Source organism: Eublepharis macularius, chromosome 6, assembly GCF_028583425.1.
Source record: "Eublepharis macularius isolate TG4126 chromosome 6, MPM_Emac_v1.0, whole genome shotgun sequence".
NCBI lineage: Eukaryota > Metazoa > Chordata > Lepidosauria > Squamata > Eublepharidae > Eublepharis > Eublepharis macularius.
In genome coordinates, this window is record NC_072795.1 from 114,711,473 (window position 1) to 114,783,561 (window position 72,089).

Below are 72,089 nucleotides of genomic sequence, written 5' to 3' on the forward strand. Positions count from 1 at the left end.
TTCCAAGGAACAAACAACCAGTCCTGTCCATTTCTTCATATTGTTTGTTTGCTGTCTTATGAAGTGCAACATTTTCTTCAGAAAATTGTCTCCTCTCCCCCCTCTTCATTATTGGGTGAAGAGCTACTTTTTTAAAAATCTTAGCGGCCATTGGTGATGATTGCTATATATGAGCTACATGGTTTTCCAATTCAATCCCAGAAGTAGTGGAGCAGGGATGTCTTCAACGACCCCCTGCCTTTCGACTTCTAGTCCAGACTTCATAGGAAACATCAATGGTCGCTCTGGCACAGGAAATGGTGGACATCCCACACTCTTAATAATTATTTCTTGGCCTGTCTGTGTCTGGTCTGCAGACACCAAATGTGGCTGAACCATTGTAATTTCTGCTCCTGGTTTTCTCCAAGAAAGGACTTTTGTTATTCACTTGTATCCACTCTCTAAAAGGAGAATTATTATCTTCTGACTCTTTTATAACTACTGAAACTCTAGAAGATTGAAGTTCTAATATTTCCTGAGGTGCCTCTTTCTTAGAGTTTAATTTTTCCTCAGTTTGTAGTATAACATTAATGTGCCTAGTTGTTCTCACTGGTGATGTTTTTTTCATTAAGTTAGGACAGAACCTTTTCATATGTCTCATTTCTTCATAGTTGTAACATTTAACACCTTCAATCCCGTATTTATTTTGAGGTAGTTTTATAAAGAGAATTTTTAGGTTTTAGGTGTTTCTGTCCTTTCAAGATACTGTGTTCCCCTGTATCTCTTTGACTCAGTGACTAACATGATTTTTTCCCTAAATCTCTTTCATATAGAACTAAGGAGCTAACATTTCTGCTGCTCTAGCTACTGTAGGAGGTGCTTTATCTTTCCCAACCCACCTGTATTCCCTAGGTATAATGTTGTACAGCTGTTCAAGCACAATTAAATGTCTCACTTGCCCTCATGCATCTGACGAAGAGAGCTGTGGTTCTTGAAAGTTTATGCTACAATGAAGTTGCTTAGTCTTGAAGGTGCTACTGGACTCTTTACTACTTGCTCTCATGCCATCGCTTTTGATCCTCAATCTATCTATTAAGCAGCTTGTCCAGTCTGCAGGCTAGTTAGCTATAAGTCTCTTCCAGTTTCTTTTGAAGAACTCTGAACTCTTTCCTGCTGTGTGCTGAAGTTCAAATCTTTGTCTGACCCTTTCTTTTAAAAAATCATAGTCCTTAACTTTCCTTTCCCTCATCTCAGTGTAACTTTCAGAGACACCATCACAGATTTGGGAACGCAGCTATAACATCCTCTCATCTTCAGAGAGATCTTAAAAACTGCACATGCTCATTCAAAGCTGACAAAAATGATTCAACACTCTCCCTTTTATGGTACACAGGAAATATTTTCATGTCCCCCTGAAGTAATATAAAAGGATTACAGGTGAGAACACTGAGGATAGGCAAAGTTCCATTTAACTGACTTTCTTCAAGCTTCATTCTCTGTAACAGGATTTCATGTCTCCTTTGTGCTTCTGCTTTCTCCTTTTGTAATTTAGCAATAGCTAGTTCTTTCTGTCTTTCAATTTTTTTTCAGTTGCACGTTTCTGAGTTGTTGGAGTATATCAACCTGGCTTATGTGAACCAGGCTGGAAGAAAATTATAGGGTGTCTCTGTCTCAGATAACTCCACCTGGCTATGTAGTCCTTCATCAACCATGTCCAGTCGGGATCCATGGATTCATGCCAGAGTAGTCTCAAACTTAGAGTACTGTAATGCACTCTACATGGGTTGGTCCTTAAAGTCAGCTCAGAATCTCCAGTTGGTACGGAATTCTGCTGCTTGGTTATTCTACAGGCACTCCAGTTGTTGTTCCAGTTGCTAGGTACAATTCAAGGGGATGGTTATCACATGCAAAGCACTTAAAGACCTTGGACTGGCATATCTGCAGGGCTGCCTTGTCTGCTCTGCTGCAACAGCTTTTCTCATCTGGGCAAAGACTTCTGAAAGTTCCATCCTGTAAATGGGGGGAAAACAGGGCTTTGGGGGATGGTGGTGCTTACTGGAAATGAGTATTGGCACCTGTTTTGGGACCTCTTCCAAATCCTGAGTGGGAATTGTTGGAAACTGGTGTAACCTTACATGACTACTGCCCCCCCTTTTTTTACACAAAAAGGCACTCAGTAAAACCAAAAGCATACCAGAACTTTCTTTGTTGTAACTCCCACCTTGTGGCATGACCTGCCTAAGGAGATCAGGAAAACCCCTACACTCAGGGCTTTTTTTCAGCGGGAACGTGGTGGAACGGAGTTCCAGCACCTCTTGAAAATGGTCACATGGCCAGTGGCCCCGCCCCCTGGTCTCCAGACAGAGGGGAGTTGAGATTGTCAATCTCAACTCCCCTCTGTCTGGAAATCAGGGGGCAGGGCCACCGGCCATGTGACCATTTTCACCAAGGGCGATTTAAACTTTTAAAAACTCCCCCCTTGTTCCAACTGACCCAAAGTGACGTCATTGTGCAGTACTGAGTTCCACCACTGAGTTCCACCACCTCTTTTCTCAGAAAAAAGCCCTGCCTATACTTGCATCATTCTGCAGAAAGTGCAAAACAAAAATGGTCAGGTGTGCATTTTTATAAAGAAAACAGGGATGTACTGTAATGAAATGGTTCAGGAGGGAGCTTTTATTTAGGACTGTAGTCTACTGTTTATTGTGTGCATTATCTTGTTTGTCTTCTGCTTTTGTAATTCGTTTTCAGCATTTTTAATGGTATGTCATGTGCTGATTTGTGGAGGGGGTTGTCCACATTGTCTTCTAATTTTGTAATCTTAGTCCTAATGCATAGGTCACTGGATACCTTACGCTGTTTGACTGCATTGTTTTTATAGTTTGCAATCTGTCCTGTGTCTCAGTAAAAAAGGCAAGGTGTAAATGAAGTTAATACATACATGCATGCCTGAATGAATAAATCAATACATGTTTACATTCACCTTCTGTATCATTCTGCCAAGGGGTGAGGAGAATTTTGCACTTAACTTGCATTCTCAGATTTCTGACCAGTCACAGAGTGAGGTAAAATTCTCCTGAGTAGGATAATTGGCTTACCAAGCAGTCACATTTAAACCACGGTAATGTACCACTTGTTAAATGGATGTATGATGCATTTTTACATATTTTACGTTTTGCAGAACTTGGGCTAGAATTACAGGTACAAGATATCACAGAGAATAACCATGCATTTGGCTCTATGGCAAATTATCCTTGTCCTGAGACTCCTGACATCACAACATAGTGAGTTTTTCAGTCCCACCAGCAAACAATGACATGCAGCTGTGGCAGAGAAACATACAGAGGCATGATATCTGGACGCAGGTAAGTTGCCTTAGAAATTATGCAGGAGGAAGGGAGGGAATTAAACATAGATGCTGTTGGTAGCAGGCACTCTAAGGTTAACATGATATCATCCCTTCACATTGTTCCATCAAAGGGGGCCAATATAATAGGAATATGCATGGGCGCACTTTGTATTCCAAACAAGGTTTTAATTTATGCATTTGAGGGGAGCATCCGACCAGATGTAATGTTTTCTTCGCATTTTTCCATAGCTGTGCTTTACATTTTGGGATCAAAATGCAAACATTGTTGTAAAGTAGATTAAGAACTTTAAATTCCTCCAAAGCATTAAACTGGGAAAGGAGACTACATCTCAAGTAATAGGGCAGGTTCTCCTATCCAAGCAGGCATATGTGGCTTATTGTGGCAGGCCTGGGATTATTTCTGAATCAGGATGGAGTAACTAATAAATAGCAAAGGAGCATCCTACACTTTAAAATGACTGCTTATCTTCTATGAACTAATATTCAGGTTGTAGCTTAAAGAGAAGTTGATTTTCCATTTCATTTGGGGACATTGTTGGCACATGAGGGCACATGTTGCCCTCATGTGCCAACCATGTCCATCTGCTCTGTACATTGGACAAACCAGCCAACCTCTGCGCAAAAGAATAAATGGACACAAATCTGACATTAAAAATGGCAACATCCAGAAACCAGTGGGAGAACACTTCAATCTACCAGGACATTCCATCAAGGACTTAAAGGTCACTGTAGTTCAACAGAAACCTTTCAAAAACAAAATCCAACGGGAAGCTGCTGAATTGGAATTCATATGTAAATTTGACTCAGGCTGGGATTGAATGGAGACTATGAATGGTTATCTCATTATCAGAAGTAACTGACTTCCTTAACAGAAGCAAACTGATCTCCATATCAGAAGCTACTGTTTGCATCTACTCCGCCCTCCCCTCTCCACCTATATATCTGACCAGTTTCTTCTTGCCCTCCATGCATCTGACGAAGAGAACTGTGATTCTCGAAAGCTTATGCTACAATAAAGTTGGTTAGTCTTAAAGGTGCTACTGGACTCTTTTTGATTTTGCTACTACAAACTAACACGGCTAACTCCTCTGCAACTGTAAGGATCCTACACCTTCTTCTGGCAATTCCTAACCAATTAAAACCTTTTTAAAAATCTTTGCAGATGGTGTATTTTGTTTACACTTTCCCTGCTTTTAATATTTGTTTAAAGAAGCCTACCATACAGACAGAAGACATTCATGTTACTGCACCATATATGCATATTGTGCTTTACAGTATAAAAGTTAGCAGAAAAATGTAATGGCATCTGCCCCCCAGAAGGTTTAAATTTAGAATGGGGGAGAGAGCAGGAAAAGGAACAGAAAGCTGGAAAAAACAGAAATTCATGTCCTAAACAGACCTTAAAATATGAGCAGCAATATGAGTCTGTGAATATTTAGCATTTTAGATTAGGAGCCCTTGGCTTTCCTTTAAACTTGGGCTTGTTTTCGTGGACTTTCTGGACTGCAACTTAACTGTTGCTAAATATTACATTACAGTAAAGGGCCGCAGCCACATTTTTAGAAATATGTGGTTTTGAATAGAAACAAAAGGAGTGCATGGGAACAAGTTCAGATTTCAGTGTGTGCATGACAGAAATTTAAAACACTGTTTTTTTTAAAAAAATTCAAAAACAAAGGCCAAAGCTGCACAATACCTTTTACTAACATTATTAATACCAACCAAAATAACACAGCATAGTAAGCAAACTTTCAAGTTCTTCAAAATTTTTCAACTGGCTAGATATTAAAAGGCAAATTCCAAGGGCAGGGAGGGGTGGGAAGAAAAAAGTCTCTCAGCCAGTATAATTGGGGAGGGAGAAGAGATTCACAATGCATTCCTAAGCATGTTGTTGACTCCGACATAAATCCAATTGAGCTCAATGGGGCTTATTCAATAGTTGGGTTTGCAGCCTTTCTTTAATACATCTAATGGGAAACTAATTATATAAAGATACAACCCCACCCCCTTGATAACAGCAAGGATTGACAGCTGGTGAGAGACTTACTGCATGGTGTGTGTGGGGGTCCTCTCTGGAGATGTCACTTCCAGTGCAACCTGGAAGTGACATCATATATGTCTGACACTCTAGCATTTGTCCCAGACTCTATGGTTTAAAATGTGATGATGTCACTTCTGAGTTATGTCAGAAGCCACATCACCAGGGAGGACCTCCTTCATGCAGTAAGTCTCTGAATTGTCCTCCGTTCCCCCTAGAAACCCCATCCCCACTACCCAACTGAGCAGAGAGGTGAGGTCTCCCTAATTATAGCAGACCAACAAAGCAAAATTCCTTCTTTTCCCCCTATTTCTGGATAAAATATCCTCACCTTAAAAGATAAAAAAGTAAAACTCAGATCTACATGGATAGTCATGTATCCTTTGATTTTTTTTACAATCATCCCCCAACAGAAGCCTACATTAGATCATAGCCTCATCTACTATGCCATAAAAACGATGTCATATCTTCACTCTTTCTCTCCCTTATTGGACCAAATCTAAGAACTAGAAAAAATAAACTCCATAGATTAAAAAAATGTTTTTCTTTACTCCTTCCCAGATTATAGTAAAGTTTGTCCTGCCTTGCTTGAGCAAAACAATCTCTACTGACTCAGCATCCAGGTACTAACCATTGTTAGGAAGCTGAGCATCCGGTTCTGTTACCTCTCTGACTGATCAATTATTTCCCAAAGAATCCCTTGATACAGAGGCCTTTAATTGCACCCCAGGAAAGCGGATCTTGAGAGAGATATTCTTTACCAGGAAGGATAGGGGGAACTATAAAGCTCTCAAGCAACCACGACGAGTTTTGCCCTGGAAAATAGACCATACCTTTAAGAAGAATGGAGGAAAGCCCTCTAGTTTGAGCGTAGAGGGGAACTTGGCAGAGGTGCAGAAGACAAGAAGGCAAAAAGACTAGGGCCGTCATCACACGGGCTTTTATTTAGCGCTAAAATGGTGCTATTTCCCGGCAAACACCCACCTTATTCCAACACTGTAGCGATTTTCTCTCTTCTGCTTTGTGCTTGATAGTCGCGCTATTTTGTGCCTCAGTGTGAATGCCTCACATCGATGTATTTCGCCTTGCAACGTCCTATGCCCTCCCTTCAATCCCAGAATCCATTTCTTCCTGCGACTCCTTTTTTTATTTTTTTATGTCCTTATAACGCCATAACGACATAACACAATGCAAACTTTCTGCTGAAGTAAAAATGACTCAATCGCCATGGCAGAGTCGTCAGCGATGGGGATCACGTCAGACAGGGAGTTTTCTGCGGGCAAAAGGCTATTTATATAATTTCAAAGTTGGAAAAACAAAAGGGTCGTAATGTTTTGCTCTAACGGAATGTTTATATGCTGTTATTCCGTTATAGCGGAATTAAACGCCAGAATAATTTAAAAAAGGCGGGGGGAGGAGCTGCTTCTGCGTGGTTAGAGAGAACAGAACAGAGTGCTTCGGTGTGGACAGCTGGTGGTGCGAAGAGCCGTTAGGTGACCCAAAGAAACGTTACTGTGCCGATAACAGGTAGGACGCTATATGCTGTAAATTTAACGGAAGAGATGCCCGTGTGACGACGGCCTAGGATTAATTAGGGAGGGAATGACATCCTGCAAGCCCCTGACTGATGGTAGTAAGGTCAGTAAGGCTGTTGAACTGTAAAGGAAGAGGAGCAACAACAAGCTTTGTTGCTCCCTTTTGCCTTCAAAAAGCTTTGTTGCCCCCTTTTTGGTCTTTAAAGTGCTACTGGACTTTGAATCTTGTAACAGAGAAAGGATAATTAACCAAATCACTCTTCCCATGGAAGAGTTGCGACTGGTCAACGCTCTAGCTAATTCTCCTGACAAGAACCCTATGCTGATTTCCCCCTAGTGTAATCTTTTCCATCTATGACCTTCTACACATATCCTTCCATGGAGAAAAATATAATTACACTAGAATTGGGCTTTTAGTCTCTTTGAAATATATCTAACTAAAATAAATTACTCCGGCGGTCAGTATTTCAACTATGCTGATAATCAGTAATTGAAGCGCACACAATTACAGACTATGAAATTTGCTGATTTCACCTGTTCATAGCATAAGATCTGAAAACAATGGAACACAGTAATGATACACTGACAATGCTAACCTCTTAGCAACCAGAGTACTGTTTTTTAAAAGCACCTTCCTCTCCCAAAGGGAATGCAAGATTCGGAACGCAACCACAGTCTAGGTAAAATGCTGTAGTTGTAGCAAATTGCTGTGTTTCCAAGACTGATTATTTAGAAACAAACTCTACTGAACACACTAGGGCTCATTTTTGAATTATCATGCATAAGACATATATACACTAACTTGGGAGTAAGTCCTATTGCATTCTGGGGGACACTTTGATGGAATTTGCTTAGTAACATCTTGTGCACGAATCAGACTAGCTGAGTTTCTTGAATGGGGAATTCAATCTGGGCTGACCTTGTTAAAACATCAAAGGGACTCTTCGGGCCATGGAAGTTTTAAAAGACGAGCAACTCAATGCACTCAGACATACTTAACTCTGCATAGGATTGCAGCCAAGATGGACAAACACAGGTCTGTATCCCCCACTAGCAGTATATCCTCCTTCAAGTGCAAGGTGGCTTCCAATAACAGAACATGCTTTGTCTGTTGGAGCAAGGCTTCACGTGGCAGAAGAAGGCTCTATCACTAACAGAACAAATTCATAGGATCCAACTCAACTTGTTCAACAGAATCTGTTTTTTATATTTTTTAAATTTATTACCTGTCTTTCAACCACAATAAACTTTACAGTTTGAATTACTGCATTGTTTTTGTAATTTTAAACAACAGCCAATCAAGTCCAGTTTTAAGCAGCAGCAGAAAAGATCCAAAAACAGTCTCAGCTGGAATCCATCAGACAACTGCAATTAAAATTATGCTGAGTTTAAGCTAATAGAGGAATGTGTTCCAGTTTGTGCACAGTTGTTCCAATTTGTGCATAGTTGTTTTCTGTGTGCCTTGAAACAAGCTGCAACCATGGCTAAAGGGGTTCACATAGAAACTGGAAATTTGTGAAGCTGTCATGTCATCACTTTGCCATACATCGGACTTGTCACTCAGACCACATGTATTTTGCCAAATCTATTTTTAATGGGTTTGAAGCAGTACGGTCACTGTAGAGATGACAATGGGGTGTATAATGAAGCCAATAATCAGAATAGATCCATTCAACCCACATTCTCAGTGTACCAGCTAAATTGTATGTTAATCATATAATGTACTGTCTCTTTTGCTGCTAGATGGATTTTTCCCCTTGCTTGTGACATACCAACAGCCACTATTTTCTTTCTTTCTTATGCTCAGCTCACAGCAAACCTAAAAAAAACCCAAATATAGTAATTTCCTGTTACGAGAATCTTCCCAATAAATGTGAGGAGTAGAAATATGGGGGGAGGAGGAAGTGAAGGACGTTTGGCCTCAAGCAAAATGCTCTGGAGTTCTCTTAGAGAATTCAAATAAATGTAGTTCAACCTCATTGAAGAGTTTAATGGAGGTGGCAATGAATGGTTTATTAAAGCCATGATCTTCAACCCATGGGCCAGAGACTCCAGTTGGGTCACAGAGTCCCACTTGCTGGGTCACCAGTTCCTTTTTGGGGAGGGAGAGAGCTGGTTTTTGGAAGGACTTGCTCCTTGCGTGCATGCATAAAGAATAAACCATGTCACTCTTTGCATATGTTTTTAGAAGCAGCAGGTGGTAAGGCAAGGTCATCCAGTGGTTGAAGAAGATTCCTCCACGGCGCAGAGCCTTGGCTTGCTTCTCACCCCAATACATGATGTCCTTGTGTTTCCTGTCCCTTACTCTTTTGCTCTGCTGCTCCCAGTCCTGGTCTTGATACTAGTGAGATCATAACTCTGGCTCCCATGCTTCTTGTCATGTAATTCTGATGTCACATTACTTCCTGTCAGTTCTCATAGCTAGGCTGGTCCCATGTTCATTGGGTCCTCAGTCTGGCAAACATCACTGTAAGTCTTGTCTTTCCCACATGAAACAGAAATATAGCACATAATCTTATCTTTGGCTGTCGTCACACGGGCATCTCTTCCGTTAAATTTACAGCATATAGCGTCCTACCTGTTATCGGCACAGTAACGTTTCTTTGGGTCACCTAACGGCTCTTCGCACCACCAGCTGTCCACACCGAAGCACTCTGTTCTGTTCTCTCTAACCACGCAGAAGCAGCTCCTCCCCCCCCCCTTTTTAAATTATTCTGGCGTTTAATTCCGCTATAACGGAATAACAGCATATAAACATTCCGTTAGAGCAAAACATTACGACCCTTTTGTTTTTCCAACTTTGAAATTATATAAATAGCCCTTTGTCCGCAGAAAACTCACTGTCTGGTGTGATCCCCATCGCTGAAGACTCTGCCATGGTGATTGAGTCATTTTTACTTCAGCAGAAAGTTTGCATTGTGTTATGGCGTTATGGCGTTATAAGGACATAATAAAATAAAAAAAGGGGAGTCGCAGGAAGAAATGGATTCTGGGATTGAAGGGAGGGCATAGGATGTTGCGAGGCGAAATACATCGATGTGAGGCATTCACACTGAGCCACAAAATAGCGCGACTATCAAGCACAAAGCAGAAGAGAGAAAATCGCTACAGTGTTGGAATAAGGTGGGTGTTTGCCGGGAAATAGCGCCATTTTAGTGCTAAATAAAAGCCCGTGTGACGACGGCCTTTGTAACAGAAAAAAGAAAGCCCAAGACTATTTCAAGCACAGAATTCAAAGAGTACCTAATATAAAAACCACACATTATTGGATATTTGTAAAATCAACAGTGAGAGCTGTTCCACAGAGATCCAGTCAGGGCCGTTTCCACACTACTCACCTTCATCCGGAATGCTGCAGAACATCTCGGGAAAAAAACATGGAAGATAGCATCTTCTTGCGTGAAACTCGCATGAGAAGACGCTATCTTCCACCTTTTTTTCGCGATGTTCTGCAGCATTCCGGATGAAGGTGAGTAGTGTGGAAATGGCCCATATCTATGTAAAAATCATGAAGCAGATTAATCTTCCTGATAGAAAGCACTATCTGCCTTCCTTTTACGTCTTGGGTTTTTTTACTGTTCCAAAACTGTTGACCAGTTTTCATCATCCCATATTTTAAAAAGCCATTTGCAACATTAACACATCAACCATCTCTAATGCTTCACACAGAAATTAGGGAGCAAGCCCAAGCAACTCCATTCAGAAGTAAGTCCCATGTTATTCAACAGGGCTTTCCTTAAACAAAGTGTCAGAGAACTGCAGCCTTAGCAGGCATGTGCTAACATACCAAAGGATGCCAAATGATCAGAGGAAAAAATGGTCCTTCCAAAAAAACCCAAAACCCTTTGTTCAGTTGCCAAAAAAAAGAAAGAAAACCTAAGAGAAATGACTAGGACTACTTCTGTGAGAAAAAGTCCCCAACAGAGTTATACCCTTCTAAGTCCATTGAAATCAATGGGCTTAGAAGAGTGTAAACTCTGCTTAGGATAACACTGCCAGTCTTTGAAAAAGAAACACACACCTCAGGTGAATTAACTTTGGGGCTGGATTTCACTCCTAGTAGTATCCAAATAGGCATTCTACTTAGTTGGGGGAATTAACTTAAAGGAGATAAGTGAGAGGGGGGTAACTGGAATTACCCACCTATGCCTACAGGGATTAGTTCCTTAAGAGAACTCTCGAAATAAGCCAGGCAGATGTTCAACCAGAAAGGTTTTTTTAAATTAAAGAGAAATAAAAGAGCAATCATACAAAAAACCCATACACAGCACACATACAAGGCTCTCTGAGAGAAAATCAGGGAGAAAAAGGAGAGAAAGTCGTTTCAAGGAAGGTGATAGTTACCAGTCTCAAGGATAGAGGTCTATGAAGGCAGCAGCCAAATGACTAGTGTTTCACGGAGAAGAGGCCCAGAATGATTTGGGGCATGTGGACAGATCCAAGAACACACTCACTGGTGGCTAGGGAGTCGAGATATTGGATAAAATGTTTCCTGAGGCAAGCTGACATCTTCACTCCAAAAACAGTAATTTGATGGGTTTTCCCCAGGAGGTGGATCATGAGTTCGAGAGAGAGGCTTAATGGGTCTTCCTGAGGTAGACTATAGGTGTAAGTGGTCCTTGATGACCCTTTGAGCACGAGATGGAAAAGCTGAATAGTGTTAGGTGGTGCTTAATCAAGGTAAATGGGTGAGGGAAGTGAGGCAGGGCATGGATGAGATTAGCCAGGAGCTTCCTGGGAGCCTCATTGTCCTAAGTTATGCATCTCTCCGGGGCATGGAGGGGGCCATTAGTCAGCCACTCTGACTCCCCTTGTGAAATATTTTTCTAGACTCTTACCTGGCTGGCATCCATTTTGTTTCACTTGGCACTGCCTTGTGCTTCTGACATATAAGGGAGGATGTTTCTGATTTCATATCTATAAACTGTACCTCAGCAGGAGGAGGGTTCTGACTGCTAACACTAGGCCTGGCAAAAATTGTGAGGCTCCCTCCCACTAAAAAAAAAAAAAAAGTTCTATGATCCCCACCCCTTCCCTGTTGCCTCCTTTTACATTTCTACAATTAGCTACTCTAACGACAGCATAATACATAGGGGCCATGTTTATCTGTTTCCCATGACTGAATGCTCTTCCAAGAAAGAAAGAACGAAAGAAAGAATGAAAGAAAAAACTATGACCCTGCACCCTGGCATCCAGATATATACATACAAATCCTTTTACTTTTTATACAGGAGTCCTCAGCAGGGCTTTTTTCAGCTGGAACGCGGTAGAACGGAGTTCTGGAACCTCTTGAAAGTGGTCACATGGCTGGTGGCCCCGCCCCCGATCTCCAAATAGAGGGGAGTTTAGATTACCCTCCACGCTGCTCCAGTGGCGCAGAGGGCAATCTAAACTCCCCTCTGTCTGGAGATAAGGGGGCGGGGCCACCAGCCATGTGACCATTTTCACCGAGGGCAATTTAAACTTTTAAAAACTCCCCCCTTGTTCCAGCTGACCCAAAGTGACGTCATTGGCCCTGGGAGCATGCGTGCACTTTGCAAGCACACATGTGGTACCAGGGGCACCACCTCCTGCCAAGAGTTGCCCCCTGTGCTGGCAACCCACTGAGTTCCACCACCTCTTTTCCCAGAACAAAAGCCCTGGTCCTCAGTGACGTCACACACAAACACCTGCAGCATGAAGTGCTACTGTCCAGAAATGTTCTTACCACCTCATCTACCATTTGTGAGAATGAGGTCTTGTGTTAAAAGCAAATACTACATAACAGATCAGAGAGTAGGAGATTTCCTGTGGGTTCCTTTTTAAAGTTAAACAAAAATTCACAGGTGAGGGAATATTCTCATCAGGGCGGTGACCCTGGGGAGGGGGCATTCCCTCTGCACTGCATTCCTGATCTTAGTCCCCCCCACCCCACAGCTTCTCTTTGTCCCAGTTGGGAGCCTCAGCCCAGCCCACAGCTGCAGGGTGTTATTTTCTATTCCCTTGTGGGTTAGCAGGTACGAGCTGTGAATGTGGCGCTTCCTTTGTTTCTCAGAATAATTGCTTCATGCTGAGGCCACAGCAAACGTTAACCAGACATGTTGCAAAGCCATGCAATAAACAAAACACAGCATTAACCCCTTCCAGTGCAAAACGATGTCTTTTCACAATGGGATTTAGTTCGATATACATTTTGACCAATTGCTCCTCACCTGCTTCAGCGGAAGAGGACATAATGGAGGTTTATAAAGGTATGCATGGGGGTGGGAGAAAGTTGAAAGAGAAGTCTCTCTCCTTGCAAAAATATTAGAACTCAGGAACACCCAATGAAATTGATGGACAGAATATTCAGAACACACAAAACACTTCTTCACAATGCGTAATAAATAACATAAAATAAAAATTGATTTGTGGAATTCAGTGCCACAGGATGTAGTGATGGCAGCTGGCTTAGATATCTTTTAAAAAAGATTAGACACATTCAGGAGGGATGGGTCCTGTCCATCAATGGCTGTTAGACATAATGACTAAATGGAACCTCCGTGTTCAGAGGCAGTCAAACTCTAAATACTAGGCTGAAGGGTAACCACAAGGGGAAGCATTGGACAGGACAAGTGCAGAGAGACATCAAAATCCAGTTAATTCCTGCACCCCATTTTAAGAGAAGTACTTCTTCACCCAAAGGGTGATTAACACATGGAATTCACTGCCTCAGGAGGTGGTGGCAGCTTCAAGCATAGACAGCTTCAAGAAGGGATTGGATAAAGATGGAACTCTCTGTCTAGGGCAGTGATGCTCTGTATTCTTGATGTTTGGGAGGGCAATCAGTGGGAGGGCTTCTAGTGTCCCTTCCCCACTGGCAGACCTCCTGAGGACACCTGGTTTTTGGCCACTGTGTGACACAGAGTGTTGGACTGGGTGGGCCACTGGTCTGATCCAACATGGCTTCTCTTATGTTCTTATGTACACTAGATTTTACACTTTACCTAATCACAGCTGGGGTATCTCATATCCACATTGAGTGAATTGATTATTCTTTGGAACCAGTCTCTCTTTGTAAAATTCTCCCCCATCTTTCTGTTATGTATATAAATTGGCCTGTTGGATTTATACACCAATGCATTTAATGAACTGAGCTCTGATTCACCATAACTTATGGTGAAATAACTTTTGTTACTCTTTATGCTGCCACTGGACTCCTCTTTTATTTGATTGATTTCAGTGCTTCATACTTCTCTCTATAGTCACAAAACAAGATAAACTGGGCTAGAATTTGGTCCCAAGTGTTTTAACTCTCTAAGATGATCATGTGCATGTGACAGAGTTCACGCTGTGCTCATTCAGCTTATCAGAGTCCATTTTCCATAAGCAGCGCACTCGTTGCAGATATCATCATCAGCCTGGAGAGGAAACTGTGTGGTTATCGATGTGTGCTACTTTTAACACCAGAAATTAACTGAGCAAAAGAGGGCCTTCAAACATCATCACTCGCATTTGCTGGGACCCATTCCCTTAAACTCTGAGAAGGACGTGCCTACTTGCCTAGGCAGAGACTGGTTCCATCAAAGCCAGAGCAGTAAATATTTCCTCTGCGACCTTCATCACACTGTTGATGGCTGCTAGTTCTGTTGTTCACTAATGTATGTCTTGTAACTTGGATGGTTTTTTGTTGGGGGAGGTATTTTTGTTTTGTGAGCTGCTTTGAGTCACACTAAGTGGGAAAAGGTGGGTTTTAAATGCCCCAAATAATAAAAGTTCTTGTGAACAGCAAGCAAACGACTCATGCTCAGTTGTATTTTCCGCACTACTACTAATTATTTTGACTGATTTATTTTCCATAATAACTCAGCTGTGCTCACGCTTTCCCCAAACCCATGTTCTCGGCAATGACAGTCTGCTTACAGTCTGCTCCAGTGATGAGTCTCCCACCCATTACCATGCAAGAAGAAAGTGTGAAAATTATTCCGTATCTTTTCAGCACAGTGAATGTTATGGCGCTGCCGCTGGCTTTTTTCCAGCCTACTTCTGGGTACAGAATTCAGCTTCTGGAGACTCTCCTTTTTACCAAACAGAAGCCAATGTACAATTCACAATATCCTTGGAGAAAGGAGGTGGGAGCCAGAACAATTACATTCTTGTGCCACTGTCTTAAATGTGCACATGTAGAATTTACATTACATTTTAGTTAAAACAAACACTAGAAATCTGTAGCAAGGTGATGGTTAATAAAGAAGAGCTACCTTGGTGGTGGCCAAAATGTTGGCATCCAGGTGGAACCAGAAAACTCTTCCAACCATCGATCAATGGCTCATAAAAGTTTGGGACCAGTTTATATTAGAGAAACTAACATACAATATACGTAAAACACGACAACCATTCTTTTACCTCATCTTTTTTTGACAAACGGTGGCCCTTCTTTGAATTTATTGCTAGTAAGGATATCTCTCCTCCAAATTATTTATATCAGACGGTTTTGGATAGTTAACTCCTCTATTGTTTAACATCTTTTGTACAAAAATGAACTATTTGTAGCTTAATTTTGTAACTGTTATTGTATAATGTTACTGTTTATCTTGTTACTTCTTCTCCTGTATTTGTGGTTGTATGTTTCCTAATAAAATTTATTTTAAAAAAAGAAGAGCTACCTTCTCAAGTGTGCATTTAAATTTATATGTCCATTCCTATGCTTAGGGCTGTGGTGGCCATACTACAATTTACAATTTTATATAGGATAAGAAAGCTTTCACCTAAACATTTCACAGATGGACCAAAATAATTAGCACTTTTGAGGAGCTAACCATGGAGCAGCCGGCAATTGTGGTGTCATGGAATCTTCTTCGGCAAGAAAAAGAGCCAAAACGCAGCAGCTGTTGCTTGGCAACCTTTTCCCTTGCTCATAACAGCTGATTTTTTTTAAACCTTGCCTGAAAGCCTCTTGGGTATTGCCTAGTTCACTAATCATATTCCAGAAGACATCAAACAACAAGATGCAAAATAACAGACTTCTTGTTTCAGAGTAGCTGTTTGTACTTGAGCTACAGACTCAGCATTGCATCAGCAAGGACTCAGGCAGGAATCCAGAAGTGGGAAAGGAAGTGTAGACAAGTTTCATCACAGAATTTTCCCAATTACAGAAGCCTGCAATTTACTTGCCATCTTAGTGTCTCATTGCTACAAAGTTGCCTTTGAACACAGTTATTTTGTCAAATAGTTAAAATGCCTCTGTTGTAGGAAAGAGAATTACATAGTTGGCATTAACAGGTCTTCCCCCTCCTGCTCAGAACACAGGAAACACTGAGAATGGAGTCGGGCAGATTGGTCCTTTAACTTACTGGGAAGTTCAGAGGGGGCTGCTCTCCTGGAGGGCTGTTGGCAGCAAAGCAAACAGCTGATCTGTTAGCTACAAGTACATGTCCAAGAAAGAGGTCTTTCAAATGAGAAGCAATATATTGTTTAAATAAAAGAAAAACCCTCCACCTGCTCCCATACATGTAACATGTGAGCAACCGTGTTATCAAGGCATTTTCCAGTATTCAGCAATGTTGAACATTCAGAAAGTCAGCCCATATTCACCTCCGACTTAGCCTTCTATATTAAGGAAGGATTTTTCCTTCTTGCCTCCTAATATTCTGTCCTTTGGTCATACAGGGGGATTCCACACAGTGCAAACTCAAGAGCCAGAACTTTTAAGGACGACAGTTACTGAATGCCTTAGCTAACTGGGTTGCAAACCTATGCATTAGGACCTTTCCAACAGAACTAGGCAAGCACGTCAAAAGTTATCTTCAGACTGGTCTGGGTCCAAAAGCAGGATATCAGGAACCAAAAACCCTCCATAGTCAGAGACTTAGTACCCTCTCTGTTTCCAATCTACATCACTCACTCTGGGTATTTCCGCTCTCCCCAAGAAAAGAGGGGTGCTTAGAGTCTTCAGTGTGGGAAAGCACCGTAAGTCATGAGGTTTGCCAGTTCTTCCCCACCAAACCTGACTTTGATAAACTGTCACAGCACACACTGCCCCCAAGCGTCTACAGGCATAACAGCCTCAAAATGAAATGCGTTTCTCTTAGGACACGGTTAGCTTCATCTAAAATGTACTTGGGAAAGTGACTTTCTGTCTCTCTACTCCATCTTTAGGGAGTCCCGTGGCGCAGAGTGGTAAGCTGCAGTACTGCAGCCCAAGCTCTGCTCACAACCTGAGTTCGATCCTGGTGGATCGATCCTGGTGGATCGAACTTGTGCTGTTCCTCTCACCCCAAGTGTGCAGAGACATGGCGTGTGGCACCCTTGAGCTCTGTGCACACACATCAGCAGTTAGCTTGTTAGAACCTCCATGGTACAGCTTTGAGCCAATTAACATTCCTGAACACAGCGCATTTCGCACCTGCAGATAGGTCTCACTTCTGCCCACTCACGTACTCTAGCAACAGTGACAACAACTTTTGGGGTCCTGATTGGCTAACAGGCCTGAGCCACTTAGGCCCCCCCAAACCCATAAAAATAGGTTACCATACCAACATGGATCTTCAGGCTTTTAGCTTCTGTGTGAGGCTTCTAGTTTCAGCTCTGGCACTGAGTCTGTAAGATGGACGTTCTTCTGCAACCATCTTTTTGTCAGTTGAAATGGATTTGAACTGAAATCCTGCTTGTCTCTTTGCAGGATAGGGTTGCCAGCCTCTAGGTAGTGGCTGGAGATCTCCCAGAATTACAACTGGTCTCCATGCCACAGAGATCAGTTCACCTGGAGAAAATGGCCACTTTTGGGGTGGACTCTATGGAATTATGCCATGCCAAGGTCCTTTCCCTCCCGAAACCCCACTTTCTCCAGGTTTCACCCTCCAGATCTCCAGGAATTTCCCAACTTGGAGCTGGCAACCCTGTTGCAGGAGACTCTGTTCTTTGTACCTGTGCCTGACTTGAGTTTTGCCTTCTGGAATTACCGTGGTATGTATAGTTAAGAGCTTACATGGTAAGGTTTTGTTATTTTACTCCCCACAGTCTGTCTTGTCGAGTATCATTGCACCTTAAATAAATGTATTTTTTATCTTGTGTGGTTCTTGACTCTGAAACCTCAAAGCCCTAAACCGATGTCTTGACCCTTGAACCACCTACCTGGTAAATCTTTGTTCAGAGAACTCTGCTTGCAAGTCACCCTTGCAAGGTAGACTTTCTGTTTAGTTCCCTGACAGGCCTGGAGATTGATCCTTTAGCTCCTGTGCCTTGGGATAGACTAAAAGGACTGGTGGCAGCTACTGAGAGCAGTCTCTCATTGGCAGTTTTGTAAAGTTCTGTTTGCCAGGGATGTTGGGCTTTGTGCGTGTCCCCCCTCCAGCTTTGGGTGGAAACGGCAGACCCCTTGCCCTTGAAGCTGTGACAGAGGATTTATAACTTAAAATGTTGGGCTCCATAATTCACCTTTAACTCACCAGGAGTTAAAGATAAGTGCACTAGAATGACGATGACGTTCTGTAGTGTATTAACTCTCCCCATGTCTACTGAGAGTCTGCCATTGAAACTTTTGTTTTTACTGCAGCACAAGTTTTGAATCATGTTGTCCAGTGAGACTGAAACACTCATCCCATTGCTTTGAACACTGTGCTTATTTCTTCTCTTGCATGTATCCTAGGTTGTGCATTGCAAGAAGCAGAGCATTGTGTACACATGACGACATACTAAATATTCTTGTAAATTAGTTAGTCCTACAAGTTTAAATTTGTTAGGCCTACAAGTTTTTAAGCAACTACTTCCTGTATCTATACCAGTACCTGCTTGAAGGTTTCAAGGATCATCTATGTAATTTTGCAAGGAAAGTAACTGAGGACTGAAAGTCCTAGCATCTCAGCATCTCTGTAAATATACATTTCACCATTCCATGTGTTGAGAACCCTATGATTTTATGTACATGTACTTGAAGCTTGAAAGCATTCATGATATAACAAGGTTGGATCTACCTGTAACTGTTGTTCATTGAGTCTTTTTCTGTGCAGGCACACATGGGAACTGCACAGAAGACATGGTGATGAACCTTAATTCATATCTTCCCTCAGTTAACCATACGTAATTCTAAATCTAAGCAACTTTCCATGATTTCACTAACCTTAAGAAGCATCTATGTAAATAGCAGGGCTTCTTCAGATCTACCATACTGACTTCAGAACTTTTAGCAACAGGCGGAGACATTATTTTAGCTGGCTTCTATTTAATTTGGTTATTCTGTTTATTTTTTTTTTTGCAGTGGTGCTCAGCAGCCTTTTCAGTAATGTATCTCCCTAGAAAGTATTATTACCTTGTAAATACATATGCCACTGGATGTGTACATAGGTTGCAGCTGAAAAGTGTTTGATAGCTAGAGATGTAAAATTTCCTGGAATTCTAATAATATAATAATAACAACATTCGATTTATACACCGCCCTTCAGGATGACTTAACACCCACTCAGAGCAGTTTACAAAGTATGCCACAAGGGGAAAAAACTGGTTTGTTTTTTATTGTTTTTTGAAGAAAAGATGGAAATTCTGGAAAAAATTGAAATATATGCAATATTTATATCCCTATCAAACCTATTTTACTGATTTAGCATAAAACATCTTGTATAACTTAACATAAAAATGCTACTATTGGCATGTTTATGGAATTTAAAATTATATCTTCATTTTCTGTAAGAAAAACTGCAAGTATACTTGCAAGAGTGTTCCAAACTGCTGCACTCTAGGCCATCACAGTCATGGTTCAAAGAGGTGCTTTGAAAAAGGGATAGGGACCGTAGACTATACTACTGGGCACTGACCATTACTATTGTTTACTATATCATGTCAAATTGCTTGTGTTTTGATTCAACATTCTTTCAGCTCTGTATCAGATCTATAGCCTATTTTATTGAATGTCCAAGCTGTTGATCATATTGAATTACACTATGTAATCTGACTTGAGTTTCAGGGCGAAAGGCAGACTATAAATAATGTAAATTAAAATAAATAAAAGTAATCATGGAGAAAAAATGGGATGGGCCTCCACTGCCAAAGAGGTCATGAAACACAGAGTGAAGATTAAAGGGACTTCCAGGAAAAAATTATGTCAAGCATGTTTATTTAGTATTGGGGGGGGGGGGGGGAGAGACAACCAATAGATACAAAATAAATGACATTGTTAAATTAGGGATCTGTTAGAACTATTTATGAAGAGAAAATCAAGGGAATTCCAAACTAGTGCCATTACAACAATGCTTAAAGCTTGTTTTGTGGGGTTGGGCTGCACTGTAACCATAAAGCCATTCAGGAAGTTCCTCTTCGGAATAAGTGGAAAAGAGCATTACATTAGAAACTGGGCCACGTGGTGGAAGAAGGAACATAAGGCAGGAAGGAGGTTTGCACTGCAGTACATAGCAAGCAATACAGAACACCAGTTGATCATTCACTGTATAGTTAGTACTGAACTGTGGAAGAACTGTAACATTGAACAGTTCTCCACTTTAAGTGGGTTGAATGCTGCCTGTCACAGTGGGAGCTCACAATAGCAGGAAATGTCCAATTACTACAAGGCATATGCCACAAGGGAAGCCGTCTTTTTGGACAGAGATCATTTTAATATTGCACATTTCCACCAGAGGAAAGAGTTTTAAGTAGAAAGCTTTGCTCTTAGCCTTTCCATTTTTGTCGGGAGAAGAACTGCCATTTCCTTACTGAGTTCTAGCTCAGTTTCAACAGCCTGGACAGCATCTGTGTGCTTCTCACAGTACTCTACCAGAAATGTGTAATATTCCAATGACGTCTGCATGTTCTCCAACTGTTTCATGCCATCCGAAGTAATAAGCTTGCCATACAGGCGTGCAATGTGAAACTTAGCTACCATGGCAGGGCGAAGAACATCTTCCTCAAGGGTTTCAGGGAAAACCTTGTCAGGGTTCCTCAGGGAATCCAAAAACAGTTCATAGTATTTTATTGCCATCTGGGCAAGCGAATTTATTTTTTTAATGGTGTGGGAGTCAAGCTCCTCTAGCCTGTTTCCAATGGCTACTTTTAGATCCATCATCTCATAATAGGTATCTGCTAGTTCAAACTGGAGCTGCCTCCTGAGCAGCAGAAAGTACTGTGGGTTTAAGTCTACACAGATGGGCTCCAGCATATCTATCCTACGCTTGTGCATCTTGCAGCGCCTCTCATAATCTTCTTCAAAGAAAGCAAGCACCTTGAACAAGGCACTGTGGTCCTGAACAATTTCAATGTGGTCAGTAGCATACCCATCTACCTGAAAGAACTCTTTCGCTTCACTGACATAATTCTGACCCACCAGGAAGACTTCTCTGGCTTCCTGAAAGTCTAAAGGAAACACACAGCTCACTTTCTCTTCCAAGGCCAAAATGGAGTCACACAGATCACTAGTCCCAAAAAGGACTGCCTTTTTCCTGCCCTTTTCTTTCTCGTCCTCCTCTTTCTTCCGCTGGGCTATAAGCTCCGACTGCCTTTCTGGATCCAGCTCACCAATATTGTCCTAAAACAAGAACACATTTGTTTTTAAAGAGGCTGCCATCAGGGCTACAAGACATTAAAAGGGTATCACTGATAAAGTGAACACTTTCCTAGGAATAACCTCCTGCAAGAGGTATGCCTGCAAGAAGAGCTCATCTGCTTTGCGCTCTTCATTTAAAATGCACCAATTCGGAGATTCTTTCCTGTCCTATATAGCAGCAGCTCCTGAAGGGGCATCGTGGCCTAGATCCAGCCAACTGCAGATTGAGAGCAGAGTTTGTGGAACAGATATGTGCTGCCTTCCTCTTCTTGCCGCAGTCTCTCCTTAGCATCCCCACCCCCAAGCCACAAAGGGTCAGGCCAAGGGAGTGGGGACGGGGCATACTGGGGGAAGCTGCAGCGAGGGAGCAAACACACCATTCCCCACTCATACAAACAACAAGAGTTCAGGCATGCGTTTGTGGGGCAATTTCTGTCCTTTCCCCTCCCCAATGCTGCCTCGTCCATACCCCAGATATCCCCAATACTCAGAAGATGCTTTTTCTAGGGGCTGCAGTGGGAGGGTGGCAAAGATGCCTTCCAGGAACTCTGATCCATCTGCTGTTAGTTGGATCCAAACCCATATATTTTAAATTCATTAAGGGCAATAATTCAATACAAACAGAAGCTAAAACCATCAACCTGGTGAATCATTACAGAGAAACGGTCTGAAAATTTCAGGAAAAGGAACTGGACAGGTGCCAAGTTTCAATCTTGTCACTTGATTATTTTTATTTCCAACAGATTTTCAGCAACCCTTAATAGCCAAGATGGATGTTCTTTGGGACCTCTGTCCACCTATCCACTGTTTGCACAATGATTTCTCAAGAGTAGTTTTCTGGAACTGAAAACCTCAACAATCTGCATAGTTAGGGATATTAGAATGCAAATATAATGAGTGAGATAATACTGTCGATTTATAAACCATCCAAGGCTTCAGGAAGTATCTGCTAACTTGATGGTGAATAATGGACTAGCAGACAAGTTAACTGGTAGGGCAGCAATAGGCAAGAAGAAAGCTACTGGAGAGGCCAAAGGGCAAGTAGGCAGTGGAAAACAACAATGCATTTGAGTGTGCAAATATTAAATTCACTTTGGCAAAACTGAACTTTCCTTTCTTGATGATATCATACATTCAGTTCTCAGAACTGAAGCTGTTTGGACACTGAGCAAGTTATGTATTTAGGGCCACAATGAGATCCAAGTGATGTGACCAGCTTCTCGGAAGTCAAGGATGTTGATCACAAGGTTTTACTGCTCTGGTAATAACACTACATGTGGACTGGGAAGTGAAGCACGTGCATTAGCACTTGGCTTCTGTCTTTGTCCATGAAGCAGTTTTACGAGTTGATTTAATAGACTGTAAACTCATAGCATTACTAGACTTCTTTTGGGAAAGGGTTTATTATTACTACACACACTTGCACTCTATCTCGATTACCTCAAGCAACTTGCGCGCTCCCTGCAAGAGGTTCAAACAGTACTTAATCCAGCATCTTGCAATTTCTGCTTTTCTCTGCTGAAGGTCTTGTTGGTCTTGTTCTGTTTCATCTGATTAAAAATATCAGAGATTCATATAACTGTTCAAACAATTATGCTAAACTCAGCACTACATCTTGGCATACCATCTCCTGAGAAACACTTAGCTGTCCGACATCATGAACAGAAGGTAGCATTTAAACAAATGTCTTTCTGACACTGGAATTTTTCTTAACTATAAACAGAGATCAAAGATGTTACATGCTCTTCCCAGCATGGATGTAAAAAGAACTATTCAAGAAAGTCAACTGTCAAATAACTCAATGCTCCAAGTTATTCCCATGTTACATGTACAGCTAAACATGCAATTTGAAAACCTACATTTACCCAGGTACTGGTCCCTGGTTTCATTTAGAAGGAGAGACAGAGAGAAAGACAGAAAGAAGCTGTAAGGAACAACTTATAACAGTTTTCCTAATGCTATTAACATTGAAAGTATTATTAAAATTGAAAGCATTATTTGCGTTGTAACAGTCACAAATAGTGAGGTAGGCTCACTGGAGATGTGGTACAGAGATGTTCTAAATAAATAATGAGCAAAATAAATTGCCAATCCAAAAAAAGGAATTCATCCATTTTGGTGCATATGCCTTCCATCCCTGCAAGTGCTATTCCCCCCCTTAACGTTATCGCAGCAACAGCTCTGATCCTGCATTCAAACATAATGGGAGGGAAGACATGCTACAGAGAGACACGGAGTTTCCTCCCCCAAGTCCCTCAGATCAACGGAAGAACGAAATAGCCAACAGCAAATCACATGCAAGGAATCAATGGGACAATATCCAGGAGAAGAATGGAAAGCAAGCACAATTTTCTGGTATCTGTGTTGGAACATTTCATTCAAAGTTGCTACAGCTCAAACTGAAAGGAGACAACTTACTGTCCTCTACAGATGACACCTGTCCAGCTTGACCAAAGATGACACTGGCAGCTGCTAAACAATGCCTGGACTCCATGAAGCATTGCTACGGGCAGAAGGCATGGGGGAGCTCGTAAGTGAGACATGACAAGCGGCTACTTTTTTACTTACCTATGACTTTTGAATATCTAAGTTCTGAAATTGGAACACACGGTCACAGAAGGACCCAGAAGCATGTTGTAACAACAGTGTACAATACAGAATTCAATGGCAAACATTTTCATGCTTCAGGGGTACGTGGAGATAATGGAAGCATAATATTGCCAGTTTTGCTGGGATGGGAACATTGGCTGTGATGGGCAACTTCTGAAGAATGCCAACAGCAAAAGATATGGTTCAGGCTATTTAAACTGCTTGCAAAATCCTTGATACAACTAACTGATAAAAACTACTAACGCTATTGGACCAGAAGCACTTCCCTTTAAGGAAGGCTACAATATGCTGTTTTCTTACATTCAAAAGCAACTTCTGAAGTCATATTTTACCAATATTTTAAACGCATGTATGCATATCATTTGACGAGAGCAACATACCATTTAAATTTTCAAACTAGTTGTCAACTGAAGAAAATCCTGAATATTTTGATAATTAACTCTACAAGATGCTCAGAAGATAAAAATCAATGCTCAGCTGGGAATGAGGAAAAACTACATTTGCTCATTTTCTTCATGGAAGAAGACCAGCATCCCGCTTCAGATGCAACATTTTCCCCAAAGGTGTTGCCGTAAGTCAACTATGACTCAAGGGCAGGTTTTCATTTTTTCAATACAGTCTGCAAATATCCTCATGGTTTTTTCCTAGCAAAGATAAATCAAGCTGCATTTTGAAAAGCAATGAGCTTTCAGTTAGCAATACAGGGGCCTGCAGAAAAACAATCATTTGCGTTTATTTCAAAAATCACGCACCATTTGATAAGCTTTCTGCAAATCTAGATATATTAGGTAATAATGACTAAAGGAACACTGAAAATCAGATCAATTTATTTACTTTAACTAAATACTTTGCTAGAAATTATAATACATACATTTACTTGTGTCCCTTTTGAACAGGTAGAAAATAAAAAACATGTTTGTTCTCTCAAAGATTTTCCTTCTACAACCGAAACCATCTGTACACTAAACCATTACTCCCAGATCTGTCCACACACAGAGTGGTCTGGCAGTATAGCCAAGTACATCTTGCTTACCCTTTTAAAGCAGCAGCAATGTTTGAAAACAAACAACAACCTACATTATCAAGACAACAGAATGTTGATAGCAGATCAAAGAGCAATACTGACTATAGCAGCCCCTTAAAAAAAAAAGAGGCAGACTGAAGAGAACACTGAAACAAGTACCTTTGTGAGATAATATTGAGACAGAGTAGCTGCGTTGAGAGCCCATTTTACTGGAGAGTAACCACTATACTCAAGCTGCCGTTTCAGGGTGGTATGGCAATACTGTGCAGCCTTCTCCGTCATGTCCAGGTGTTGGTAGACTTGGGCCAGATAATACAGCGTATGAGTACAGACCTTCTCAAATCTGGGGGAACAGAGGGGTTTAGATTTTATTTTTGCAGACAGATACTTTCCACTCTTATCTACACTTTTAGGCACCAGATACCTTTTTGACCTCTCTTGGTCTGTGAGTCTCTCTTCCTGCGGCATGAAGTGTTCGTTGGAATCCAGTGGAGGGCTCCCATTCTGTAAAGCATAACACACAAAGGTAATATATATGAAAAGTACGCGCGCTCTCTCTCTCTCTCTCCCAACTGCCTTTTAATACTGCACATAACATACCACTAATAGAAAGAATTGTAAAGCTGGCTGCAGTGTTCTTATGGTACAACACATCTAAGCATCAGACGTCTGACAGGTATTTTAAGGGGGGAAAACCCCACATACTTCCATGCTATAGGAAAGAACCTGTCATCATGCAGCCCTAATCATATATTCATTCAAAAATGTTTTGTCTACTCCTAATAGCTTGCTGCTACATGTTTCAAAAATATGTTTCAATAAATGGAATAATCCAACAAGAAGCAGAAAGTTTACCACGATGCAATGGAGCCGTGAAAAACATTCTTTCAAAAATACTTGTAATTTGGGATTCATAATACTTTAAAAAGGAAACAGTAGTTTGTACCTAGATATAATTTAAGAATTGACCAGTATAGTCCACTGAATTAACAACACTTTATGGAGAATAGCCATTAGTCCAGACATCAATTGAACAATTCAAGAGCAAACAGTGATGTGCGTTACCACTCTAACTACCTATGATAAACTAGAAGTGCAAATACAGACACTATATCCAAATATAAGGGCAGAGATGAGAAAAAGGATAGAAAATTTTGGCAGTGTAACTCTTTAATGACACCTGTAAGAGGTTTAACTCCCCCTGCAAGACCCAAAAAGTTAAAAAACAAAACAAAAAACACTACATACTGAGCTTTAACAGACCTATAGAAATTTAACAAAAGATTAGTAAAGGATGTAAGGCATCACTCCTGTTTTTAAAGGCTCGACAGCTCAGTTGTGAGGATATGCCAGTTTAATGACCATTACACATGATCAAAGGGCACACAGCTGAAATCAGAGGAACCATCTGTAGTTTTACTGATGAAAAAAGGGTCACATCATTAACTGTGCAAACACGTTTTCTGAACCCTCCCTGTTAACATCTTTCTTCCTATGCAGCCCACAGTATGCACTCTCTTCTCTTTGTTCCTGTCTGTTAAGCCTTCTTTTGCATCCATTCCTACTCCACTGCACACTCCTCCTTCTGCAAAGCCTATTATCTACCTCTTTTTCCATTTCTCCACCTACAAGTCTTTGCACTTCTGTTATTTACCTTTTTTCCTCCCTGCACCATTACTATTACTGGAAATGCTCTCACTACATATGAAAACTGGATTCACACATGCATTCCCAGACTTCGATGTCATGGGATTTTTTTTGTTTGTGCTTGAAATAAGTGCAAGCTTGGGCAGTGCCTCATGGAGGGAGGAACCTGAAATAGTACACAGTAAGGGAGACAACACTTGAGTTTTAATCTTTATTGAACATATAAGATTAACAGAAAAAAAGCAGGATGATTAAGAGGCATATAAAATTCAAAATGTGGAGGAATTACTGAACCATGAGTAACTAGCTGTCCTGTATATCATTGCACAAATATTTGAGGAATAAGCAACAACAAGCAAATAAGAGGATTCCTACTAGAAGCCATCCGAGTTATGCTAAATGTTCCTCCTGCCGGCTGATCCAAAGTTGGAACCCACCCTGAGTGTTGTTACAAGAGTCCAGTGCTTCCAGAGAGAGAAAGGAGCGGTGATGGTAAGAACTGAGGCTTTTCTCTGGACTGGCCCTCAGAAGAGGGGAGGAGAGGGATAAATCTGGAGACCAAGGAGGCTGTGACTGGGGGGGAAAGAGGAAGCAGACTAAAGAAGCACAGCAGAAACCTGTTGCTTGCTCCTGTAGTCCGATGCAGTTGGAGAAGTTCCAGGTGAGGAGGAGGGGGTCCCTGCCCAAGAGAGTCTGAAGTACAGGAGCAATCCTTGGGGGTCAGATTGAACCTTACACTAAGCTTTGTCCTGCAGCAGCAGAGGAACAGTTTGGGATAGAGAACTTAACCCAATTTGCTTATGCCAGAATACTGCTTTGATCCTATATTTCCTGGGCATTCACTACTGGAGTCTAATTCCTTTGGTGGCATTTTGGAGTCCTTTGTACAGATAACACAAGAGGGGCACAGAATGTCCAAATCAGTAATAAAGAAGAAGAGGATGATATGCAACCTCCTCTCTGCCTCACCTGGTGCACAACTGGTTTATCTGAGAGGCAGATAACGTCTGCTACCAAAGGCCAGAAGATGGCTTATGGTCCTGGCTTCCCTCATAATTAAGGTTTCCAGAGACATCTGCTGTGTAAGGCAGATTACTGGATGCCCCCCAGAAGATCCGTTATTATCTTGCAAATCTCAATTGTTAATCATGGCTTAAGTTTTGATGATCCCACAGGAAATCAAAAAACAGAATCACTGTCAGGAGAATGTCCAGGTCCACAGGGGAACTTAATTGCCTGTATCCTGGTCTTAATTTTTCAGCTTTACAATCAAACATGGAGTCTCTCCAGCAATCTCAGACATTGTATGGCCTAAGAAGTCACTGGAATAGCTCATCATCATGGCTCCCAACCCAGAGTTGCTTATTGGGTTAATTTCCCCCCTTTTCCCCCCACATCACATAGCACACTACCTTCTCTATCAATTACCACAGCTCTCTCTGTAAATAGCATGCTTTATTCATTAGCTAACTCAATAAAGATTATTACTTTCTAAAATGTACATCCAAAAAACAAAGCATCACTCTCTAATGTAGAGAACTAGAAGACTTTCCTTTGTGCGCATGTGTTTGATCCCTCCCCACTTTCATCTGTGCAGATGTTGCTGCATTTCTATAGAAATATTTACTGATCGATGGGAAAAATTACAATTGTCTTTGTCGGTGAGAATATCTGTAACCAAGATGAATGTCCTTCCTAGAATGTTATTTTTGTTTCTGACAATTACGGTATTGATACCTGATATACCATTTAAACAACAGCAGAAGGATATAAAAAATTGTGTGACAAGGGAAGAAACCACATGTTAAGTATAAAAGATGCAAAAGAAAGCAGGGGTTTTGAGTTATCTGATTTGAAAATATATTTTGATGCTTGTTGTTTGGTATGGTTTAAGGAATGGGTAAGGTAGAGAAATAAAAGGCTATTGGAGTTAGGTCACAAGTTAGGATGACATGCCTATTCACGGTATGATAAAGTTAAAAGTTAATGTGGATTTTAAAAATCATTATATTAGGTATGCCATTCTGAGTATGGAACAAATATAAATTTAGGTTGTGACCAAAAACGCCTTTGTAGATCTCATCACAAGAAGCCTTTTTTAGACAAGAAATGATAATTAAACATAAGTGGTTAACGTATTGTGATATATTAATGTTCAACAAGGTGAATATAAAATGAAAATGGGAGAAGATCTAATCGTACAAGGATATTTTTTCAATGGTTTTTCTATGTCTAGAATGGTTTAAAGTTGATAAAAGGATTATGATTTTGATCTAAGATGGTATTTGAAACAAATAAATAAAATGTATAAACTCTTGTTGAGATTGGAAACAGAAGAACATGTGAAAGAATATATGATAAAATGGGCAAAAAACTGTGGATATAACACACAACTTGAACAATGGGAGAATGTGTGGTTGAAGGGTCTTAAATGTACATTAAGCTCTGGTCTGAAAGAAAACTTTTATAAAATAATGTATTGTTGGTATATGTATAAAAATGTTTCAAATAGAAGTTGGAAGTGCGAACAGCAGGAGGGGACATTTAATCACCTATGGTGGACATGAAACAAAGCTAAAAAAAGATATAAGAATACATTTAATTATCTAGAAGACTCTAAAGACTAATATACAAATGAAACTGGAGGCTTTTTTGTATATGACAACAGCAAGAGCAATTGTAACTAGTCAGGGCTGAGTAAGCAGATTATATAATTTTTTGTATATGACAACAGCAACAAGACTGTTATATGCTCAAAAATGGAAAGCTACAATATTGCCTACAACAGAGGAATGGCTAAAGAAGATGATGGAGTTTGTGGAGATCAGAAGAAAAGACACCAGATAAATATGTTGTTGCCTGAAAACCCCTTATAGACTTTCTGTGGGAAACAGAAAGAAATGAACTGATGGTTTGTTCTTTTGAAGATTAGGAGGGAGAAAAAATGTTTAGAGGGAAAAGGAGAAGTATTTATGGTAATTTTGGTGTTAGTGTATATACTTATACATCTTATAATACTTAAATATTTTTCACAAAGAAAGGTGATACCTTTCCCTATTTTTCTTTTTATTACTTTGTTTTAAATTTTTAATTAAAAAATCATAAAAAAGAAATTGGCTACTGAATTCTGTATTTTCAATCTTGGGTTCATTGTTTTAACATGGTAAATCTCCTTAAGATTCATTAGCTGAAAGCATGAATTGTGTTTTTAATGAAAAATGAACATAAAATAAAGCAAAGCCAATAATATAAGAACATTAATATTTTTCCAGCATTACATTACAGGACAAATGCAGCATTCCACTGCTTTCATAAAAGCCATAACAAAGTACTGACAAACACTGGAACTGCTACCCCCCAGAGGCATTGCAACATATAAATAGTGCCTCAGAGGCCCTAACAGAGGCTCCATTGTACCGATGTTATTGTGTTAGCACAGCCAACAGCTTTGACAGCTGTTTTGCATAAAGAGCGTAGCATTACAAATATTGGTTTGTATGCGTCATTCTGGCAATACAAGGGCAAACATTTTTAGACTATCCCAATGTAGTGATTGTAACTGGTATTATATAGAAATACCTTTTGTGGTTGCAGAATGATAAGAATACACAGGTGCTAATCTTCAAATCAGTTATCCGCACCGACCACTCTACCTTAAATGCTGACTATTTTTGAAACTCCCTTAAAATTAAAATATCAGATATGTTTTTCACTTAGCATCATTAATTATCAACTTTCAGAAGAATAGTAGGATTTTAGTCCAGTTGCACCTTAAAGATCAATTTTTTTTTCAAAGTGTAAGCTTTAGAGTCTGAGCTCTGACTCTCAAAAGCTTACACTCTGAAAATCTTGTTGGTTCTTAAGGTGACACCGGACTGAAATTCTGCTGTTGTACTTCAGACCAACATAGCTACCCACCTACTATCCTTTCAGATGACTGGCACCCATGAGCAGGGCATTTTGAAAAATCCTGTCTAAACAAATGTATTTTTGTGAAAAGGTTAATAATCCACACAACATAAAACTTGTCCTGTGATTTGTAGAAATCAAGAACAATACATCTGGGGAGGCTTGTCTTTTTTCCATGTCTGTAACAAACAAATATTAGAAGGTACAGTTTTGACTGTGTCATGGAATCAAACTTTCTTACAGAAAAGATCACAGCTAAAACATAATGCAAGTTCACACCATGCATTACCTCTTTCATGTACTGATTATACAAGGCCTCTGCAGATTCAAGGTAAGTCTGTGCTGTTTTAATGTCACCTCTTTCTGACCACAGGATACCCAGATTATTCTATAAAATACAAAAAAAATATATACCATCATTTACTCTAGAAGTTATGAAAGGCATAGGATCAAGTCCACAATCGCCAGTGTCAAAATAGTCCCACTAACTTCAAAGGAATGAGGTCAGCTGGAATAAGTAGCAGGAGATCAGACTCTTGGCCAGCAACTTGCTCTGTGCTTAGGGCACATCGCAATACAATGTACTCACCTGGAATCCTAGGAAGAGAGGAAATGCCATACTCCTAAAATCTGATTTGCAACTACCGTATTGCGCATGTATGAACTGTTAACACACAGCCACACAGCTGGTGAATTTGACACTTTCCCTGCCACACCCACTGCCAATTTTGCTGGCCCATAGAACTTAATCGGCACCCACACCACAATGGTAACTTATTAGTCAGGGCTGAGTAAGCAGCTTATATAATTTGTTATTGCTTGAAATATAAGCATTACAGGCTTGCTAACTAGCAAGGGGAAAGTGGTGATTATCCATCAACTCTACATGCCACTCTCATGCCACCTTTCTTCCTTTCAGCCCTTTCCCAATGCTTCCTTGCTCTGCCTTTCCCCCCATCACAACATAGCTTTGCCATGTATACAAAATGGACACAGTTGTGTATTCTTTGCTACACAGTAAGCAAAAAATGAAACTGAGCTTGGATTGCACAATGCAATATACATCTTGTGTTCAGGGCTCGTTATGTTCAGCTCTGCCACCATATTGCTATGTTGCATTTTCCTAGGTCTGCAAATGCAGCTACAATCATCCTCACCCTGTAGGCTACGGCAGCAAGATATAGGGTTGAGTGCTCCGTATTTCAGAAGAATAGGCAAGTCTGAGCTAATCCTATCACAAACATAAAGCTACACATTTCAGAATGTTTGTTTTGGCCTCTTGGCACAACTCTATCTTCATCTCCTTAGCTCTAGTTTTTGATTCACCATGCAGTTGCGTGGATACTACCACAAATATATGTGCATTATGCATGTTTAAAGTCAGAGACAGACAAGAATATGAACAAGGAAACAACCAGGTTTCCACAACAAAGGTAAAGAGTCTTCCTACGTCTAATGTGCATTTTATGCAACAATCATCACAGCAGTATTTTTTACGAGTCATCTTATCTGACCAAGAATTCTACAGATAGCCCCAAAATCGATTGCTTGGCTCACATTTTCCTACCCATTCAAAATGCATCAAGTATTCATTTAATTTGTTAACTGGACTCATACAAATGGCAGTCTCTCCCATGCATTGGCCTGATTAAGCGTATAAAAATGAAGGCGCCTCATCTGCCAGGATTTTGACTTGCTGGAGGGCCCAAAGGCACCCAGCCCAGTCCACTTCCACAAGAAGCTGTATTTTGACCGACTGGTTTAGAAACTTTATCACCACCACCAAAATACCACTTCTTCACAAGAACACCGCGCACCCCCACCTCCCGCCCTCAACGTCTTTCCTGGCCAGCGGAGGCCCCCGGTGGCAGAGCGACCCACTGAAAGCCGGGGCGGCCCCTCCGCGCCTTGCCTGGGCCTGGATGTAGAGAGAGACGCACTCCCGGGAGAGACGGTGGCGCTCCAGCAGCTTGACGCACTTGACCAGGTGCTCCTCGCCCGCAGAGCACTCCTGGGTGTCGGTGTAGTTCACCCCCAGCTCGTACTCCACCGTGGCCCTCCGCACCGCCTGCAGCCGCTCCGCCTCGCCGTCCTCCTCCTGGCCCTCGGCCGGCTCCTCCGAGGCCAGCAGCTGCTTGACGCCTTCCAGCAGCTCCCGCGCGCAGTACTTGGAGCGATACGGCTCCGTCTCCGGGTCCTTCTTGGACTCCACGTACAAGAGGTTGAGGGCGCTGCGGAACTTCTCGCACAGTGAGGGCCAGCCGCTGGGCGCCGCCATTTTCCCTCTCTCGCCTCTCGGTCTCTGCGGTCAGCGCCCACCCTCAGGGAGCCGCCGGCATCCTCTTCGGCATGCCAGTCCTGCGGCCCTTACTAAAAGTGGAGGCAGGGCGGCCCGTGACGTCAGCGGAAACAAGACGCCCGCCTGTTGCCGAGGCGACTGAAGCCGAGGCGTGAAACGGGAAACAATGGGCGCGCGCGGCCTGTGCTCCGGGAAGCTGTCGCCGAGACCGAGAGGACCCTGGATAAAACAGCGGTCTAGCGAGCTTCAGAGACCGGAAGCGTTCATTTCGACATGAGCTCACTCGCCTGTCATTTATTTTGCTACCAACGCAGCCGCTCTGGGAAAGAAACATGTACCGCTAGCCCGACGCTTAAACTGGCAAGTAACTCTGGGAATTGTAGTCTTGGAGGGTGAAGGCAGGGTTACCCTCTGACCCGCCCCGATTTTCGGTCTGAGGAAAAGCTGCCAAGCCACGTGACGTATAACTGGCAAACTGCGTCAGAGAAACGCAGTAGCGTTGCTAATTATTTAACCCCCCCCCCAATAGACCACAATTCAAACGTGCCCACGCACAGCTTGCCCGCCATGGGCCTCTCCGTGACAGCGGCACAGCAACTCTGGGGGCTGCAGTCTCCCCCCACTCCATTCTGCAGCTGCTGGTGCTCAGTTCGGCTTGCAGGTCACGGAATGGCTCTTCAAACTACAAGCCCACTGGGACTTTTTCCTCTGGTCCTAATGGCCAGCCCACCTAAGTGGGGGCTGGGGGGGGGGGTGAAACAACGCGCAGTTTTGCACTTGCCTCTCCTTAGTTTTCAGGGCATCACCTTGTGCGTATGAAACATTTGATTTTTAAATCCTTTACAGCCATTTTGAAAACACAGATTTTTTAAAAAATAATTGTTATAATCTTCACTCACTACAATAATAATTTATCCATTAATCTAACGGTGCAAATTTATCTTCTATTTAGAACAGCCTTGGGCCACTTCACTAAAGCAAGGCAGACCTGTTTTTCCTTTGGGTTACTCTCGTCAGTTTTAAATATTCTAAAAATTGAGTGTGTTAAAATGCATGGATTACCTCTGCACTATTAATTTTTAGCATATCCTGTTCTAGTTTTTAGATGTTTTCCCATTACTCTGCCATATCTCCTAAACTATCAACTTTCATGCATAATTGTTTATGCTGAAATTATAACTGTGATGTTTGAAAGGAAATGCTTCTGGAAGCAGTGGAGTTTATTTCCAGAGTGTTTAGGAGTATGATACAAGATGCTTTTTTGGTATGAAAAATGGGAATAGTCAGTTATAACTAAAGTACTAGGGTAACTTCTGTTTAATTTTTTTACAAAAGGGCAAGATTATTGAATTCTAAAAGAGGACACAAAAATAATTTATCTATGACAAGAGCATGCCTCTGTTGATACTATAGCCTATACCCCAATATGGAGACCAGCAATGGGGGAAACAGTAACCATCTTGGAAACTTCTAACCTGACAAAGGGCACAAATGCAGGGAGCAGACTCCAAAAATGTCAGGTCAATGGATACTAGAGGCAAGGAGAAGAACATCCTTTTATTTTACATCTCAAGATCACAGGTATTGAGTGATAAAAAGAATACCCACCAGAAAAAGCTGTTTAACACTTTTAAGGCAGCAGGAAGACCTCAACAGCCTCTTCTAATAGTCTCCCGAGCCCCTCACAGTGACCTAGGTTTACAAGATAAAATCAAAAGCCCTTTTCTCTCCTGCAAATGCAATTCCAATTATCCATCATGAAGAGCCGTTTCCGTCACTGAATCAAGAGGGATACCTTGGTCAGATCAATCACCCTTCTTACAAAGATCCCCATCACAGACTGCACCCCAAATTTCACACCGATAGGGTGTCAGGCCCTCATCTGCAGCAGAGTGCAGTCCTATATCCACCAATGGGATTATACCTTTCATATTGATGACAGTGAAGTCAGGAAAAGTATAAAGATGAACCACTAATGTTCTCGACTGATTTCAAATGATATTTTTTCATGTACCAGAGAAAAATAGTTGAAGCAATTAGGTGAAATGTACTCCAAGAAAGACCATCACCTGCACTGAAGTTCAGGGGTGGCCTTGCAAAGTCAAACACTGTCTCTCAACACTCTTTCTCTCAGCTCAGTTTACCCTCACAGGATTGTTGTGGGATACCAAAATGCTACTTAGCACTAGAATAATCCAGATTGTCTTTTCAACAAATAACTTCAAGACAATAAATCCACACCAGTAACAAAAAGGAAAGTGTAACTGACTTTACTTCTGATAAAACCAAAAATTTAAGTCCCATGTACGATATTATTATCAAAAAGCCCGATCAAAACTTCGTTTTTGGCCCCTGTTTCTGAATCGGTCATGTCGGTTGAAGCCACCACCTCGTCTTCCATTTCTAAATTCCGAACCACCACCTCGGCCACTCTCACGTGGTGTTTCTTCAAGCTCCGGCAATGCTGTTGCCACAGAAAGCTGCCAGCGTCTTGAGTCTTTCCACATTTGCTAGTGAAAAGGAAAGCCTTGTATTACTTCAGTGAATTTAAAAGCCTTATGGTCATAAACATTTAAAATCAAGACTTTTTGAGCTATACAACCTCCAACAGCCAAACAATACAAAAAAGGAATCATTAAAAATGGGATTGTCACTCTTATGGGTATACTGTTCTCTGTTAGTGTTCTTTTTATAGACAGACATATGTTGCTTGCAAAGGTAAGCAGTATATAATATTTGATTTTTATACCGCCCTTCAGGACAACTTAATACCCACTCAGAGCGGTTTATAAAGTATGTTATTATCATCCCCACAATAAAACACCCTGTGTGGTGGGTGGGGCTGAGAGAGCTCCAGAGAGCTGTGACTAGCCCAAGGTCACCCAGCTGGCTTCAAGTGGAGGAGTGGGGAATCAAACCCAGCTCTCCAGATTAGAGTCCTGCACTCTTAACCACTACATCAAACTTTCTCTCTCTATAAGCTGGGAGTGTAATCCTGAAAATATAGGGTTGGTTCCTAAGCACAATGAGCACAGTCAAGACTCTTAGTACACAGATTTCCTCTTCTCACACAGCTCACTATATTCTTCAAAATGCAGCCCCCAAGGACTAGGATGGAGCACAGCAAAAAGTTCTATGGAGGGGAGGAGTTAGGATGCAACCCATAATTTTACCTAAATGCAATGGAGTAGAACTAAAATGTCATCAAGAGTCAACCAGGAAGTTACTGCAGAAAATTACAAGCTATCAATTTATATTCTGGCCCTACCAAATGTATTTGCGTAAGTATCAAAAACTGTTCAAATTAATTTAACTGACAAACCTGGCGACAATAGTTTAGCAAAAAACTAGGACTTTTCAATTGTACACATAAGGAAACTCGTGTTTACTTAAAACACAATTTTATTTTGATGTTCATTTTCTGTCACATATTCATAAGAAGAATGGAGTGGGGGAGGGGGCTTAGTCTCACCTGGATTTTACTCAGTTCAGCTGCAGGAATATCAAAGCACACACCCTAAAGAGAGAGAAAGATAAATACTTTTTGGAGAACTCAATACAGTTTTTATCCATTGAAGGAACAACCAGCAGGAGTGCCTGCTGTATTACAAAGATGCCTTCTGCATTTGACATCCACTGAAAGATAGGGACCAAATGAACTAATCCATGTTCTGGTAAATGCTAAGTACCTTATAAAGCTGTATGAACCACCAGAAAAAGGTACTATTCTGTCTTAGGATAACACTGGATGGTCTCAGAATATCACAAACCAATAAAGGAGAAATAGGAAACCTAATTGTACCAGGAAGTATTTCTACAAAACTCTTAAGTTCACAAATACTGGTTTTATTTGATCTGTGCTAATTATTTAAATTATGAACAAAAATTAATAACCATGCTAATTTTAGAACTTTTGATACACACAACATGCTTGGTAAGTTCTCATTCACAGCCATCCTGAACATCATTTTGAAATGATGGAAGGATTTTTATTACAGGGATAATATACCTATGGCTTTACCAATGCCACTTTCATTTCCAAGTGCAAAAACTTGTACTTCCACATTACCAGATAAGACAAGGAAATGCTAAATAATATGCCCACGTAAAGTAGTAGCACCTACAAAAAGCACACAACAGTATTTCTTACCGTCTTGCCCTTGAGAAAACGCATTCTGCTCACTTTGCTGTCAATGTCATCACCCAGCTGTTCTTTCAAACCCCGCCAAGCGTAGCCAATGCTGTGCATCTCCACTGAGCACTGAAATGTCATGGTCACGTAACCCTTACAAAAACAAGGCAGGGGCATATGTTTACAAGAAAAAATCCACATAAGTATACTATTAAAAAAAAATTGGGAGACATACTGAGCATGTAGCTCATTTTAACGTAGTGGTCACCACACATTTGTTTCCTTTTACACATACAATTCAATATAACAGGAAACTGCAAAATTCACCTCTTTAAATACAGGAGCCTAATTCTTTGAGTAGAAACCACTTCTTCCTTATGTGGCAGTTTTATAATATTTTCCCCTTGTGTTGGTATTACAGTGTAAACAGGAGTATGTCATCCCAACCCACAGCAGGTAGCACATACCCAACATAAAGTAGTCTCAAACACAGAAACAAAGTGTCTAAACATACACAAGCATCTTACGACTTTACAGTAATGTATTTACCACATCAGAATTGAGTAAGGAACGTTGTTCAATGGAGGTAGCTCCTGAAATGTGAGCCAATGCTGCAGCCAGTGCTTCCACTGCCCCTTTTTCCTCTATCAGCCTCTCAGCAGACTGTCTGAAGTAGTCAATAGCAGAAGGAGGAACAGAATCCAAAAACCTAAGCAAAAGTTTTGCAGATTATCTAACACATGGAATGACAAACATACATTGCATAAACATATGAAATATTCCAGTACAAATATTAACATGCTTAGAAGGCTAGAACATTGCCTGGAAATCTTTTCCCATAATGAAGTGGTCAACTCCTGTCTCTGGCATCTAATGACAACCACCACTCAACAAGTCAGGCAAGCAAGCCTGTTTCATATGACCCCTCTCTCGCTGCCCTAGGAAATCAGCTGGGAAAGTAATGAGCATTCAGCTGACTGTCAAAGGCTGGAGAATGGATGGAAGGGGCAGGAAGCTATTATTAATTTATCTATTGACATTATTTATAGTCCACTTTCTCACTGAGACTCAAGGTGGATTACATAGTTTAAGTCAATCAACAGGCTAGAGCATCCAATAAACAGTTCACTAGGATTTGGACAGTAGAAGTATGAAACCTCTGAAACAAACCTGGTAATAAAGGCATAAGCATATTTAAACATGACACATGGAACAATGCAGAAACTACACAGCATATTTACAGCAACGGAGAGTACACAGTAATATAGTCCCCAGTAAGCAGAGTGGGAACCTTCCTAACCTCATCAGAAAGGCCATTCCACAAGGTGGAGGCCACAACAGAGAATGCACATGTACCAGTAGTTGTTAGTTTTACCCATTGCAGTGGATGTTTGGAACACCAGGATTCATACCACGATAATGCACGCTACATATGTCTCCCCTCACTCAGCTTGAAGACACCAGAAGGTGCAGAACATCACTGCTCAATTAGTATCTAGGTACAGCATGCATATTATTCCCATTCTGCAGTCATTACATTGGCTACCCATCAGATACCAGACTCTATTCAAGGTTTTGGCTATCATATCAAAGCCCTTCATGGCCTTGGTCCCTCATAACTGCAGGACCACTTCTCTCCCTATGCTCCACAATGGTAACTTGGCTTATCTGAAAAGAGCCTTCTGCAGATACCACCCTTCCAAATGGGATAAATCAACAACTTCCGATACGCACACACTGTGATGGTCCCCATCTTATGGAATGGCCAAATTGAAGAGGTCAGGACAGTTTCCACTTTCTTGGCTTTCCACAAACTATGCAAAACTGAATTATTCAGGACGGGTTTTTCATTCAAATAGGGATGGGTTGTAAGAAATAGCTCAGAGACCCTTTGATAAGGGCGCAAGGACTGTGCTCAGTTCAAGGTATTGGCTATCACATATAAGGCTCTTCATGGCCTTGGTTCAGCATACCTACAGGACCGCCTATCTATGTTCCTCCACGGTAGCTTCACTAATCTGAACGGGGTCTCCTGCAGGTGCCACCCTGCACATGGGCAAAATCAACAGCTGTTGCTTTAAGTATGATCCTATTGGGTAATTCTTTTTTTCCCTCCCTGAGCCATCCAGATTGGCAATGTTAATAGCCCTATGTTAAACAAATATTGCTTAAAGTCTGTCCTATTACATGAATTTCTTATGTTAGATAATGCAATCCTTGTTAAATTTACTTTTACAAAGAACCTTTGCAAAATTAGGAGCAAGCTGGAGGCCAGCAAAGAACGGGGGGTGGGGGTGGGGGTAAGCAACTGGGAAATTTCCCTGGATCCAAATTTTCCACTTCAAGCTTTTAGAGGCTTGACCAGGTTCACTTCCCAATCCCTATACATGTTTCTCCCCCATCTCCACTGCTTTTTGATACTCAAATGCCTTTAATTCTGTGCCTCCTGGGAGCAATGAATATGCTCAGTTTAACTCAGGTTAATTTTGAAGCCTAGCTTTTTTAAAAAACTATGTACAAAGTGTTAGCCTTCCTCCTTTCCATAGTCCATTTTGACTATGATGCTTGGAGTCAAAGTGCTGGCATGAACAAAAAACCATGCAGGCCACGGAAAAAATAGGTTAAATCACCAGGGTGATTTCTCAGGATTTTCCCCTTCTCTGCTAAAATTACACTGCTAGGCGAGTGGGCAGATACAACCTAAGGTTTTTTGTTAGCTGGAGGTTCCACAAGTATGCAAGAATGTTCTGCATATTCTTTTTTCTGCACCTATGGACAAGCATGACCATCTATTTTGCCATTAGAGGGAATGATGCTGACACTCAGAATAGCCATTCAATTTACATTCAACACCCAAGAGTATGTCCAACATGATCATTACAGCAGCTTTCTGAAGACCTACTTATTTCAATGACAGCATGAAATACATGCATCAACTGTTCGGCTAAATTCTGCTGCTTACATTCTTCCTTATATGACTCATTTTCAAATCATTTTTCAAGACACAAAAGGTATTACGTGACTACTTGGAATAGTAGGTGTGAATTTCAATGTTTTGCTGATAACTAAACACTTCACAAATCACATGTCCCCAGAAAGCAAAAGACACATGAACACCTTGGTAAACAAGGACAGAAGCAAGCCCAAACCCCAATATCCAAGACTTCTGCAGAGGAGAAAGATGCATTCTTTTCAAGTTAATTCTGAACACAAACCAACAAGGAATATACCTGATTGCATCTTTACTGGAGGCTTTTATTATATCTGTTGCTGTAGGAACACCTACACGTTTAAACATAATCCCCTGAAATTAAAACAAAATTTGTAAGAAGGCATGTTGTTTGATCTATCAGCTGGCTGAACTATATGCGCTAACACTGTCAACACTTAAATAATTTAATGTACAGTTTCCACAGTACTTTTCAGTATATGAAGTGCTTACCAATATTTATTTCATTTCAAAAAAACATTTGCCTAAGATATGTTCAACACTAGGGGTGTACAGCACTGGGGGCCCAATTTGGGAATCCCAAATCAAAGTCTTCCGAAGTGATTTGGATTGCCTCAGAAAGCTTTGGGGCGTTTAAACCCTGTGCCCTTGCTCCAGCTGACTGGTGAGCTCCGACATTCAGCTGGAGAAAGGGCAGGGTTCTTTTTTTAAAGTGGCACGGGGGCGCTTTAAGTTTGTGCCCTTGCTCCAGCTGACTGGCAGGCTCCATCAGTCAGCTGGAGCAAGGGGGGGTTAAAGTTTAAAGCACCCCTGAGCCACTTGCAAGTGGCGCAGGGGGTACTTTCAATTTGCTGGACCCACAGAACACTCAGCCCAGCAGACTGCCGCACTGGATGAGCACGGTCCAGCTGATCCGCGGCTCACCGCCTCTTGCCTGCACTGCTCGCAAGGGCTGCGGGCAGGCCCGGCACACGCAGCCCCGGCCGAGTTGTGGCACCTGGCTGGGCCGAGCCGCAGCCCACCACCTCCCGCCCGCACTACCAGCAAGGGCTGAGGGTGGGTGCAGCAGGCCTAGGGCCCATGGCCCTGGCTGGATTCCTTCCTGGTGCCGCCCGGGTGCGCCAAGGGGCAGGCGCAAGTGGTCCCAGCCAAGCTGGGGCCTGCTGTCGCTGTGGGGCACCAGGCCCGTGCAACCCCACTTAGCTGTGCCGGCCGCAACGGCCTCACAGCCCCCGCTAGCGGGGTGTGGGGCAGGTGCATGCAGGCCTTAACCCCCTGCCCTTGCTCCAGCTGGCTGGTGGAGCCTGCAAGTCAGCTGGAGCAAGGGCGCAAATTTAAAACACCCTCCACCACTTACAAGCAGCACAGATGGTCACTTTAAACCCCCTGCCCTTGCTCCAGCTGACTAGTAGAGCTGCCATTCAGCTGGAGCAAGGGCAGAGGGTTTAAAGTGCCGCCTCCTTCACTGCCCAGCTGTTCGGAGGGGGGGGGGCTGGGCCAGGACAAAGCTTCCCTAGTTTTTTCACTTTGGTATGCTCCAAATCTTTATAGAACATACCGAAGCAGTTAAAATACCTGAATCATGAAGCGGCTTGCTGCTTCAGGATTCCGGTTACTCCGGATTTTTTTCCTGCTTTGAGTAAACCCGAAATGGAAAACCCGACGTGAAAAACCGTGCACACCCCTACTCAACACATACATGAAATTAAAACCACAAGAAATCCAGAGACAGTTACCGCTTTTTGTTCTACTTGTCTTAGTTGAAAATCTTCCTTGCGCTGATAGAAACAGATACAAATTCCAGTTCGTCCAGCTCGGCCTGTGCGCCCAGAACGATGGATATAGGACTCTACATCCTTCAGAAATCAAAACTCGAATGAGAAATTTATATCGCCTTACACAAAAATGACAGAGATGCAAACCTAAAAGCTAGTATTTACTGACCTGACACAAAGTAACATTTACAGTACAATTCTAAGAAATCAAAAGGCTTAGACTGGAGTAACTCTTAAGATTGCACTGTTAGTCAACTACACACGATGGTTAACAGACAGACAAGAAGGGAAACAGTGCAGAAAGATTTCTGGTCAATTCCTTCTCTCCACAGGCACCTTGTTATTTCACCACCATGCACATCTGATGCCAAGAAAATCAAGCTAAGCATATATTGTATTCATTCAGGAAACTAGATTTTATACATTTCACTGCAAGATGTCTCCTCAAGGTCTCTGGAGAGTAAGAACACAACTGTGTAAATCCACACAAATCAGTAAATGAAGAATTTATAAACTGGCATTTAATAATATTTATGATTATTAGGAACTCCTCACAATATAACAAGGTTCCGACAGCCAGGCTGGTAATGTGTTCAACTAAGTTATATGTCACATAATATGAAAATAACTGCAAGTTTTAATCAAGTTTTAATCAAGTTCTCTCACCACCCCAAACTAATAACTTACTTTTGGTGGTGAACTCTGTATTACCAGATCAACCTCTGGGATATCTAAACCACGAGCAGCTACATTAGTTGCCACTAGAACTCCAAATAATCCACTTCGAAAGCCTTTTAGTGTGACTTCTCTTTGCTTCTGTGGAATGTCACCATGTAAAGATTGTGCATCCTTAAGTACAAAAAGGGCAGTGTTAATTAAACAAAGTTAACAGCAATATAGTCCAAATTACAAAGTCCAAATTTCCTTTTTTACAGAGGGCACCATGTGCATTTTGGATGCCAGAACTGAATGTGTGACCTGAATTCTGACATACCATTTTTTGTTTCTTTCCCCCTTTCATAGAAAACACTATGTATTCATTCCATGCTCGAACACACACCTTACCAGACAAATTTACTGTAAAAAACAATATACATGAGAGTTGAAATGGCAAGCAACTCCAAGGGGAATCTAAGACTAAGCAAAACATTCTGAGAACTGTAATCTGCTGAAATAATTCTGTATGTCTAGAAGATGTATCAGAATCTATTGGAACAGACACACAGCCTCCAATGCTGCTTTTCCTGAAGCCAGAAAGAATGACATTGGAGTATGTCAAAAATGTGTGTTTTACCTACTAAATATAGAGAAGTAAACAGATAGACATGAAGCCAGAGGGTCTGATCTACAAATACAAGCCAATGAGATATAATGGGATGGGACTGATGGGATTCAAATTCATTGCTGAAGTTGCAAGGAACATTAAGGATAGTTCAACAAACAAGCATCGTTTAATTGCTGAAAGTTTTTGCAGGAAGATAGAAGATGACTGACAAATACGAATCCAATTTTCAACCCCAAAAGAGAGTTTATTTTAGTCGTAGGATAAGAGGATCACTTAATCCTGGATCTCTGAATTTAAAAGCAGTTTGAAAGATCTAGTCTTCATGAAGAGAGACGTCGTATCTGAGGATCCAAGGATTCTGTGTTTAATTTTTGATCCCTCCTGATCTCTCTCAGTGAGCAATTCAATGCACATTAAAAACAATTCTTTTTGCACCTGTTTTATTGAGGCATTCAGAGCCAGTTCAGTTGCGTCCTTTTTTGTCTCACAAAAGATGATAGTCCGTCCATGACTACCACTGTAGACCTGAATAACATCTCCAATGACCGCTGCTCTTTGGGACCAGTGACACTCAATAGCCAAATGCTGTCAGAAATAAATTAATGTTAGTTAGCAATAGATCAGCAAGGAAAACAAATGAATACTGTCACTAAGAATTTTAAAAAGCTAACTGTATTATCCTTATCTTGAGCTTACAAAGCAAACAATTTTACTATGAACAAGTAACTTACTTCTACGGTCATAGCAGTCTTTTTAGTCTTCTTCCCAATAAGATCGATTTGCTCATATCTGGATTTCATATACTTCTTTGCTACGTCGTAAACCCAATGTGGGCAAGTTGCAGAAAAAAGTAATGTCTGCGGATTGTCTTCAGAATCTTTAAAACAAAACATCTTGTGTCATAAATTTAAAATAACTCAACTAAGAACAATAATACCTATGAGAACAAGCAGAGGCAAAAGAAAATCCACAAATTAAAAGGCAAAGAAGAGATTAACTAATTGAAACTTTATGTGCCCATAACCTTTTCTGAGTATCACACATCTCAAGGTACTTCGGATAGAGAAAGTGTAGAAAACATAACAGGAACATACTCATTTAGGTAACATAATGCCACAATGCATACTTCTGAGCATGGTCCTCAATCTAGATTTAAAACATTTCAACTGAAAAGCACTTCTCAGATTCCTTAGAAAGGCAGCTCCACAGCAGATCTTTCCATAATGTCATTCTGTACCCTAAGTGATGTACAGGGATATCTCAATGTAACAATCAATTTTTCAATTTATATTTAAATTTGTGAAACATAATTTGTGCCCAAAGTGGATATAGCCCATTTCTTCATACCAGGTGATATTACACCTTGGACATATTGATTGAGCGGGCGGCAGAGAAGCAACTGCAGAATTTCCTGAAGGAGACCTCAGCCCTAGACCCCTTCCAGTCTGGTTTCCGCCCGGGACATGGGGTCGAGACATTGTTGGTCGCCCTCACAGACGATCTCCGCAGACATCTGGATCAGGGCGGATCAGCACTGCTGATTTTGCTGGATCTGTCAGCAGCGTTTGATACGGTCGATCATGAGCTTTTGACCCACCGCCTTGCCGATGTGGGGATTCAGGGGACAGCACTGCAGTGGCTGGTCTCCTTTCTCCACGATCGGGGACAGAGGGTGGCGCTCGGGGAGAGGGTGTCATCTCGTAGGCCACTGGTTTGTGGTGTGCCACAGGGAGCGATACTCTCTCCATTATTATTTAATATCTATATGCGCCCCCTCGCCCAGCTGGTGCGGAGTTTCGGGCTTGGGTGTCACCAATACGCGGATGACACCCAGCTTTATCTGTTGTTGGACGGGCAGCCTGGATCGGCCCCTGATGCCCTGGAGCGTGCTTTTGAGGCTGTGGCTGGTTGGTTGAGACAAAGTCGGCTGAAATTGAATCCCACGAAGACGGAGGTCCTGTATGTGGGTCGTGGGGAGATGGCTTTGGGACCCCGGCTTCCTACACTTGATGGGGCAGCACTTACACTGGCCCCGAGGGTTAGGAGCCTGGGGGTGATTCTGGATTCCTCCTTGAAGATGGAGGACCAGATCACTGCAGTTGCCAGGTCTTCCTTTTATTATCTTCGGCAGGCCAGGCAGCTTGCCCCTTATTTGTCTCCCCGTGACATGACTACAGTGGTCCAAGCAATGGTCACCTCTAGGTTGGATTACTGTAACGCGCTCTACGCTGGGCTTCCCATGGGCCTGATCCGGCGGTTACAGCTGGTACAGAATGCAGCAGCGCGGGTCATTGCTGGAGCACCGGTGTGGGAGCATATTACACCGGTGCTACGCCAGCTGCATTGGCTGCCAGTGGAGTACCGAATCAGGTTCAAGGTTTTGGTGTTAACCTACAAAGCCCTACGCGGACTGGGACCGACGTATCTGAGGGACCGTCTCTCACCATATGAGCCCCGGAGAACTCTCCGCTCTGGCGGAAAACATCTTTTAAGTGTCCCTGGCCCTAGGGAGGCCCGCCTGGCGTCGACCAGGGCCAGGGCCTTTTCAGTCCTGGCCCCGACCTGGTGGAATGCTCTGTCTTGCGAGACAAGGGCCCGGCAAGATTTGCTTGCATTTCGCCGGGCCTGTAAGACAGAGCTATTCCGCCAGGCATATGGCTAACGCCGGGCAGTGCCCGCCCCCCCCCGTGAAGGGGGGGTTAAACCATCACCCCTATGCAAACACAGAGGCATGTATGAACCACTGGGCAGCATGAATTGTTATATTTAATGTTTTTAAATGTTTTTAAATGTATTATTTAATGTTTTTAAATGTTTTTAAACATGTTTGTATTTGTTATCCGCCCTGAGCCTGCGAAAGCAGGGAGGGCGGAATATAAATATAATAAATTAAATTAAATTAAATATATTGGACAGAAGTCCCACGGCACAGAATCAGTATTAGAAAAGGCAAAATAACTCTAGTTCAACTTTTCACCTTAAGTACTTCCCATCAGTCCTCTCCAGGAGGTACAGAATGCCACCAACAGTGAACATGAGCAAGAGCCCAGCTAGAGCTCCTACAAAAAATTCCAGAATCTTCTCTGCCTGAGATGACATGTGCACAAGGTGAAGTACTTACCTTTCTTATATGCATATGCTAAGATTTCCTCTACTTGCTCAGCAAAGCCCATGTCCAACATCTGGTCAACCTCATCCAGGACAACATGCTTTAGACTGGATATATCCAGTTTGCCATTTTGAAGGTGATCTTTGATTCGGCCTGGAGTCCCAACCAGGATATCAATGCCATTCCGAATTAAATCAACTGAAAAGGAAGTCAATGTTTACACAGAAATCTGCTAAATGATAAATTTTCAAGGACTGAAATGAAGTAGAAATAGTAATGCTGCTTTGAACCAAAAACATCTAGTTTTTCTATTCTCTTTCTTTCTTTCTGTAATGAGGCTTGGTCAAATCAAGGGTAAAACTCTAAAGGTTCCAAAATTCTGAGGGATGATGTTAGTAGAACCACACACCCCATCCCACCCTCCAGAACGTACATCTCATTTAGATTTTTGTAGTGCTTCCGCTGTCTTTTTTTTCTTTAGAAGAGCATCAGTCACATAAGACTGCAATCCTATGCACTCTTCCAAGTGGGACTAGTTTCTTGAGTAAACTCACAGGAAAGGTCTGTAATTTTTTCCTTTTTATCTGCCTCTTCATCCATGATTTAAAGAAACAGATTCTCCATATGCAACTTGTAGACTATACCACATCTCTCTTGAGCACAAGGACAGTTAAAACCATCCAAAACAAACCCACTGGGAAAACAGTATGGAAAACCCCCAAAGCGGCTTACATTGTCCATTGTATGCTGTTCCTCCATAGAAGCAAGCCACAGTGAGTTTCTTTGTGATGTCTTTGAAGTCTCTGGCTACCTGCATTGCCAATTCTCTGGTTGGAGCAAGTACTAACACCTAAACAGTCAATTAAATCAATTAGAAATGCTGTTACTCTTAAGGAAATATATTAATAAGAACTCAATTCTCATTTGTTCTTAAGAGAGAAAGTTTTTTGTAATTAATTTTACTAGAAATACACATCCATGATGCAGTAACAACAATAAATCTTACTTCTATAGTTGTATAATTCTATACAAACCAGCAAGTTTCATAGGGGGAAAGAAAGGAAACAGAAAAAGAAAACAATCTCAAATTATCAGGTTAGAAAGGCCTTTCTAAGCTGATGTGTATTTACAAGTTTTAAAGTTCATCATCAAGAGTTATAAAGAAATTCTTTTATGGAGCAATCCTAAACAGATTGCTCGGAAGTCCCAGTTTATTCAATAGGGCCTACTCTCAGGAAAGTATTTGCAGGATGGCAGGTGGAGAGCATTAATAGTACTTCAGTCCAAACTGCTTCCAATGACTAAGTTCTATTACAGTAGTCAATATGGTCCCCAATTTCACTATAACTAGGAAATACCGCTTACACTGGAATCCTAAACAGAGTTACACCTATATAAACTCATGGGCTTAGAAGAGTAAATCTATTTAGAATTGTACGGAAAATCTTCCTGTTTAACATGTAGACAATAGCTTCTAAACCCAGTCTTCTCTTGAAAGAGTTTTACCCTTACTTTTCCAAATTCCTTATACAATCATTCTGACCACTGTTAACCAATTACCTAGTCGGTTTCTGTATCAGTTCCTGACGTTTCTTACTTTGTCCGGCAAACAGGCATGTTAGCACATTACCAGTTCAAAGAGATTTCACAACTTTATGCTTCCACCGTATGTACAGAAAATCTGCATTCACTGCACAACACATCCAATAGTTCCATTTTGTAAAGCATCTTGTTCACAGCCATTTAAATCACTTTTAATCATTAGAGTGTTTAGCTTTCTCCACCAGCAGCACAATCACAATTTTTCAGACATAATCTACAAGTGACTATGGGCCCACAAAGAGACTCCCCAAAACAAAAGACAGAATGTAAGCAGATATGCCATTGTTTTATGTAAGGATCATCTGGGTGATCAAGCTATTTGTGGGAGCCTTGAAAAAGTCTCGCTTCTTTTTCTCTCTCTCTGAAGTGAGGGTTATAACATTGATTTAATTACCTTTGGTGTGCGGCCTCGCTTTCTTTCCTGGGGATCCCCCTGAAGTTTTTCGATTAAAGGAATGGCAAAAGAGAATGTTTTGCCAGTTCCAGTTCGAGCCTGTGCTATCACATCTTTGCCATCATTTATGGGCTTGAAAGTCTTCACTTGGACAGGAAAAAGGTAGTTAACTCCTCGAGCTGTGGAAGAACACAATTAAATTTTTTAAACGGAAGATATATACATTTATCGAGATTTAACAGCTACTAACACACTCATACAATCTAATGCAGGAAACTACTATCAAAGCAAAAAAACGCAAAGACGCATAGGGAGAAAAACATGTAAAACGCCATACATCTCATTGAAGACACATTGTGGATTTCTTTGCTGGATCAGATGACGATACCTCCAATTAGGCATTCTGACTGCTTGCAAACAGAAAGCGATGACTATCCTATTGCCAGTCATCTCCAGAATATGGTGAACAGGCATAGCAGCTGACAGACCCATTCTCTATGACCTCATCCAATCTTTCCAAAGCCCCAACATCCATAGCTCCTTCTTTGTAGTGGAAATGTTCCTACCTCCTGACTATTTCACAAAGTAATCCTATTCAAAGTTACTCCTAAATCCACTGAAATAACAGACTGAACTAACCCAGTATGGGACTAGTGTTAGCTGTCCTTTTTTGTATATTTTTTTAGAGCTTATGTAATTTCTGATACAATCAAGTACACATAAGATTCAGAATGTGGCCACTATAGTAACCATCATAATACTTACATCAATTTCAATTGCTTTCCTAAAAATTTCCAATAACTTCCCCTTTTCACGGCTACAGGGCACTGTGCTGTTTTCAATTAGATTTCCACTATAATTCTGAGATCTCTTTCCTTAGTAACTGCAGTTAGCAAGAACTCATCAGCCAATATGCCATAGGTTTTTTTTAATTCCAGTGTTGCATATTATTTTGTTCTTACAAAATCTCATCTATCATTCTGTTGCTCAGTCACCCACTGTAGCAGGTGTCATAAATGAAAGCCTTAAAAGATTAGACAGATTTATGGAGGACAGATCTATCAGTGGCTACCAGCCATAGTGACTAAAGAGACACATTCAGTCATTTTTAGAGGTAGTAAACCTACGAATATCAGCGCCAGGAGGCAACATCAGGGAAAGGCCTCAGCTTCTATGCCCTGCTGTTGGCCTTCCGGAGCAACTGGTCGGCTGGCCACTGTCTGAGAGAGGATGCCAGACTAGACAGACCATGGCCTGGTGCGCAGTTGTGCTGCTTTTGTGTTCTAACCAGACACAGTAAGATGTGGATCAAGGGGAAGGGGGGGGGAACGTGCTTTGTTCCAGACTGTAAACATATACCTTTGAGAAGGTCAATAATTCCTTTAGAGAGATTAAAATTGGCAAAGTCTCCTTCCTTTTGCTCTGCAGTCAATTCCTGTTAGATTAAAAAAAAATTTTTTTTTAATTCTAGAAAGTGTTGGAAGTACTGTAAAAAAGTGGATGTTTTTACCTCATTTGGAAAAAGCTTTCATTAGCTCATGAACTGGGAGAAAATAAGAATCATAATACAGGAAATAAAGGAATTACATTCTTTACAAAATATTTCTTATTGACTTATACAAGGAAAGTAAGAGACAAGAACAGGAACAACATGATGTCTTACAGCAAGAACATTAAATACAAAATATTTCGGTGACAGAAATATAATTAACCAGGAGAACGACTAAATGATGGGAAATTGCCACCTACAAAACTGATTATCTACACACAAAAGGAAATATAGTATGACATGCTGGAATAGATATCGTAACAAAGTTGATAAATGAAACATTTTTTCTAAGAATCTGTTTATTTTTTACACACACACTTCATTCTTTTAATTTCCTTTTTAAGTTTAGATGCATAAAATTAGAAACAGGCCAATTTAGCCAACGGGAAGTTATACAACCAATTCTATATGAAATGCAAGCAACCAGAAACAGCAGATGTTTTGACGGAATAGCTCCTGTCCAATCATATGCAGCTACTCCAGTGTTACTACTGAATTCAAGGTGCTTAGACTGGAGATACTCTGTATAGCATTTTGTTTTCAGTCACATTTTCTATCCAAAACAAAATGGCTCCTGTACTGTACCTGTGTAGCTGATCTTTCATTTTTTATTTGAAATATTTTATTTGAAATAACTGAGTTCAGCAGGGTGGGAGAGACAGAATACATAACTCTAGTCATATGGCTTATAAATCTTACATCTTGACATTAATAACATCTCCTTGCTTGAATGGAAACTGGACATAACAAAAAAGAATTAGGCATAGACTGCAAAATTAAAATATGAGACATTCTGGAGACCTAGCCTTAATGAACTAATTCATTTTTTCGTCAAATTATTGGCCTACGATTCCAAGAAAAACTAGAAATCACAGAATTTACTCTGCCACTTCTTTTAACATTCAGTAGAACTGAACACATTAATTAACAAATTAAGTAGATAATTATAGAAAAGAAAACATGTGAAGGCATAATCTCACCTGATCCTGGTCACTGTCGCACTCTGTACTTGATCCATCCCCAGATTTACTTTCATTTTTTGAATGGGCAATCCCATTAGTTACAGGGGTTTGTGTCTCATATTCTGCAATGACTGCTTCAGTATCACCATCCGCTCCTTTCTTTTTCTTAATCTTTTTTGGCTTGGGAGGCTCCAATTCTGTGTCTGAAAGCTCATTCTCATCTTGCTGGGATTTTTCCTTTTTTGGTTTGTGCTTTTTAGATTTCTCTTTTTTAACCTTCTGAAAGGTAAAAATGTTAACAGTGAAGAATTAATAACCTTCCATTAAAATACACGAAGGTTTTCATGGAAAACTCTAGTGTTTTCTTATTATTTGTCACTATGGAGAATAAAAACCTCACACCAACACTACTCTAGAAACCGATCAGAATAGAAACCACCCCTAAACTGCAAATCTTACATTATTTTCTTGTTTTTTGCTCGTTTGACAATACAAATGACTAGCACTCAGAGCAAAATATGAGGTACTGTTTCCTAGGTCAAGTTGTTTTCTTCTACATTTTACTAGTCAGAAATTCACACATAATCTTATGAAAACAAGAACAAAAGCTAGATGTATGGTAGCAGACTCAGTACGACAGAGGGTTAGGTTTTTAATTTTAGTTTATTTAGCATTTCAGAACATGCAGAGCAACTAAATTTCCAGGATATGAACTTTCAAGAGTCAAAGCTCCCTTAGTCCACTCCATCTATCCTACAAAGGGAGCTTTGATTCTGAAAAAGCTCATACCCTGGAAATCTAGTTGGTCTTTAAGGGGCTGCTGGACCCAAATCTTGCTCTTCAGTATTGGCTATACTCACAATTTTGCTTGTCAGAAACAAAGACATTTATATCGTTAAGTTTCATAACAAATGGCACAATATATTTGTATTGTTTTGAACCAATTACAATGACAGACCTTAACAAGATCCTGGCATCTATGAAAGCCACTACTTGTGCGCTTGATCCTTGCCCATCTTGGCTGTTAAAATCAAGATAGTATCACATAAGTGAACCACTGATATCTACTGTAAATCAATCGCTAACTCAGGGTGCCTTCCCCCAGCTGCTCAAACAGGCAGTTATCCGGCCACTAATTAAAAAACTATCTCTAGACAAAACTGATGTGGCTAATTATCATCCAGTCTCTAATCTGCTTTTTTTGGGAAAAGTGATTGAGAGAGCAATAGCTGACCAACTCCAGATCTTCTTGGAAATCTCTAGCGCTCTAGACCCTTTTCAGTTAGCATTCAGAGCAGGGCATGGGACAGAGACAGCACTAGTAGTGTTAGTGGATGGTCTCTGTCTGAATATAGACAAAGGCCATGCCTCCTTATCGCTCTTCCTGGATCTGTCTGCAGCCTTTGACACAGTAGACCATGCTATCCTGTTGAGCCATTTAGAAACAGAAGTGGGCATCACTCGTGCCTTGGACTGGTTTAAATCTTTTCTCATGGAATGGACTCAAAGGGTTGCCATCGGAGATCAGCTACCTCCAGAATGGGAACTATCTTGTGAGGTTCCACAGGGCACAATCTTATCCCCCATGTTATTCAACCTCTACGTAAAACCTTTAGGAGAACTCAATCGCAGCTATGAAGTTGGATGTCATCAATATGCAGACGATACCCAACTCTATATCTCGCTATCCAAGTCCCCACAGGATGCAGTAGAAATCTTAGATCGCTACCTGACAGCCATAGTGAAATGGCTGAAAAATAACAAATTAAAATTGTACCCAGACTGAAGTGATGCTTGTTGGGAAGTCAGAAATCTTGAAAAATGTACTCTCCACTTTCGATGGAGTTCACTTGACCCTTGCAAACTCAGTTAAGAGCCTAGGGGTTATACTGGATCCAGTGGTGCTACTACAAAAACAAGTTAAGGCAGCTGCAAAAAATGCTTACTACAATCTCACTCTAGCCTGGAAAATGGCTTCTTATCTCGACACAGCTGACCTAGTCACCTGGATCCATGCTATGGTAACATCAAAACTTGACTACTGCAATGGATTATACATTGGTCTCCAATCTAAGTTAACAAGGAGGCTCCAATTGGTACAAAATGCTGCGGCTCAGCTATTATCAGGTGCGAGCAGGAGCTTCAACATCACTCTCATCCTACAGTCACTCTATTGGCTACCTATCAGTTACCATGCTCAGTTCAAGGTAATAGTTATTACATACAAAGCCCTTCACGGCCTTGGTCCAGCATACCTACTGGACCACCTCCCTATGTTCCTCCATGGTAGCTTCGTTCATCTGAACAGCGTCTCTTGCAGGTACCAGCCTGTACATGGGCGAAATCAACAGCAGCCCGTACACAGGCTTTCTCTGTGGTGGCCCCTACCTTATGGAATGGCCTACCTGAGGAGGTCAGGAGAGCCCCCACTTTCCTGGCTTTCCACAAACGATGCAAAACTGAATTATTCAAAAAGGCTTTTTTCTCAGCTAGGAGGGTGGGATTGTAGGAAAGGGGTTCCAAATGTTTTGCTAATGAGTTAAGAACCATAGACTTCACCATTATGTTGCCTTACATATTATCTGTTGCTTTAAATGTATAATCCTATATACTACCTGTGCTTCGTGTTGTGTACTAGAATTGATTATGTTCTGTTTCAGCAATTCTTCAACCTCATACTGGATCCTTCCTATGTCTTTGTAAACTTGTATTCATTTACCCTACGACATTGTTTATGGAAATGTTCTTGACACTGTAGGGAAATGCCTGCCCTTGTCCTTGCTACTGATTGTAATAATCTCACACTACATAATCTGCCTTGAGTCTCGGTGAGAAAGGCGGAATATAAATGACAAATAAAATAAATATCATACGCTAAGATACACTCGAAACATTTCATAGTGTTAAAGCAGTAAAATACGTTCAGGCTTGATAAAGTACTGCACACGTTTCCCTTTAAACACACACACACCCGTGACGGAAAAGTTTCTGGATATTTTACTCCTTTGTCTAAGATAACCAAAGGAGCCTCGTCATTAAGTCCGCAACGTGGCTATGATCCATTGCGCCCCGTTGGAAGAAAGGTCATTTCGGGTTCGGCAAGTGTGGCATCCACCGGGATCTCGCCCAGCCACAATAACGCAGTCAGGGCCGCATGGAGGCCAAAATAACAGCCTCGTCGCCAGCATGCGGATAGGCCGCTCGGTCCTCAGGCAAAGCCGCGTCCTTTTCCTGCTACCGTCCCCGCCTACGACTCCTCCCTCCCAGAGCCGGCTTCCTTCTCCACTCGCTGCCACCAGCCACGAGGCCCACTCGGCCTCCCCCGGCCCACAAACCTTGCGCCTCCTTCCGCTGCTGCTCTCCACCGCGGTCTCGGCCTCCATGAGGCTCTCAGGCTCGAACTCGTCCTCGCTCTGGCAGTCGGGCCGAGGGGCTGCGGGCATTTCCTGGGACTCTTCGCCGCTGTGGTGGTGGGTGAAGCGACCGCTCAGGGCCGAGGACGGCGTGAAAGGAAAGAGCTCCGCCCCGCCGGCGCTCAAGAGGAAACGAGGCGGCGCCCGCTTGAGGAAGGCGGCGGTGGAGTGGCCGCGCCGGCAGGGGGAGACGGGTTGAGAGATCCCAGGCAGAGGGCAGAAGGGGATGGCGCAGCGGCCTTTACCGAGGGGGAACAGCGGGAAGCCCGTCAGCCGCAGAGCCGCCAACGCCACCCGCTGCCCTAAGCAGCCACGCCACCCGCCCATTCCCTCATGCGGCGCCGGCTGCTTCCCCCGGGCTGAAGCGCTGCTGCTCCGCCCACCCTCAGGCCGTGACGAGCGGCCGCTTCCCTCCCTCAGGTCAGCCGACTCCTTTCCCCGCGTTGACGCCGCCGGCGCGGAAGGGAGGCGCCTCAGAGAGGGCGGCCCAACCTCAGGTGTCGCCGTGCGGCAGCAAAAAACGTCCCGCCATTTCACGCGGCTTTAAATGTTCTAGACGAGGCTGATGTTCGTCCCCAGTTCTTTATTCGTCCTTAATGTGCATAAGGCACTGGGGTCGAGCATAAGCTTTCTTAAAAGCCCTGGCCAGAAACCGCTTCGCTCCCTGAGAGGAGAGGCGGATTCTCCCTTTTCTCCTTCCCGCCTGGGTAGCCCCAGCCATCAGCTGCTGCAGCAAACCGGTCGCTCGTGCGTTAGAGTCTCGCCTCTTGTGTAACTGAGGTAGGCCTGTGTTTAAGGCATCAATTCACAGATCTAAGGAAGAAGCTTGCCTTCAGTTTCAAATGCGTTTGAGGATAAAATATCTTAATCACAGATCTGCAGCCTAATCCCACTAAAAAGAACAGCTGCTGGAATATATTGATTTAGTTTCCTAAAAGGACAGTTTCTATCCTGAAGTGTGTTAAATCAAGGCTGATTGGTTGCTTAGCAGTACTCTTCAAGGAATGTCCTTAAATGAGAAAAAAAAATTAATAATAGAGATGAACATGCTTCAGAAACATTATCTCAGTAATCTGTACAACAAACCTGCACTATTCCCTTGTGGCTGCAGCCCCAAATGACCCTGAATCCAAGCCTGTACATAGAAAATTTTTTGCTGCACATAGAAAAAATAAATTCATATGATTACAGACAGCAGTGCAAGCTTTACTGTGAGAAACAATTTCCCTGGAGCAGCATCTTTCAATTGACCTACATTTTCAATTATAATTTTTCATTTAACTTCCTGAGACCCCATGAATACATATATAATGTTCTATATACCTTGATTTTTGGCCACAATAACATTTGCAGTTAATTGCATTTTTTCATGTACCTCCTTTCCTCCTCTTGAGTACTTGAGTTTCCTATAGTTTCCTTGCCTTTCAACTGTAGGAAGTTAATCATTTTATTTATTTATATATTTATTCAAACACTTTTCTCCGTAGAATGGTTCTCAAGAAGCTTATATCTTCATTCTACTCTCTTCTATTTATCCTCATAATAATCCTGTGAGGCAAGTTAAGTTGAGAGAGGGCGACTGGCCCAAGATCACCCACTGAATATTCATGGCAGAGTGAGGATTTGAACCTGGCCCTTCCAGATCCTGGTGATAGAGAGTGCCATTAAGTCATAGCTGACATGGCGACCCTAGTGGGGTTTTCATAGCAAGAGACTAAAATGTGGGCTGCTATTGCCTGCCTCTGCAACCATAGTCTTCATTGGAGGTCTCCCATCTAATTATTAACCAAGTCAGACTCTACTTAGCTTCTGAAATTGACAGAGATCGGGTTCACCTGGGTTATCCTGCCAGGTTCTAGACCAACACAATCACTATACAATACTGGCTGTCTTTTGACACTGGCTTATAGCTACAAAAATTATTAGGCTCCAAATCTTATGCACACACTTTGGGAAACAAGAATTCTGGGGCACCTTATTTAGGTACTTCATTTCTACCTCACATTTCTCCCCAATGGGGACCCAAAGCAGTTTATATAATTCTTCTCTCCTCCATTTTATCCTCACAACCAGCCTGTGAGGTAGGTTAGGTATGTGACTGGCCCAAGATCACCTAGCAAGCTTTCATGGCAGAGTAAGGATTTGAACCTAGGTCTCCCACATTCTAGACTAGTACTCTAATCACTACACCACACTTGCTTAAAGACAAAATGTATTCATGGTATAAGATTTCATAGGCTGAATTGCATCAAATACATGAACTGGTAACCTCAGCGAGGAGGTATATCAGCGAGTACAGATTCAGACTAACATACCTGCTCCTCTAACTTTCAAGAGACAAAGTCTCACTCAATAATGTGTGACATTTCTGGCAATGTATAGGACTGCCTAACTAGAAAACAAATTACGCCGTGCTTATCTAACTACACTGATCTAAGTCCTAATGTATATTTAAAATATTGAATTATATGTTTATATGAGTGACTTCGGACACTAAGAAATGTATGCTGATAACATTAATTTTTGATGTACCACCTGTTTACATGACTGTGTTAAGATTCTTTGATGGTCCATTTGGCACTTACCTGCTTGATGTTTGATGATTTTCTGAGGGTATAAATTTAAAATATTGAAGTTTGGTGTAGTGGTTAAGAGTGGTGGGACTCTAATCTGGAGAACCGGGTTTGATTCCCCACTCCTCCACTTTAAGCCATCTGGGTGACCTTGGGTCAGTCACAGCTTCTAGTTCTCTCAGCCCACCCACCTCACAGGGTGATTGTTGTTGTGGGGATAACATACTTTGTAAACGTCTCTGAGTGGGTGTTAAGTTATCCTAAAGGGCAGTATATAAATCAAATGTTGTTGTGATAATGATGATAATGATAACTGACTTAGGCCTCAATCAGTGTAGTTAGATAATCATAGTGCAATTTGTTTTCTAGTTAGGATTAGATCCAGAGGAGTTAGCCGTGTTAGTCTGTAGTAGCAAAATAGTAAAGAATCCAGTAGCTACTGGAATCTTTACTAGTTAGGATTCTATCCCATGATTCTCCAATGTATAGGATTGGGCTGCATATATCACTAGGCAGGACTCTGCATAACTGAGGGGCCAAAAGATGGCATAAGATCTCTGCCAAGGGTTGATCCTGTTTTGCTAACGGGAACCTTCTGATGGCTGAACATGGCTCTACCGCCAGTGCAATGCTCCTTCAGCCAGTGAAAGGCTCCTTGCATCAGACGGACAACAATTCTCCCCGTAGTACCAACTCAATTCTTAAATCTTGGAGATTAATCTATAGGGTCTTGAATGGAATGGGAGGAAAAACAGGAAGCTTCAGGTCATTCTCTACCAGATGAGTGACTAATATAGTGCAGAGCTCATGGTATACGACACTGGTATATGACACTGATGCGCCCTCAGCATTGGTCATAAACACAGACTTGTCCACAGCCATTTTCTTTCTTTAGAAAGTGAATTCAAACAATGTCTCTGGTGAATTAACATAAGTGAGCGAGGTTTTACTTGCAGCTATTGCACACGTTATCCCTTAGGAATTCTCAGCATATTGAGGCTAGTGCCCGAGATTGGATTCTAGAACCCAAACACCTATGGTTGATCTGTTTTCTGAACTATAGCAAAACAGGCCATGTGCCTTTTCTTATTACTTTTCTGGCACCCTGTGTATCTTGTTTTTTTAAACACCAAAAGGTTACTTTTAATGTCAAATACAAGGCACAGGTGGTAGAAGCCACTTAAGGAAGTAGAGGTGTACTTTGAGTTAATAAAAGTCATCATTTCTGCTCTTGACTCCTCAATACCTTTATGAAAATTAGACCTTTAGATTGGCATAGGACTTAATTTCAGCTCATCATTTCAGCTCAGACCAAAAAATATGATTTTTACATTTTAACTTACAGTTGGAGTTCACATTAATTTAGGTTCTTGCCCTACTCTGTTTCTATAATGGGACCTACCCTTCCAATTGTTCACATTACCAAGTCAGTTTTCAGTTGTCATTAGATATAGATCTATACTAAAAATATATATATATATATATTTTAAAAAAAATTATTGGTGAGCATAATTTCAAACAATATTTCAATTAAACCCTATCTGATTAAATCTAACCTAACCCCCACCCTTTCCCCCCCTCCTTCTTGACTTCCAACAGCTTTCCAACCCTCTACCCCCTTTATTACTTAACATATCCTATATTAAACAATCAAGCATCCCTACATAACAATCCTTACTCTAAGCCCTAATTACTCTATAATCTATACATACTATATTAGTTTTACTGATATTTCTTCGCAAAATTAATAACATACTTATCAAATTAATTTTACTAATACTTCTTCCCATAATTAACAGCATACTTCTCATATCTTATACTTAACCATAATCCAAACTTAATAATAACTAAGTTAATATTCTAACTTACTAACATTTATTACTCTAAATAATTTCCTCTTCCCTTACTATATGTATGCTATATTACTTTTTCTAATATATCAATCCCACTTCTTCTGTTTGTAGTATCATAGTTTAAAAGTTCTCAAACTGCCACAGTTCTCCTTTCACATCCCATTTTTTCTCCAAATATTGTTTCATTTTCGCCCAGTCTGCCATAAATTGTTCTGGGTCTTGGTCTTTAAGTTTTCTTGTCATTTTGTCCATTTCTTCCATGTACAGCAATTTGTAAATCCAGTCCTCTACAGTAGGTACTTCTTGCACTTTCCATTTCTGCACATACAATAATCTTGCTGCAGCTGTCATGTAAAATAACAATGTTCTGTGCTGCACTGGAACATTCTCCATCCCCAAGTTCAGTAGCAACAATTCTGGGTTCTTATTTATTTGTATTTGTAAAATCTCATTTATTACTTCTATTATATCTCCCCAGTACTGCTTCGCTACTTCACAAGTCCACCACATGTGATATAATGATCCTTCGTGCTTTTTACATTTCCAGCACTTATCTAACATATTAGTGTTCCCCAGCGCAATTTTCTTCGGTGTTAGGTACCATCTGTATATCATCTTGTATACATTTTCTCTAATATTCGTACACGTTGTAATCTTAATTGTATTCTTCCACAAGTGCTCCCATGCCTCCATTGCTATTTCTTTATGAAAATTTATTGCCCACTTCACCATCTGTACTTTCACTACTTCATCTTCAGTATACCATTTTAGAAGTATCTTGTAGATCTTTGAAATTTGTTTCTTATCTTCTTGTAGCATTACTTCTTCCAATTCTGAATTTTCCATTCTTATTCCTCCTCTTGAACAGTCCAATTTGTAAAGATCTCTAATCTGTCTATATTGAAACCAGTTATAACAAGGAGACAATTCTTCTTCTGATTTTATTTTTGGCATTAAATGTTGTATTTGTATTATCTCCTTGTAGGTTAAGCATTGCTGTTCGTTATCAACAGTTCTCGGGTCTATTACTTCATATGGGACCACCCAAGAGGGGATTTGATCTTCCAGATACATCTTATATTTCTTCCAAATTGTGAAGAGGCTTCTTCTAATATAGTGATGCAGAAACAGAGAGTCTGCTTTTATTTTATCGTACCATAGGTATGCATGCCATCCGAATATTTTCTTATAACCTTCCAATGCCAGAAGTTTGCGATTTTTCAACGTTATCCAATCCTTTATCCATGTCAAACAAATTGCTTCATAATACAGTCTTAAGTTGGGCAGTTGCAAGCCACCTCTTTCTTTCGCATCCTGTAACACTTTCATTTTAACACGTGGTTTCTTGCCTGCCCACACAAAGTTCGAAATTTTTGTTTGCCATTTTTCAAATTGTTTAGAGTCTCGGATAATCGGAATCGTTTGTAACAGAAACATCACACGAGGTAACACATTCATTTTTATTGTCGCAATTCTGCCCAACCATGATAGATTCAACTTATTCCATTTTATCAAGTCTCTCTCTATTTGTATCCACAGCTTCTCATAGTTGTTCTTAAATACGTCTATATTTTTTGCAGTTAATTCAATTCCCAAATATTTTACTTTGTTTGTTACCTCGCAGTCCATTAATTCCATCAATTCTTGTTGTTTCTGTTTAGTCATATTTTTACATAGTATCTTCGACTTCTTTTTGTTTACGAAAAAACCGGCCAAGTCTCCAAATTCCTTTATCTTCTTTATTACTTTTGGCATATTGTCGATTGGATCCTCTACAATCAACATTATATCATCTGCAAATGCTCTGACCTTGTAGGTAAACTCTCTTATCTTTATACCTCGAATTGTATCGTCCTCTCGTATCTGGATCATCAGTATTTCCAAGATCAATATAAACAACAATGGAGACAATGGGCAGCCCTGCCTTGTACCTTTGTTTATTTTTAGTTTTTTTGTCAGATCATCATTCACTACAATCGCTGCACTTTGGTCTTTATAAATTCCTTTAACTGCTTGTATGAACTTTTCTCCCATTTGCAGCTTTTCCATAGTGGCGAACATAAAGTCCCAGTTCAAATTGTCAAATGCTTTTTCTGCGTCTACGAAAAAGAAACCAACCTCTCTATCGCAATGCTTATCATAATATTCAATAGCATTTATTACTGTTCTCAGATTGTCCTTAATTTTTCTGTTAGGTAAAAATCCCGCTTGTTCTTCTGCAATGAATTCCGACATCCATCCTTTAATTCTTTCCGCCAATACCTTTGCAAATATTTTATAGTCATTATTCAACAATGAAATTGGTCTATAATTTTTAACATTAGTCAAATCTTGTCCTTCTTTTGGAATCAATGATATGTTGGCCTCCTTCCAAGTGTCAGGAATCTCTTGGTCTTGCATAGCACCATTCATTACCTCCTTCAAGAGAGGCACCAGTTCTTGGCCCATTGTTTTATAAAATTTTGCCGTTAATCCGTCTGGACCTGGGGCCTTCCCCAGCTTCGTTGATTGAATAGCTTCTTTTATTTCTTCTTCTGTCACCTCCTTATTCAATTTTTCTTTCCATCCTTCTGAGATTGTCGGAAGTTTCATCTTATCTAAATAATCCGCTATTGAATCTTTGTTCACCTCTTTTTTTTTGGTATAATTTTGCGAAAATTTTTAAAAAGGCTTTACTAATGGCGACTTGATCACTTAGTAACTTATCAACTTCTCGTATCGTGCTAATAATTTTCTTCTCTTTCCTCTTTTTTAGTTGCCATGCCAAATATTTCCCAGGCTTATTTGCTCCCTCAAACGACCTCTGATTCATCCTCTTTAAATTCCACTCCAATTCTTTATTGTTCATTGCCGATAACTGTTCCTGCAATATTTTAATATCCTGATATATTTTCTTTTTGCCTGGTCTCTTTTTGAGTTGAATCTCTTTGGCTTTAATTTTTTCCATGATTTCTTGTCTTTTTTCCTCCTTTTTCCTCCTATCTCTTGCATTCAAGTCCATTAGTATCCCTCTGATCACAGCCTTATATGTATCCCAAACCTTGTTTGTCGATACTTCTTTGTTCAAATTGCATTGCAAAAAGAACTTGGTCTCCCTTCGCAGTAACGCAATATTCTCTTCCATTTGTAACAGGTCCTCATTTATTCTCCATCCTCTTCTTTTACTATTCTTACCAAATTTCCACACAATTGGATTATGATCTGAGCCTACCTTTGGCATTATTTCCACCTCTTTAGTCCAAAGCAACAATTCTTTGGAGGCCCAGATCTATACTAAAAAAAAAAAATATGATGGTGAGCGAGTATAAGTATCACTATAAGAAGCTGGACATACAGGAAAGGAAACAGACTATACATCATGTACCAGCACGTTAGAGTGCTTAGGGAACAATCTAAGCAGGACCGTTTCCACACGGCTCCCCACTGCTCGTAACAACCTGGAATATCGCGAAAAAAACGCGGAAGATCACGTTTTCTCACGCAAGATAATGCAATCTTCTGCGTTTTTTTCGCGATATTCCGGGTTGTTACGAGCAGCGGGGAGCCGTGTGGAAACGGCAGGTCTATTGTTGTATTCAAGGAAAGTGTTGTTAGAGTTGCACTGTCAGACTAGGGCGACCTGAATGGTCTGCAACTGTCTGTATAACATACTACATAAGGTTGTTCTGAGAATAAAATAGAAGAGAACCCCAAGTGCTGTGGAGGAAGGATGGGTTAGAAGCATAACAGAAAAATATAAGCATGACTTTTAGAAAGTGATTTGAAAAGTGAAATATTTTAGCAATGTGTTTTGCCGATATTGAAGGAACCCAGGTTTTGAATTACTAACTTTAGAACTGCTTACCGATTGCTGTCTCTAGCTATTGTACTAATATGGATTTTTCTGTCCTTGGTGACAAGTTCTGGAGCAGCAGAACTTTGTTTGTTGAAGACATCAACAAAAAAACCTGAAATCTTAAAGCAGATAACATTTTATATCATTCACTTTTATACAACCCTTGGTAGGGCTCATACAACTCCTCCAGCTAAATAAATTTTTAAAAAAAGAAGATTGGTGACTTCTTAAAATTATGAGCACGATGTAATTGAGCACTGTAGAACTATTTAAGACACCTAATTTACATTTATATCAAAAGGTAGATAACTGGAAAATGGGGATTAGAAAACAGTGCATGCTTTTCTGTAGTAAGGGCAACCAACGCTCCAGTAAGCAACAAAATGTGTTTACTGTCAGTTACAATACAGTCACTAATATTTCAGCCAAACTTAGTAAAATCAGCTGGCCAGATAACCATCGTCTTCCACAGTGACCACCCTTTCCATTCATTTAGATCTTCTATCTTGAGCCAATGACATTAACAGGATCTCAGACAGCCATTACAGTGAGTCGAAGGTGGTCTTGTTCCTACTTCACAACAGAGGATCGTATAGTTTACCAAGCATAAATATAGAATTTGTCAGTAGTCATGTAGCAGGGGTTTACAGGATAACCACTTCTTTTGTCTCCTGCCACCACACTGGGCATCTTTCTAGAAGAGTAGAGTTCATGATATATTTATTGTAGTGGGTATTAGTAGATAAATATTTGAAAAATAAGAGGTCAAGGGTTACGTTGCCACCTGAATGCATTTTGGCAACGTTTTTAGTCTACAGTTTTAAGGTCAGGTATCTCTCTATCAAGGCAGAATATCTTCCACTTACACAAAACTATTGAATTCAAATCTGGAGAAATTCCTATAGTGGTTAAGTGGTGGGATTGCAAAGGCTCAATAAATGGCCTTGGGTAAGCCATTCCTCTCAGCCCCAGCTCCCCAGCTATATTGTGGGGATAATAACCAATACTGACCTTGTTCAGCACTCTGAGTGAGGCACTAATCTGTCTAGCAGAGCAGTATATAAGTACAGTTACTATTATGAAGCTTTGCTTAGTTAATGACATATTGAAGCATGATGAATGCTCCTCTTCTTCCAAAGGGCTGGGAGAGCCACCTTTTCATCTTCCATTAAAATAAGGTACTCAAGGCACCCAGCAACGCTTCTCCAACTGCCCTTGCAACACTAGTAGCTGCTGACACACCTGCAGCACCTGGGATAAGAGATCAGAGAACACTGTTGCTATGTTGCAGGTCCTCAGGTGTCACCCTGACCAATAGGAAGAATCCCTTATGAAATGATTGATGGGACATATCAATTGACTGCAATATGGCACCAAGACTCCTGGCCACTCCACCACCCTTTGCAGTGGCAGACATCAATGTCATACTTGCAACTGTGGATTCAACCAAAATTCCAGCTCCAGCTACTGTTGAGAGAGAAGTTGAGGATACCTTATTACAATAAACGTGATATTAGCTACATTGTCTTTTAACACAGTTCCATATTGCCCTTTAATCTCTATATCAGGGGTCGCCAATGTGGAGTGCATGGGTGCCATGGCATCTGCCAACCCCTTTCCTGATGCCTGCCAAGTAGTTTTTGAAAGTGGGCAGGGCCAGGTGGGGCTTTTGCCCAGCCAGGCTTCTTATTGGCCACCGGAGATTTGATAGGCTGTGCAGATTTTTAAAAACATTGCTTTGGCAGCAGCTGCCACTGCATCACAAGCTGAGCAAGGGTGAAGCCCAGTAGCAGCTTAGAGACCAACTATGATTTTCTAGCATATACGTTTTCAAGAGTTCAGCTCCCTTTGTCAGGAATCAGCTTGACTCTCAAAAGTTTATGCTCTGGAAACTCATTGTTGGTTTTCAAGATGTTACTGGGCTTGAATCTTGCTCATCTACTGCAGACTAATACGGCTACCCACCTGAAAGTTTCTTCATGGCACAAGGATTTTCACTGTGTGACTGAAGGTAAGCTAGGGCAGCAGTTTTGTGGCTGGTTCTGCCTCCAACTGCAGTGATTCTCTGACAGCCATTTTGTGGCTGTGCTGTGCCCACCATGTTGTATCAGACTTCCAACAGTGCCCACAGGCTCACGAAGGCTGGGGACCCCTGCTGTATAGGATTTCCTAGTAGCTTACAACAGCATAAAGCCAGCAAGAAGACACATATCACTAAATAAAATTGGGCAGCTGTTGAGGTACTGTTGCAAGTCAGTTTTCAGCCAAAAAATATTTTAAAGGTCTTTTGTAATACAATGTAATACTTTAAAAGCCAGCTCTAAAAGGAGTTCTCAGAAGTTGTCAAAATATTGAAGGGAAGCGTGGCAGACTTTTTTAAAGTTCTGTCACTGCTAGACATCCATGTTGTGGTTATCCACTGTATTTCATTCTCTGCCACCCTCATTGTCTGAGCCTTAGAAAGTTATTCATTTAAAATATTTATATACTGATTTTCTGCCATACACACAAAGTGGTTTGCAGAAGGACCGATTTCATAAACGTGCAAAAACCACCACCGAGGGAAGGGTAATAACTTCCAATACAAAATTTTTACTGAATATTACCAACTAGATTTGGCCTCACCTTCTTTCTCCGTATCGCCCCCTTTTGGAGCTTTGCCAGTGTCAATACTGAACACCACCACCTTGTCAATCATGGTAGACATTCTGTTGCTGAAGCAAAACTTGTAGCCCCCATCCATGTGAGCAGCAAAAGTAAAAATCCCACTGGATTCTCTGTCTCCTTGGTAGATCACCTTATCATCAGGTCCTGTTATCTCCAAGTCAATGTCAAGGAAGCCTCCCTCAACTACTTCAAAGAGGAATCTTATCTTGGCATCCAACGGGACCCACTCAAGGACACATTCCTCCATGTATGAGTCTATTATCAGGAATCTGCTCGCCGCTGAGACCAAGAGTCCAGCCAGCAGTGCCAGCACCAGCAACATGGCAGCTGGGAGGGGAGGGTCAGGCAATCTGTACGAGAAGACAGGAGAGCAGAGAAACAGGAGGGCAAACAAACCATGTGAACAGACAACAGGCACGTGCATAGACTTGGCTTCAGCATCTTAGTGAGTCTGCATGGAATAAGGCAATCTTTAAGACACCTCTGATGCCCTAAATGATCTGGGATAAGAGAAAGAACCAGCCGGTTAGTTGTGCCAGGAAAATAACTAGCAAACAGCTTGGCCCTCTCAACAGGCAGCCAGGTTCTGGACCAGTTGCACTTTCTGAACTCAGCTCAAAGAACAAACACTTAATATTGGTGCCAATACACCATGAACAGCTGTGGCCAGATTCTTCCTATGCAGAAAGAGGGCGGCTGATGAAAGGCACCCCTAGCAAGCACTGCCTCCCGGCCAAAAGGTGGCAGGGATGAACCAGCAGATTCAAGCCATGCTCCATGCCATTCAGAAGTACAAGATCTGCAACCAGATCACTCACATCTCTGCCCAAGAATGCCTCCATCTTGTCTCGATCAAGTTACAGCTTTCTTGTCCCCATCTCATTCGTGACCCCTTTTGATACTGGCTTGGGGAAAATCTGAAGAATTCATCCATTGAGAGTCTCCCCACCCCCCTCACTTAATTCACTTGGTGCAAAGAATACAGTGCATGAGAAAACAAAATATGTTACAAACCAAATTACATGGTACTATGAGGTAATGCAAACACCAACATTAAGGCAAGACAGCTCTTCAAAATAATGCAAAATTTCCTTTAAAAAAAGTTTCACAAGAACAAGCCAATTTCAAAGTCAAGGGGAAGTAAGAATGCCCACAATTCAATGAATGTCAGAAACGCACCAAGACCCATCTTGTCCATGAAGCTAGAACTCTTAACCTTCCTCCCTTACATTCAGAATTCCAGGAAGACCGCAATTCTTTTACACTTTCCCATATCATGCTTAACACTCAGAATTAACGCTGCTTTCAATCAGATTTCTGCTTAAGTATGCACCACCCTCTTGATACCTTTTTAAACTATTTATATGTGAATTGTAATTTTAATAATGCTTTTATGAATTTGTGAATTCTTGTCCATATTGCGGATTATGTGTTTTAATTGATGTAATCTGAGCCTGAATGGGGAGGGCGGAATAGAAATATAATGAAATAAGTAAATCAGTAAGATTTTATGTTTTAAGTATGCATATTGAGATTATAGCCTTCAATAGATGTTAATTGGTATTTTTATTTAGTTAAAACTGTCCATTAGCCGAAAGGTTGGCCTTTAACAGCTGATCAAAATGCAACAGGAAAAGCTCCTCCGCCGCTCTAGAGGCAATGCAAGAAAGCATTGTAGAATGCAGGCTAGGTATAGAAGTTGCCACAATAATTAAGAAAGAGTATGCAACTGAAAAGGCCTGCAATAACTAGGGCTGAGCTTGTTGCCAGGCCTGGAGAAAAATGTCCTGTACCTTTAACAGAGACTTAATGTGTAGAAATGGACAGTAGAAGCTTTTCATGGCATGGAGGTAACATCACCAGGTAAATAACAGGAAGAGGACATTTGTCTCCAGGCCTGTCGCTAACCAGACTCCTTGACATTAAATACCCATATGCTCAAACGTTTTACTACACCTCTCAAACCGCTCTCCCCAAATGCACTTTCCCCCCTTAATACATGAAAACATTTGTTCCAAGTTCCAGCCCGCTAATGCTCTGCATGCCCATTCCCAGTTCCCCATTTTGACCCAAGGCAAGAGGAACTGGATAGCTATAGTCAGAGAAAGAATACCTCACTGAGCTATTTCAGTTGTGCCCATCCAGGATTGTTCACCTGAAGTGATTCTCCCTTCAGCTGAAGACTACACTTAAAAGGAGCTGTCTTACGTGGACTATGAAGGGAGGGGCTAGCAACAGACACCAATGAGACAGAGAGCTGTGGAAGCTCAGAGACAAGAATTGCTCACTGATAATCTAGCAGTACTGCTTTATTTACAAAGTTCAGACTGGACCTCCATAGGGCAATGATCAGCGCTGCCTAGAACAGTATTTCAAAAGCCAACATTTCCAGACAAATCCCTGGGCTCCTTTGCATATGTAATCCTTTCAGAAATATTATCAAAATATTCATAAACTGCTTTTCCCACATAGTATTTCCAGAGGGAAGGCTGTATTCATCTGTTGTAGTTTAATGAAACAGGCGATCCATGGTACTTTAAAGAATAACAATTTAATCCAGCAGAAGCTTTAATGGACCAGAGTTTATTTCATGAGATGCATTAAGAGAATTTTCCTTCAGAAGATACATTTATATTCAATCTACAAATAACAGAAATGCAAGAGGATGAAAATGTTACAAAGAAAGTACAGTTTAAAACAATATCCAAAAGAGTAAATGATCCTTTCAGAGTCAAAATAGATGTTACATCTTTTAACACGTCAGGTCTGCGTTTTCATGACCCAATTCATATTCCCTACAGCCAGACGGCACCTGCAGGAAACTCACTGTGCAGATGACTATTCAGATTGGGACTACAGCCCAGGGGAGGGGCTTCAGCTTCTGGGGGTGTTCTTTGCCCCATTGGGGTGATGCACACACAACACTTTTGTGCTTTGGCTCTTAACTTAAAACTGGGTAGAAGATCTGCCAGGGCAGAAGTTATTTTTTTTGTGAGGGGAACTGCCCCACCCCCCCAATAGCAAATGACCTCTGCTTTATTTTTTGAATAACCATTCCCTGCAGCTGCTGGGTGGCTTCAGGGAACCCAACTCTTTCTTTAAAAATGAACATCTAGATTGGCCCTCAGAAGCCTTTCCCCCTTTCCCCTCTTTGTTTTAGTTGTAGTTTTCATTGTAACCACTTTGAATCTTCAGATTTTGAAGTACAAGATTTTGTCTAGGAATAAAACTAGTCCATTAGCAATAAAATTATTAGCATTTCAGCCAAGAGTCTTACAAAAATGATGAAGCTGGTTGGCTAGATATGCCTCTCTCATTTCATGTAGATCTTCCATCATGAGCCAACGATAGACAGCCCTTACAACGAGCCCAAGAGACACAATTATGCTTGAACCAAGTCATACAGGGGTTATTATGAGGTATTGTGGTGGACAGTCACCCTAAGATGGGCCGATTCCAGATGACTAACCTTAAGGCGCTTCATGCCGCCCTCTTCCGGATCGCGACGGGGAAAATGCGAAATATCGTGTTTCCTCGCGCGAGTTTTGCACGTCATCGCGCAAAACTCGCGCGAGGAAACGCGATATTTCGCATTTTCCCCATCACGATCCGGAAGAGGGCGGCATGAAGCGCCTTAAGGTTAGTCATCTGGAATCGGCCATGGTCTCGTTCTCACTTCACAACAGGATGTTTTTAGTTTACAAAGTACAAAATTTGTCAGCACTCACGTAGGAGGGGTTTATCAGACAACAATCTCTTTGTATTATGCCTGTTTACTGCACTGGGCCTCATTGTAGAAGAGCAGAGTTCATGGTGTATTTGTTGTAGTGGACACTGGGAGATCAATATTTTGAAACGATGAGGTCAAGGGTCACATTGTACCCTGCATGCATTTCAGCAAAGCTTTTAGTCTGCAGATTTAATAACAGGCACCTCTGATTTATTTATTTATATTTTTAGTCCGCTCTCCCCGCAAGCGGGCTCAGAGCGGAGCACAACACAGTAATATACATAACAAAATAAAGCAATGGTAGCGATTACATTATATTAAAAACATCATTAATACAGCAAGGCAAGGGAGAATTTCTTCCACACAAACAAAACAACTTCAAAGCAGCAGAAATTCCCATACAGACACACCTTTCAAAAACTTGAAGTTAAAAGCTTGCTGGAAAAAATGGATCCTCAAAGCTATGAAAAAACATAATAGAGATTTATAAGTAGTGTATACTTACTGCTAAGGCAAATCATTCATTTCCCTGTGTGGAGCTAGGTTTGCTTAGCTAATGGCAAAGTGTCATCTTGAAGCATAAAGAGCATCTCCTCCTCTTCCAAAGGCCAGAGCCGTCTTTTCCTGTTTTCTTAAAATAGGGAACTCAAAGCACCCAGCAGTGCTCCTCCAGCTGCCCCTGCAACATTGGTAACCACTGACACACCTGCAGCACCTGGGATAAGAGATCAAAGAACACCATTACTGTGACACAAGTCCTCAGAGCCCCCCCTCACCAGTAGGAGGAATCCTTCCATCAATCCACAAGGGCCGGATGTTACATACCAACTGACTGCAATGTAGCAACGAGGCTTCCAGCAGCCACTCCTCCACCATTAGCAATAGCAGATGCTGACATCATACTTGCAGCTGTAGATCCAGCAGCAATTCCAGCTCCAGTAAAACCCAGTGCCCCAGCAACTGCTGGGAAAGCAGCTGTGGCCACTGTAGTACAAGAAACACAATTATTAGCTGTATCTTAACAATACATTCCTACCTTTCCTTCCAATCATATAGAAGATCCCTGGACAGCTTTCATCATCAAGACACACATAGTGGAACAGTTAGTTACCAGCCAACATGGAGCCCTTGAAGTTAATAGTATAAGAGCCCTTTTAAAAGACCCTTATGGCCAAAATGTATTTTAGCATTGAGGAAATGGATTTATGAATGATACATTGAGATTATGAACTAAGATGGGATAGAGCTCTAGTAATAACTGTTCCCACTGATGAATGGGAACGCTACTTAGGGACATCTCTAAAGTCCTACTCAGTGTGGGTGCTGGAAAAAAATTGCCTGAAATTATATTTTGCCCTGGTCAGATTGGTGAAAGTCTCTGGAGCATTAGGACTTTATAGGAAATGCAGTGGGGCAGGAGACGCTCTGCTACGTATGTGGTGTGAACCGGTCCAAATATCTGGTTAGGTAGGGTGGGTTTGTATTTTTATGGAGAAATGTGTGGTCACAAAAAAAAACATGGACAGGGCACCCTGTATTGTGTGGAAACGCAGGTAGGCAGAGAAATGTTTTAAATAAATAAATAAAATTCAGAAGAACCTGGTTTTGTTAAAATTTGGAATCACTGGGCCAAACTGCATACACCATCTACAACACGATCACCGCAGGAACTTGCAGCAGAATGCCAAGGGATACAGTTTGGAAGCACCACAGGAAACCTGACTCAGATTAGGATTGTGGTGTAGGAGGAGCAGTGCAGAGGGGAAGGCAGGAGTTCCCCCCACCCTAGTCCAATCTAATCAGACTCTTGCAGGGCTTTTAAGATGAGTTCCCATGAGGAGGTCTTTTCACCCTTTCAGCTGAAATAATCCTTATCCTCCAAACATATACAACATTTAACAGCTAAGCATGTGTTTCTTGACCATACATTATTAAAGAGTTCAGCTTTTTCAATGTTATAAATTTTAGCTTAATATCCAAACATACTGGTGGTCCTACTTGTTGTGACTCTGAGAGAATTTCTGTTCAAGTACACTTTGTTTACCACAGAATTTTTTCCCTACCAGTTTAAGATTACCCCTTTATCGCAAATGTTTATCTACAAAGATTGTGTTATATCTGCTGCTCTCCATTATATGAAAACATAGCTGCAGGAAAGCTTTCCATAACGAACATGATAATTCTGTAAAGTATCCCCTATACAAGATCTTTTGCAAGGTGGCAATACCAAAGAGAAATACAAGTATATGATGTCCATGTCCAGTTGGCTGTCTAGACCCAAGATCAACTTATTTAGGGAGAGCCTGTATTCATACATGAGGCTCACTGCTTGGCCCAGCTGTTTGCAGATGTTAGCAAAGAATATAATGAATTGATCACTGCAAGACAAAACTCACAACACAAAACATACCAGCACCAGCTACAGCACCAGCAGCAACAGTGACAATGTCAGCTATGGAAAGAAATATGTGCGTTAGAAATTCAAAATCTGAGCACAAGAGAAATAGTAACAGCTTCAGTTAATAAGACAGCATTTCAGACTGTGGGCAGCCAAGACATAATTGGTGAATCAAACTGGAAATAAGACTGAAGCGAGTCTCCCCAAAAAGTAAAGCTTCAAATAAGGTTAATAGAAGATCTGTGAGCAGCAGGTTTACGAAAACCTTTAAGCTGCAGCTAAGGAACCACCTCACCATTTTATACTAGGGCTGTGGCATGGAAAGGAGGATGCAGTTTAATTGCTGTGCCGTTTCAACAGACATCCCTGGCTAGTCCTAGAAAGCCACCCCCCATTTTTCCCTTCCAAGGCTAGGAAAGGTCTGGGGAGGGGGGGGTGTCAGTTTTGTTTGACAAACCCACAACAGGGGAGTTACAAACTTTCCCTTTAGACTACACCCCAGTACAAACAGGGAGCTTTTTTGGCCATGGTTTACCTCTATGATGATCGCCTCAGCATTTAAAAAGACTTCAGCCACTTTATTCAGAGCAGCTATCACTCTATGCTTCTCAGAGCAGGAAGACTTGATTTGCTCCCCCTACAGGATACCAGAATTCTCTTACCCAGTTCCTTATTACAGCCAACGGGGAGGAAATCAAAGAAGCATCCCTGTTGCCCAGAAAGTACAGCTTGACCCACGACAAACTTGTCACAGGAGAGGAAAGAACAGCAGGTGACAATATTGTCATGCCTACACTGCAGCTACCTCATTTGTGTTTTGTGAGCTATTCTAAGGGGAAAGCCACCTACAACTTGGGACCTGGTTTCAATACAAATGTCATTCTGTATCGTTCAATAATCAGTTGAGAGTTATCAGTTCATATCAGAGCTGTATGCTTGGCTAAGCATCTAATCACAGCTATGTTG

At 41.3% G+C, this 72,089-nt stretch overlaps 3 protein-coding genes across 4 annotated transcripts in view; all 3 read right to left on the minus strand.

Annotated features, from left to right (window-relative positions):
* Nucleotides 1-19,971: 19,971 nt before the first annotated feature.
* On the minus strand, nucleotides 19,972-33,196 carry KIFBP (kinesin family binding protein). 2 transcript variants are annotated; one of them, XM_054983305.1, is made up of 7 exons: nucleotides 32,510-33,196; nucleotides 30,887-30,985; nucleotides 25,466-25,545; nucleotides 25,201-25,384; nucleotides 23,826-23,910; nucleotides 22,848-22,957; nucleotides 19,972-21,389 (listed from the first exon to the last, which is right to left on the minus strand). In XM_054983305.1, the coding sequence occupies exons 1-7, from the start codon at nucleotides 32,873-32,875 to the stop codon at nucleotides 20,517-20,519; spliced, it is 1,797 nt and encodes a 598-aa protein (XP_054839280.1). In that variant the 5' UTR covers nucleotides 32,876-33,196; the 3' UTR covers nucleotides 19,972-20,516. The 2 variants fall into 2 exon arrangements, with proteins under 2 accessions (XP_054839280.1, XP_054839281.1); XM_054983306.1 differs by lacking the exon at nucleotides 32,510-33,196 and adding an exon at nucleotides 31,187-31,307.
* A 1,954-nt stretch (nucleotides 33,197-35,150) lies between these two features.
* On the minus strand, nucleotides 35,151-54,409 carry DDX21 (DExD-box helicase 21). The gene is made up of 15 exons (XM_054982485.1): nucleotides 53,990-54,409; nucleotides 50,673-50,933; nucleotides 49,503-49,578; nucleotides 48,144-48,322; nucleotides 46,880-46,997; nucleotides 46,160-46,345; nucleotides 43,770-43,915; nucleotides 43,474-43,623; nucleotides 42,441-42,602; nucleotides 41,715-41,834; nucleotides 40,259-40,332; nucleotides 37,578-37,737; nucleotides 37,047-37,181; nucleotides 36,369-36,413; nucleotides 35,151-35,406 (listed from the first exon to the last, which is right to left on the minus strand). Exons 1-15 carry the CDS (start codon nucleotides 54,392-54,394, stop codon nucleotides 35,215-35,217), a joined length of 2,409 nt encoding a protein of 802 aa, XP_054838460.1. The 5' UTR covers nucleotides 54,395-54,409; the 3' UTR covers nucleotides 35,151-35,214.
* A 14,252-nt stretch (nucleotides 54,410-68,661) lies between these two features.
* LOC129332511 (interferon alpha-inducible protein 27-like protein 2) overlaps nucleotides 68,662-72,089 on the minus strand; it is a 4,216-nt gene continuing 788 nt past the window's right edge. The window contains exons 3-5 of the mRNA XM_054983680.1: nucleotides 71,136-71,177; nucleotides 69,551-69,709; nucleotides 68,662-69,440 (exon numbers count right to left, since the gene is read on the minus strand). Of these exons, the coding sequence (XP_054839655.1) occupies nucleotides 69,358-69,440; nucleotides 69,551-69,709; nucleotides 71,136-71,177 (284 nt within the window). The 3' untranslated portion in view covers nucleotides 68,662-69,357. The remainder of the gene's footprint in view (nucleotides 69,441-69,550; nucleotides 69,710-71,135; nucleotides 71,178-72,089) is intronic.

What these genes read in the sequence shown, in the direction of transcription:
- DDX21 (XM_054982485.1), bottom strand. Translation starts at nt 54,394, where the DNA reads ATGGGCGGGTGGCGTGGCTGCTTAGGGCAGCGGGTGGCGTTGGCGGCT. An exon ending in AGCGAGGCCGCACACCAAAG is followed by an intron (nt 46,998 to 48,143) that starts GTAATTAAATCA and finishes TTGACTGTTTAG; the next exon opens with GTGTTAGTACTTGCTCCAAC. An exon ending in CCTTACTCAATTCTGATGTG is followed by an intron (nt 37,182 to 37,577) that starts GTAAATACATTA and finishes TGTTTTTGTAAG; the next exon opens with GGTTACGTGACCATGACATT.
- KIFBP (XM_054983305.1), bottom strand. Translation starts at nt 32,875, where the DNA reads ATGGCGGCGCCCAGCGGCTGGCCCTCACTGTGCGAGAAGTTCCGCAGC. An exon ending in CTCAATATTATCTCACAAAG is followed by an intron (nt 23,911 to 25,200) that starts GTACTTGTTTCA and finishes TTCTGCCCGTAG; the next exon opens with CAATGCTTCATGGAGTCCAG. An exon ending in GAGCGCGCAAGTTGCTTGAG is followed by an intron (nt 21,390 to 22,847) that starts GTAATCGAGATA and finishes TTCTTGTTTTAG; the next exon opens with GACAATATTGGTGAGCTGGA.